This window comes from Gavia stellata, chromosome 2 (genome assembly GCF_030936135.1).
Source record: "Gavia stellata isolate bGavSte3 chromosome 2, bGavSte3.hap2, whole genome shotgun sequence".
Lineage (NCBI taxonomy): Eukaryota > Metazoa > Chordata > Aves > Gaviiformes > Gaviidae > Gavia > Gavia stellata.
Window position 1 is genome coordinate 383,526 of NC_082595.1, and position 71,070 is coordinate 454,595.

The 71,070-nt window shown below is 50.0% G+C and overlaps 1 protein-coding gene across 1 annotated transcript; it reads left to right on the forward strand.

Annotated features, from left to right (window-relative positions):
• Positions 1 to 14,330: 14,330 nt before the first annotated feature.
• HLX (H2.0 like homeobox) lies at positions 14,331 to 17,559 on the forward strand. Its single transcript, XM_059835626.1, has 4 exons — positions 14,331 to 14,913; positions 15,499 to 15,678; positions 16,181 to 16,365; positions 17,203 to 17,559. The coding sequence occupies exons 1-4, from the start codon at positions 14,331 to 14,333 to the stop codon at positions 17,557 to 17,559; spliced, it is 1,305 nt and encodes a 434-aa protein (XP_059691609.1).
• Positions 17,560 to 71,070: the final 53,511 nt, after the last annotated feature.

The following is a 71,070-nucleotide window of genomic DNA, read 5'->3' on the forward strand; positions in this document are numbered from 1 at the left end:
AAGAGAGCAGCATGCAACCCACAGCGGGGATCTACTGTAATCCAGTCGAACCGGTAACGTGGACAGATCCCTCCTCCCCTGCTGTGTCTCTCTGTGTTTTTCCCTATCTTCAAAGAAGCTCCTTCCTGGAAGAGAGTGAAATACCTGAATGCATTCCTCCCCTTTCATCTCCCTGGCTCCATCCTCCGAGCAAAATGTCTGTGTGGTGCTCTGGGCTCTCCGGTGCGGTGCTGCCTTTTGCCCATGCATGCGTGTACGTATATGTACTTAGCACCCTCTCCCTGCAGGTATGGAGGGTCTCTGCCTGATCTCACCTGTGGAAAGCGGGCTTTCTTGTGGGTACAGATTGGAGGACTCACTTAAATCTCCATAAAATAGTGGAAAAAGGAATAAATTTGTAACTGTCATCGCCTATTCAGAAAAATTCCTCCAGTGCAGACACCCATTTTCCAGCCTTTGATGACTAGGGGAAAAATTATCTTGCCAGGTGGAGTGTGATTTCTAGTTCTTCTCTTCGGCAAATGAAGGGCTGAATTTAGCAGCTTTGGAGTGAGATGGAAGTAAACCTTCCCTCCTTCTCCTCCCCCTCGTCTTCCCTCTCCCCCTGGGCAAGCAGCACCCTCCTTGTTAGAGAAGACATCTTCACAGACGTGTTAATTTTCGTAAGGCCATGATGAGGCTCTGGGCTGGGAGCTTACTTCCCTTCCCCCTCGCCAGCACTCCAGTAACCACACGTTACCCAAGCCGAGCACTTTCTGCATGACTCAGATACTTTTTTTTAAGAACTAGAATCCAATGGACGTTTTCCTCGCTGATACCACTGGGACTAGAAGGTCTTTTTTTTCCCACCAACCTTAAAAACATGCTGATATACTGCAATTTTTTTTCCTTTTCAATATTTTGTTGTTATTATTACTAAAACAGCACCAAGTCCCACAGCACCAAAGGATGGGATCTCTCCTGCTCTTTTCTCCCTTCCTCAACAGCTAAGAAAAAAATAAAAGGGTAATTATCCATAAAAGAAAACATTAAAGGACACTTGGACCATCCCTGATGACTGGGCTGAACTGGGAGTGCTGGCGGCGCAGGATGGGGACACGGCACAGGTCCCCATCGCCTGCAGCTGCACCACCCCCACCCTGGGGTGCACATGTGAGGAGGAGGAGCAGCCAAGGATTAGTGTCCCATCATCACCGCCATTCTGAGGATGGGTCATGCTGGACACAGCCTGCACTTTTCTTAGACCTAAAGGATCCGACCAGGGCTGGGCATGCGTCGGCTGATGCCAGGTGAAGAGTGGCAATTGCCTTAGTGAAGACGAAGGTAGCGACCTGGGTCCCTCCATAAGCCAGGACCTTGGTCTCAAATACAAACAAAAGTGCCGAGGGGACGATGAGGTTGAACAGCAAGGCAGTGAGCTCACACAGAGGTGTCTGAAGCCAAGGAGAGGGGTTTTGCAAGGACTGCAGCCAGCTTCGGTTGCAACATAAGGCAGCACGTAAAACCTGCATGACCTCCCGTGCTGGAAATGTAGCTCTACAGTGGATGTCCGGGTGGGTGCACGCTTGTGTCTGCTCGGCAGCGGGGATGGCCCAACCCTGAGCTTCCCCTGAAACCACAAGTGACATGTGGAGCCAATGTGTGTTTTCTCGTGTGAATCACGACGAGTTCAAACGAACAGGTTTGGGGGCCACAGTTCCCATCTGACGTTGCCTGCTCGACGTGATTATTCAACCCTGAATTCCTTCAATTGACAGCCACGCTATTTCCAGTCTCTTAGTCAGCATATACCACTCCGCTTCCCAGTCTGATGAGACCTGGATTTTCCCACACTCCCCCTTAAATGGAAACACATTGTTCATCTTCATTTTATTTATTTATTTGGTACAAAAAAACAAGATACTGCTATAACTTTGAAGTGCTGGCTGTACAATGGTTGGTTCCTTTTCGCAGCATTGGGTTTTCCTAAAAGCCACTCTCAGCAAGATCCTTATCAAACTTTCCTTAGCGGGAGACAATGAACATTTCACAGCATGAAGAGGAAAAAAATAAAGAGGTCGGTGAGAAGACAAATGCTCTATGTGAAGAGATAGCCAGGGTGCAGATGAGCTCCCCCAGCCTTGTAAACACAGATTATTTTCTGTCTAACCTACAGTTTCTTAATGTTTCACTTGTTGAGTCAGCTCCAGAGTTTATTGAGGGGTGAGAACGGAGACCTGAGCATCGTCTGGATGCTTCCATGTGGGACCCATAAACCTCATCCAATGTGTCCAGATACCATGGGCCTCACTGCCTGCAGCTGCCAGGGGTGGCAACTTGGATGGGGTCTGGGGGGACACATGCGCCTCCACAAGCTACTGGGGCTGACTTTCCATGACAGGTCGCACGGGAACCATTTTATTTCCTACTGGGCTGCGAAACCAGTGGGTGACCTGCATGGTGGCACAACACTTCCCTGCAGCTCAGAGGGAGAAAGGGATGGAGGAAACCTCCTGGGGCAGCCCGGCTGCCAAAACTCACAGCGAAGGGGCACCACCTTCTCCCACAGCCTGCCCAAAACCTCTCCCGTGTCAGGCAGCCGCTAAAGGATGCTCTGAGCAGGGACAGCCCGGGGTCAGCTTCAGACCTGACTTCTCCTAAAAATGCCAGTGCCACTGGATAGCTGATCTGGGAGATGAGCAAGCACGGTAAGGGGTCGTCCCCACCCAGAACCTTCCAAATTTCAACCAAACCCCCCAGCTCGGCTCCATGAGGGTGCAGGCACTGGGGATGGCCCGCACACTGGGTCTAGGCAGGGGCTCGGGTGTTGATTTTGCTGGGGGTGATCACTGCTTTGCTCTGGCTGAGTCAGAGCAGCTCCGTGCAGGCGGGTGGCAGCTTTGTGTGGAGGAAGCGTGTCGGCTGGCGTCTGCTGTGGTTTTTTTTTTTTCTTTTAGCCTAATTGTATTTTTAATCATTTGGCGGATGGTTTCAAGCCAAGGCTATGCAATCCATCAATGTTTGTTGGTTAAAATAGAAGTAAACACTAGGTTAATATAAACAAAGGAGCACTCTGGTTTATTGCCCAGGGATAACACCGGCATTGTTGCGTGGATCCTCATCTGAAGGCTTTGAAGATCACTTGCTCTATTTATTTTTCTAAAGACGGGTGACTTTGTTCTATTTGCTCAGCTTCTTATGGGCTTGAATAGACAAGGGGTAAAGTGCGGTAAAGGTGGGTCTGGCTCCGAAGGAGCCTGGAGGGAAAATGTGGTTTTGGATTCTGATCTCATCCAAAAAATGTCCCGCATTTCAGTACCCTTAGATAGCTTACACGTTGGAAATGCCAAGAAACTGGAAACTTTTGCTCCAAAGTCAACTCTGCTTTCATTAATAATTATTTTAAGACAGCATTCACAGAACAAAACAGTACTATATGGAGCAGAAAGAGACCCATGGGGAATTCGGAGCTGAGCAAAAGTTCAGCCCACCGTCCCCACTCTCACGCTGGCTGTCAAGGATTAGCGTCCTGAGATGCAGGTGAGGTGTTTGGGCGAAGTGATGGTGAGGGGCATGATGAAGGGGAGAAAGCAGAGCTGCCCTCCAAACGATTACAGTGACAGCAGAGTCTGGCCACCGCTGGGGGAAGGCCGGCGGTGGGATGGGCAGGGCTGCATGCCTGGGGCCGTTGGAGGGGCTGAGCCCAGCTCAGAAGACCCCCAGCACCCATGAAGGCAAAGTCTAGGGAGCATATGTCCTCCTGATTTCTTCGGGTGGTAGAGATGTGTTCTTGACCCCATTTTACAGCCGGGAAAACCGAGCCACAGAACATGAAGATGCACATTTTACTGACAAACGTGGGACTTGACTTTATCCTTTGGACCTGACCTAGTATCATCCTTTGCCTTGTTTTCCTGTCATAAAGTCGCCGCCTGTGCCTGTAATCTGTTTCTACAAGTCCTGTAGATCATTACAAATAGTATTAGATTTATCACTTCTGTATGTAACGCGCCAATCCTGGCAGCACGTTTTGAAAGCACAACAGCGACAAGAAGCATATGTTCTGAGAGTCAAGTTAGTGGGATTTTTTTTTTCCTGCCAAGGACAATAATTTTTTTCCTCTTTTTTTTTTTTTTTTTTTCAAAATAAACATCACGCTGGAATGTGCTGCAGCAAATGGCTTGGGCTCTATTATATTTCATGCAGCTTTCTAAACAATTTTCAACCCTGCTGGCCCGGTGTCAAACAGAAGGCAACCAACAATAGCAAAATCCCATTAAAGCTGAGAAGGTTCCTTCCTGAGGTGAACACGGCCAGAAATAGTAATCTTGGCTCTCTTTTCAATTTGGCATTGGGGACTAATAATGCCTGTTCTCCTAATGGAAATTATCTAATTTCATCCAAGTGCAGCTCCAGAGAGAGCTGGGCTGACGCACAAACAGTCAATATAACAACATTCTTCTTGAAGAGCTGAACAATGGGGCTTTGGTGGGACCGTGATTAACAACGTCAAACTAAGAACAAACAGAAGGTGTAAAAATAGGCATCTGAGGAGTTGACACAACGGACTATTTTTCATCTGTAAGGCCAGAGGAGAATAGCTTGTTAAATTGTATGCTTGGAGCACTTCATCAGATGTTGTGTGGAAGGACAAAAAAAAAAAAAATAATCCCATTTCCCATCTGGATCTGAATGTACTAAGGAACTGCACATGCCTTATTAATATAAATTACACTAGGAGTATAATTCCCATTAGCATTAAAGAACCATTTTTCAATGAAATACTCTTGCACCAGGAACACCTAATGGGAAATAATGATGTTTGCTTCATTTGAGGAGAATAGTAAGATACAGTGTGGAGATGGAGAAGGTAGAGAGCCGTTTCTTCCCTCCAACGCTACGGATTTTTGTGGCTGCCGTAAGATATCACCTTCCCAGCCCGGCAGGGCCATATCCAGCTGCGGTGCGTGGGCTTTCAGAGGTGGCAGGGGATGGGGGCGAAGGGGTGCTCCAGAAAATTGGAGCATCGCTGTGGCCCAGGGACAAAGCGCTGCTGCCCTGTTTCCCGCAGGCCTCCGCGGCTGCCCAGGCTGGGCGAGGGAAGGGGTCCAGCCTCCCTCCACCCGCCCCTGCTTGCTCCCCAGCGCAGCCTCACATTTGGAGAGCACTGGGATGGCTTCGGGCCACCTCCACCCCCTTACCCGCACGGTCCGGCCTCACCCTGGAACTCCTTGGCGTTGACCTAAAAATAGCACTCCCCAAAAACAAATCGCAGCCCTGGCCATTATTTATCACGTCTCGAGAAAAAGCATCCCTCCCTACATTTCCCTTTAACGCTGAAGCCACAGCTGGATTCACAATGTGCCTGGTACATTAAAAAGCAGAAACATTAGAGGTAGGTGAAACCGCCGCATAGCTCATTAGCTCTGGTGTCTCGCCTGCTTTCCCCAGGCCTCTGGCTTTGGTATTTGCCCTGTAAGGAGCCACGTGTGCCCGGGGCGAATGCTCACCCCCGTGTTTGTGTGGGCACACGCTGGCTCCCAAACCTCAGCATCACCTTGGTTTGACACTGAGGGATTTATTCTCCTTCCCTGGCTTAAGCACTGCGATTCCCTTCTAGCTCTTAATGAAAGGAAGGTCTAGCCTTGAAACATTAGACAAAATTTCCACCTCTGGTTAAGCAGGTATGTTTTTTTTTAATTTTTACAAAATCTTGAGTAGCCGTTTACTCGCTGTTATTTTTAGAGCGTGAGAGGGGAGCTCTGTGTTTTCATAAAATCCCTAGATGTGCGCTGGGGCAATGGGATTTTGCCTGGGACACGACACAGTTAACTTGCCTCCTCATTGTGGCCAACGGCATCCAGGAATGACCCCGCTCCCCCTCGCTCACCCCACCCTATTCAGGTTCTGCCAAAATTGTGTCATTTTCGTGTTCTCCTTCCTCCTAACAACAATAAAACTGATGAAACCTATGGAAATTGCTAGTAATGAGAGAAAAGCGCACCAGAAGTAACACAACACCGCATTGCCCTCAGCCTCAGCTTTCACACCCGCTTAGTCCCCAACTCTCCCAGAAACCAGCACTTTTCTCAGTGCGAGAGTCCCGGTTCCCCCTCCACACCCCAGCCCGGCTTCCCGCAGCCCAGCCCCAGGTTTGGTGCCCTCCCTGCCTCAGCTGACCCCTTTTTCACCCTCCCTTTTGCCCCCGGTCCGTTCAAACCAGGTGGGATCCCTCTCACAGGTCTCAAAACACCCGAGATGTGAGGCAGACTCCTGGCAATGAACATACCTTACCTCCGGGCTTTGTCGGGCAGCAGCATCCCATAGAAGTGAAAGCAGCATGGCACGAGGGCAAGTCTGTGCCGCCTGCCTGCGGGCGATGCTGCCGCCTGGGTCTGCCGGAGACCTAGGCAACATCCGGCATCCGACGGGTGCCCAAAGCATCCGTGGGGGTCCTGGGGAGGAAATCTGGGAAAGCTTCGGAGCGCTGAAGGGAAAAGCCTTGTGGCTGAGCTCATCCCCAGCGGTTCCAGTGGCGATGCACCAAGACTGAATTTGACCCAGGAGGGGTGTTGTTGTCGAGGTTTTTATTGTTAGCTTGCGCTAGAGGGTGCTACTCTGTTAGTGTTCGGGAAAGATCGCAGTAATGAGACCATCTTCGATGTTTTTATTCCTTGCGAAGTTAGGCTGAGACTTGAAACATGTTGAGATTCGTATTCCTGTTCAGCGTGGCTTCAAAATGAAATGGATTGTTTGGAAATGTCTTGGCTTGGAAAAGAGTGTGTGCATCTGGGGGGCAAGGGTAGACATTTGGGTTAGACACAGTGACAAATGAAAGGAAAAACTGGTCAGCCTTGCCTTTTTTCTCTCCATTTCACAATTCCGGGATGAATGGATGCCTCAAGGAGCTAACTGAGGACTTAGAAGGAAAAAAATAAGGACAGTGAACGCAGGCACGGGAGATAATGAACCTTTGGAATTCATTGCTGCAGGACAGATAATCAAAATCTCATGATAAAGTTTCCTAGAAGAAATAAAAGCAAAACACATTTTATGACCGCTACAGTCTTTTGGCTAAGATAAGGGTAACCAGATCCCAGGCATCGAGATATAAAATGATGTGTTAGAGGTATCAGTAGGAAATTACTTCCCCTGTGTGCTGCGTTGCTCCGTTGACTGCGCCTCCTCTGTTTTTGTTTCCATTTGCCGAAGGCGCGGAGGAATAGCTATTGCTGTAGGCAGCATCCCAGACCCGCAGCTGGCAAGGGGATACCTGATGCTGTGCTGCTCAGCTCCAAGACCATCTCCCCACCCTCCCGGGTGTTTCACAGGGAGGGGACCTGGGTCTTCCAAGAGACCTGGGGGAGCCTGGCTCGGGGAAGCCGTGAGCTGCCTGTGGAGCTGAGAAGCAATGGCTGGACTTTATTTAGGGCAGATTCGGTTCCAGTGAGGGAAGTGGGTCCGGAGGGTGCTATGTACATGCTATATAATCTGGCATGCTTGTTTATTGGACTGTAAAACTTCTCTGACTGGCACTTCCATTGGTATTCACCAGAAAGCATCTCCCTTGGGCAAAAAGGATTACAATGGGATTTTTTTTTTAATGGCCATGATGGCATTATTCTGCTGGGATTTTAGATACGCTAATAGCAAGGAAAGAGCTGGTTTTAAAGCTGGACTGATGTGTACCTACTGCATTTAAGTCCACTTAGAGCATGAAAGGAGTGGTGGAAGAAAAACAATAACTGTTCTCAAATCCAGATGAGTTTTACAGAGTAATTTTGTTCTAGAAACTTGACTTCCTTCAGGGGTTGATTTTGCCTTTTATACAGCTGCATTCTGATAGCTTTATTTCCAGCTTCCCCACATTTTTGACCACTGTTGGCAAGAAGGAGGAAACTGTTTCTTACTAAAACTTTTATTGGGCAGTTATTAGTATTTCCTTCTTCGGTATTGAACGGCTTTTCTGCGCAGTGACTTTAATGTACTGCTGCTGGAGGGGCAGTGGGCCTAAAGCATCAGCTTGGTTTTGTAGAAATAGATGGGGTTGCTCTGACCAAACCATAGGGTGATGGCCTGCTATGGGAATAAAAAAATCCCCCGTTCAGTTTCCATCTGTACTTGCACCTAAATACATTACTTACACTGAGGCATCCTGAGCCTGTCCTCAACAGCAGCAGTTTGCCTCAGTTAAGGAGCTGCCCCTTTGGGTCTCAGCTGAAAACAGGTATAATTATACTCTCCTGTCAGATTTAGGAAATACCCCTGAATGATCCTCCTGCGCTGAGAGTTGAATCACCTCCCTTTTATGCAATGATGCTTGTTTTCAGGCGCTGCGCACCGTGCAAACTAAACCCGGCGCGTGCATGTGAATGCTTCTCTCATCGGTGGTTGCACATTAGAGTGGGAGGTCAGCACTTCTGCGTGTCACGTCACCTTTAATCAGCTGCCGGAGGGTTAATTGCAGACCAGCTCTCCGCAGACCTCACTGTCGGTGTGGACTGGAAAATCGCAGCTAGCCTGTGATAACCCCCTCCGCAAGCAGATTACGGTCCCACTGCAATGTGAAGGTGGAGTAACCTACGAAATCAGTGATGCTGATGGAAATGAAAGGAAACTCAGGCTCTTTCCATGTGAGGAGGACCCATTTTAGACTGCAGGAAGTAGGTCCAAGAGGCAGCACTTAAATTAAGGGGTGACCTGGTGAGAGGTTAGAGCAGACTAGAAGAGGGTCGCAGCAGTCCTGCCACCTCCCCCTCCTCAAATGCGTGTTCCCCCAGCTCCCTCACCCTGGCTATCCACATGATAAAGAAGTTAGTCTGGGGAACTATGACAGCAAAAGAACTTTTCTTACTAGCAGAGTTAATTTTCTACAGTTTGACATCCCCGGGGATGGGAACAGGCAGGAAGGGATGGAGCGGGTGTGGGAGACTGGCACTTCACCTTTAGAGCAGCTTAAACCATTAGAGTGTTACAGGCTCACAGTGCCCAGCTCCTGGCACAGCATCGCATGCCTAAAAATGGGCTTCAGGAAAGCCAGCACAGTGGGCAGGACCTGCCTGCTCTAACCCGTAGGAAACCCCGAGGAAGGGACCGTCCTGACCCTGCTGCTCCTCAGAACGCAGCCTCCTTTCCCGGCACTGTGGAGAGGCACTTCTTTCCAACCGCTATTTATTACCCTGACCCTTCTTTAAGATTTATCTATCTGCAGCTTTTCTTGCAAAAAAAAAAAAGAAGAGGGAAAAAAAAAAAAGGAAGGAAAGGTCACCCCTTTTTCTGTAAACAGGGCTGTGGAAAGATGCAGTGCCCTCCCACATCCCAGATCTCTGAGCCAGGCACTCATGGGCAGAGGGGAATCAGTGTGTTCAGGTCCCCCCTCTGTCTGAAGGGACTTGAGGGACTACACAGCATTTGGGAGAATGCAAAAGTTCTCTCCCATTAGCTTCATGTGATCTTATGTATTTCGTCAGAGCAGGTCGGTTGAAAGAAAGACAGAGAGTGCAAACATGCAAGTGTGAGAGTAAGTCTCCAGCTCAGTGGCTGGTGCGTTGTCCCCGGAGCTGGGAGCCTCGGGTTTTGATCTGCTCTGACATAGGGAGCTACTGAGTGGGACCTAGTCTGCTAGAGCACATGGGCAATTCTCAGGACTGCTCACATGGAGAAAACCCCGTGAAGTATTCGAACAACTACAGTAGAGGCGTTTCAGAGGGATTTCGCATCAGAGTAATTTTAGCGTGCCCTGTGGACTCAATTCCCATCAAGGATTTCTGTTTGTGCGCCTCGAGACCTCTCCGCGATGCAAAGCGGCAAGTGATCAGCATCAGGCGATTCCCTCCAAAAGCACACCCTGACCCAAACTGAAACGCTAGTGCAGACGCACCCGCAGGAGCCTTGAAATCCTGCCCTGCCGCACGGAAGCCCGGATGCTGCCTGTTTTCAGGCACCTTCCACTTAGGCTCAGCAAATGACATAACCTCAGTCGTTACTTACTGACACAGGTATTCAACTAAATAACGCGTGAAACAATGGAAAGGAAACGTCAAGGAGTTGACCAGCTTAGTCCCTGAATCCACTTGTGGTTCTGGGCAGTTCCTGCCTGCAGCGCCTGCGCTTCTCTGGCGCATTTCAGATAACAAACTGTTGATCCGCTGAGGGAAGCCCAGCCAGCCTTGCGGCGCACGCCTGTGGCCTGCCTCCAGCTGCCCATCCGGGGGGCATCGGCCTGCGGTCAGCTTCGGCGGCCCCGCTGCAGCGCTCCCGGCTTCCCGGGGCGGTGCTGGGGGGGAGCAACGGGGCGACAGCCGCCAGACCCGCCCCCCCCCCCCGGCAATCTGCAGAACGCTCCTGCCCACCCCGCAGCCACGAGCTTTGGGGGGGCCGTGCTATTTTTTTTTGCGCTCGGCTCCCACCCTTTGCTCGCTCCCGGCTCGCAGGGACCCGGCAGCGGGGGCGTTTGGAGGGGAGACCGCCTCCCGGGGGTGCCTTGCGCGGGGGTCCGCGCCCGGCCCCGGCCCGCTCGGCAGGTGGCGACAGAGAACGGGCTTTGGGGCCGGGCCGGGCCGGGCGCGGGCCGCCGGGTGCTCGGCGCTGCGCAGCGCGGGCCGCGGGCAGGGCGGCTGGGCGGGACCCCGGGGCGCGGCGGGGGGGCGGCAGCCATCCCGGGAGAGCCGCCCCAGCAAAGCGTCTCCCTGGAGGGTCTGCGGTGACCTTCGATGATTATTTTTAGAAGTACTCCTAGAGAGAGACACGAGGAGTCTTAAAACGTTTTTCTCTATTTTTCTATACTACACATGCGTGTTTCGCTACACAGATATAGGTGTAAAGAGAACGACATAGAGAAGCCTAAAAGCCAAGGGGCAAGGCGCCCCGCGGCCGGGCGCGCTGGCCGTCGGCGGAGGAGCAGGGCCGGGAGGCGGCTCGGCAGCACCCCGGGCAGGCTCGGGGGCGCGCACCCGGCTCGGCCCCCCGGGGAGAGCGCTGCTTGCGGTGGAGGGGGAGCCCCGAGCCGCCGCCGGGGGCTGTGCGGCGGAGGAGCCGCCCGCCGCGGGGACGGGCACCGCTCCGGGCTCGCTGCCGGCCGGGCTGCGGGGGGCGGCGGGGGGGCGCTGGCGGCGAGCACCCCGGCGGGTCCGCGGGCTCGACCTGCCGCCCGCAGCTCGGCGTGGGGACGGGGAACTCGGAGGGGCAGGGGCAGCCGAAAGAGCGGCCCGTCCTCCCCGTGGGGCGCGGGCAGGCAGGGCCCGGCCCTTCCCGGGATGCTCCCGGCCCGGCCCTTCCCGGGATGCTCCCGGCCCGGTGCCCGCGAGTGGGGACGGGGAGCTGCAGCGCCGCGGGGTGAGCCCGTCTATTTTCCCCTCGTAAGAACTCGAATCACTTTTTTTTTCACACCTCTTTTGTCAGCCTCGGGAAAAAAAGAAAAAAAAAAAAAGAAAAAAAATTCCTTCGAGACTCCATTCCTGGAAAAAAAAAAAAAGCATCGCTCTTGCCTGCACAGTTCATTCGCCTCCTTCTCGAGTCCCTCGGAAAGCAAGATTAAAGGGGAAAGTCGCAGCTGTATATTTATGTTTTCATTGCTAGAAGGGAATTGATTTCCTTGCATTTATTTTTGTAGTTGCAATACACAAGGGCGGATTTGCGTCACCAAAGCAACTTGCTGGTCGAGATAAAGTTGCACAAATATTGAAAAGGGAAGTGCTCGCGCTCATTATGAAGTTTTTCTCCGGAAGAAATAAGGATTTCTGCTGTATCCTAAAATACTAAAGCCGCTTCTATTTTGGGACAAATCTCGCAGGCACATCCGCTCATTTAGTCCGAGTTGGAACCTCTCAAAAAACAGGAGATGACCTGGACTGCAGCGAGCCCCGGGTTTCCTGCAGCCTTCTCCCTCCTTGCGCGGGGAGGAGGGGCCGCCGCCTCCCCCGGCCAGCGCTCCCCCGGCCAGCGCGGCCGCGCAGCCCCGCTCCTCCCCGGCCGCCGGTGCCGGTGCCGGGGCAGGGAGGCCTGCGGAGGCCTTTGGGGAGAGGGGACAGCCCTGTCCCCCGGGAGAGGCAGCGGCCCTGGCCGGGGCGGGGAGGGGGGGGGGGGGCGGGAGGCAGGTGCTCCTCGTTTCGCCCGCGGAGGATGCGCGGGGGCGCAGCGGGCGCGCAGCGGGCGGGCCCCGGGAAGGCACCTGCCCCCGCGGCTCGGGCTCCCCAGCTCCCTCGCCCTCCCGCGGCCCAGCCCGGGGGTCAAGTGCCTTAGTTCGAGGCGCGTAGTGCTTCCTTTCGGGCTATTTTCGTCCCCGCGGGATGACAGCGCGGAAGGAGCGCATCTCTGCGCGCCGACCCGCGGGACCAGCGGGCTTCCGCAGCGCCGAGGGGAGCGGAGCCGCGGCCGCGCCCCGGCTCGGGGCTGCCCGGGGCCCCCGCAAACGGGCGCTTCCCTGCGGTGCCGCTCGGCTTTGAAATGGGCTCCTAAACAGAAAGAAACCCGCCGCGGTGGTTTGTTCCCCTCGGTTTCCCCCCCGCCTGCCTGCCCAGCAGCCCCGGGGGTACCACGACGGCGGCCGCGGCAGTACCGGCGGTGGCCGTGCGAGGCGGCTGGCAGCGGGCAGGGCGGACTCGCTGCCCTCCGCTCCGGCGGGCCGGTGCGCGGCTCTGCCCGGCGGGGGAAGCGCAAGTGAAACTGGAGTCGTTTGATCCGATTTGGGAGCAAGGGGCTGGCGCGGGGTGGGGGGGGGGGGGCGAGGACAAGGGGCTTGCCGCTGTGGAAGCAGGAAAAGTTCCAGCCTAAGCAACCCTTTCTTTCGCCGCCTTCGGTTTTCGGACACGTCTTGGCAAGCCAGCCCGGCTTTACTTTTCGGCTTCGTCTCCTTCACAAGAAGCGAAGCGGAGCGGTGCCCGGGCTTTTCCCGGGGAACCAGCCCCCCCTTTGCCCCTGCGCAGGGTTACGCCTAAGGAACGCATTCCCTCTCGCTCGCAGGTGGTGTCAAGATTCACACAGGAGCTACGTCCTCGTACCTGGCGAAAGAAAAATAGCTTGCCTTTCTGGCGGTTCCCCGAAAACCTTCGGAGTTTGGGAAGCTATTTGAAAAAAAAAAAATAGAATATATATATATTTTTGAAACCAAACCAAAGCAAACCTGCAATCGTCCGACCCGGGAGCCTGCTCAAAACGGCAGCGACTAGTTTACGTGTAGGAAAACTGAAATTAAAGAAAAGCGGTTTCTCAGAGTCAGGTCGGAGCGAATGTGGATGTTAGAGGGGAGAAAAAAAAAAGCGCAAAAGATGCTTTGATAAATTTGTCCCTAAATTATTGCAGCGAATGTAGCTTATGATTGCATTCTTTAAAAAAAAATAGAGGGTAATTCTGTTGTAAAAGGTTTGCAAGATTGCAAACTAGTCTTTAAGGTGAAATTGGTGTGGAAGCAGACGCAGCCACCCGGCTGGAGAACACGGGGAAAATCTATAAAATCACATTATCGACAAGACACGATTAATTAATTAATCGCTGCTAATGCAGGATCCAGCGTGCCCTGGGCCCAGAATAGCTCGGAGCTCACATAAATACATACGTTGCGTGCACGAGCACAGAGTCATTTTCCTCCAGACTCTCCCAGGCTCATTTATCCGGGAAGGAAACACATTTCCTTGGGAATCATTTCCAAGAGGACGGACCTGCCTCCGATGGCGAAGAATTTTCCTGCGCGTTTTTTTTTTTTTTTTTTTTTTGCAAACGTTTGGAAATCGCGGCGGCAAGCGCAGCGCCCTCGCGCCAATTTGGGGGGGGGGGGGGGGTGTGTTCAAAGTCGAGGGGGGAATTTAAGGGCGGGGTACCTTGCGGGACGAAGCGGGCCGGGGCCGGTCGCGGGTACGGGCCACCGCGCCGCCAGCGCGCAGTTGCGCGCTGGCGGCGCGGTGGCCCGTACCCGCGCCCCGGCCCTGCATGGGCGTGTCGGCGGGCGGTGCTGCCCGGCCCCGCGGATCGCGGATTGGGCGTGGGGAGGGAGCGAGGGCTGCTCCGGAGCCGGGAGTGCCGCTGCCAGAGAAAGTTTTGGGGAGGGGTGGATATTTTTTTTTCCCCCCAGTGCGAGGAAAGGGGGTTTGGTTTGGGTTTGTTTTGTTTGCGCCGCTCCGCTCCTCGCCCGCTCGCTCTCTCCGTCTCGCCGAGGGTTTTGGGGACCTTTTCCTTTTTCTTTTTTGGGTTTTTTTTCTTGGTGGTTGTTTTTTTTTCCCCCTTGCCCCGCCGGAAAGTGCTCCGCCAGCCGCCTCTCGCCCCGGCCATCCCTCCCCATGCGCCCAGGGCAGCGGGCAGCTCCGCGGCGCGCACCCGGGAGCTGAGCTGCGGAGCGGCGCGTCCCCTCCCCGGGCAGGATGTACACGGCCGGGCTGGCTCCTTTCTACGCCTCCAACTTCAGCTTGTGGTCAGCGGCGTACTGCTCGGCATCGGGGCCGGCAGCCGGCGGCTGCTTCCCGCTGGACGCCGCGGCGGCCAAGAAGCCGTCCTTCTGCATCGCCGACATCCTCCACGCCGGCGGCGAGGCGGCGGGAGGACCCGCCGACAGCCTGCCCGGAGGGCCCGGCACCGGGATGCCGGCGGCCTTGGGAGCCGTCCACCACGGCGGTCCCTTCCACGCCACCGCCTCGCCGCTCCGGCCCACGCCCGTCGTGGCCCCCGACGCCCCCGCCGCCGCCTTCCCGCCGCGCCTCTCGCCGCTCTCCGCCGCCTACCACTCCCACCACCACCGCCCCCCGCAGCACCGGTCCCCCGCCGCGGCGGCGGCGGCGGCGGCGGCGGCGGCGGGCGGCGGAGGCGGCCCGGCCCCCGCCCGGCTGCCGGGCGGCCACACGCACGGCTCGGCGCCGGCGCCCGCCAGCAAGGACCTGAAATTCGGCATCGACCGCATTTTGTCGGCGGAGTTTGACCCCAAAGTCAAGGAAGGCAACACGCTGAGAGGTAGAGAAATCGGCTCGCCCGCTTCCCGTGCTAGCGCGCTTGGTGCTCTTGTATTTGTGCTGTCGTTATTTTTAGCATCCGTAGGTACCCGCGGTTCGCAAACTTTTCCGTCTAGCCGAGAAAAGGGTTGTTAAAAACAGCGTTATAAATCCGAGTTTCCAACAGCGCTCACCCAAGTAGCCCCCCCGGCCCCGCGCAGGGCCGCAGCCCGCGGCCCAGGACGTTGCGCCGCGGGGAAAAGGAGCCGTCGCGTAAAAATAGCGAACGAAACGGCCTCCGCTTCCCAAAGCGGGCGCGGGGTTTTTGCCTCGGAGGGCGCAGCCCGACTGAAAGGCTTTCGCTGCAATCCACCCCCCCCCCGCGGCGCGTAAACACCCCGGCCAAGGCGGTAGATCCACCGGAGGATGCCTGAGGGCCGGGGCACGGCCGCCTCTCCCGAGGACAGCCCCCGGGGCGAGGAGGCGGCTGCCCGGTTCCCCCCCGCAGCTCCTCCGGCCGGGGACCCGCTGCGCCCGGCCCCGGCGCTCGGAGCGTGCCGGTCTCGAGCGCGGTGTAACAGAGCTCTCCTTGTTCCTGTGCTCACAGATCTGACCTCCTTATTAACTACCAGCCGCCAAACTGGGGTTCATCTCCCCAACTTGCAGCCTTCCGCCGGCCAGTTCTTCGCGTCTCTAGACCCCATTAACGAGGCCTCTGCTATTCTGGGTCCCTTAAACACAAACCCAAGGAGCTCAGTTCAGCACCAGTTTCAAGACACTTTTCCAGGTACATCTCGTCCCTCGTCGACCCTCCCGTGGCGCAGGGCCCTCCGCCCCCGAGCAGCCCCCCCGGCCCGGGCGCTCTCCTCCCGGAGGGACTCGCCAGGCGCTTTTGGAAGGCCAGGGCCTATGTTTTGTAGCGAGGCTCAGATTTGGGGCGAAAGCCGGGCTGCGTGGGGGGGAGGAAGGGCCGGCTAGGGCCTGACCCAGAGAATCATCCCATCTAGTACAAAGCCAATACCCGGGCCGAGAGGCAAGGGGTGGGGAGGGGGGAGAGGAAGACACTCGGGTTCCAAGCTGCGCCATCCTTGCCCGAGGAAGCACATGCTGACAGGACTCGTAGCCAGCCGGCGGGCAGGGCCACGCTGGCCCGGGCCTTCCCCGCGCACCGCCGTCCAGCTGCTATTTTGATGGATTTAAGGCTCCCTTTCAGGCATCGATATTAATAACGCCGTCTCCCTCTCTCTCCCCCCCCGTTCTTCTCCCCCCCCCCCCCCCCCCCCCGCCAGGTCCGTACGCAGTTTTAACCAAGGACACGCTGCCCCAGACGTACAAGAGGAAACGCTCCTGGTCCAGGGCTGTTTTTTCCAACCTGCAGAGGAAAGGTTTAGAAAAACGGTTCGAAATTCAGAAATACGTCACCAAACCGGACAGAAAGCAACTGGCGGCGATGCTGGGGCTGACAGATGCTCAAGTAAGAACGGCTCCGGGTTTATTTCAAACCTTACTTCCAGTTTAGAGGGATACCGGGCGGGGGGGGGGGGGGGGGAAGGCGGTTGCAAAGCGATTTCCCTTCCTTAATCTTTGGCGGGGCTGGCTGAGGAGCGGGACTGCGCCCCGAGCGTCTCCTGCACGCAGGTTCCGCGGCCCGGCGCGGAGCTTTCGCCTTTGTTTTGGCCCCCGCGGAGCCGGCCGAGCGGAGAGGCGAGCGGGGCCGGGGCAGATCAGCAGCGTGCGCTTTACTGAAGTGCAACTCGCTGTAGGAGGCAGTTTAGGTCAAAGGAAGTAGAAGCGAACACACTATTTTTAATGTCCCCTTTTTTTTTTTCTTTTCTTCTTTTTTTTTTTTTTCTAAATCTCTCCCCGGGTTGTGAAATCCTTAGTTCTGGGGAAGTGAAAACTCTTCTTCAAACGGAATCATTAAACGCCACTCCGTAATGATTCCACTATTGAGGGCCCGCAGCGCACAGAATTGTATAACGCTGTGGTTTCTTGAGCAAGATTTGGTTTCCTGGAAGAAGAAGTAGAAGGAGAGAGAGAAAAAAACCAAACCCGGTGGGGTGGGGGGTGTTTTCTATTTAAACACGCGAACCAGAAGGAGAAGGGAAAAAAAATAAAGCCACCTTAGTCGCGTAAGGGTGGGGGCAGAGGGAGGCGAGGACGGTGCCTCCTTTTCTCCCCTCGCTGCCCGGCCCCGGTGGCAGGCGTTGGGGCCGGGCGCCGCGCGGAGCGGAGCGCGGTGCGCGGAGCGGAGCGGAGCGCGGTGCGCGGCGGGGGCCGTGCCGCCCGTCTGAGGGCGGCGCGGCCGCAGGTGAAGGTGTGGTTCCAGAACCGGCGGATGAAGTGGCGGCACTCCAAGGAGGCGCAGGCCCAGAAGGACAAGGAGCCGCCGCCGGAGCCGGAACCGGAGCCGGCGGCCCAGCGAGCCGGGGGGCCGCCCGCCGCCGCCGGGGAGCCCGAGCGCAGCCCCAGCCGCTCCGAGGGCGACAGCGACAGCAGCGACGCCGACTCCCTCGACATGGCGCCCAGCGACACGGAACGGACTGAGGGCGCCGAGCGGAGCCTGCCCGCCGCCGGGCTCGGCAAGTCCTCCGGCAGCACCGGCCTGCCCTCCCCGCCGCCGCCGCCCGCCGCCGCCGCCAGCCCCGAGCCGCGGAGCGGCCTATAGACGGGGCGGCCCCGCGGCAGCCGCGCCCGGGACCTGCGCGCTAATTTATCTCCCTTCCTCCGCCCCGGGAGCGCGGCAAGGGCGGCACGGCACCGGCCCGCTCCCGCCCGCGGGCAGCGCCCGGCCCGGCCCGGCCCGGGGCGAGGGGCCGCGGACGCGGGCGGAGCGGGGAGCCCCAGCCCCAGGACGGCTGTGCGTGAGGCGGCCACCTCTCCCTCCGCGCTGCTCGCAGGAGAGCGGGATTTCTAGGTTTTTTCCTTTTTTTTTTTTTTATTTTTATTTTATTCTCCGTCTCCCGCCCCTTGTCCTCTCCAGGAGAATCCGAGCGAGGGACTCCGAGAACGTGCTCCGAAATCCCTCTCTTCACCCCCCCCCCCGCAAACAATTTACAATGTGAAGTATTTTGCCAACGTCCTCATTGGTTGCAACGTGTTGCTTCGAATAATCCGGCCAAGAAATACTGCACTGACAAAATATATAAATATATATATATATCTCCTGTAAATAAAATGTTTGCTATGGTTTGTAGCCACGCCAGTCTGTTGACCAGGGGAGAGGGCTGGCGAGGCTGCCCCAGCTTCCTTCGCCCCGCTCAAAGGGGCCACTGTCTCTCCTCCCTCGGAAGCCTCCCGAGGCAGCCTGCTCCTTTTTATTTTTTCTCTCCCCTTCCCTTTCTAATGGCGGCGATGACAAGGACCGGATTTGATTGCGCAAAATTGTGCCCCCGGTGAGAAAGTTGCCAATGACATTTGTAGATCCGCCCGGGCGACCCTGTGTGTCTGTGTTCGATGTATGGTGTGAGGTGGCTTTTGTCTCCTGATGCAAGGCGGGACCGGACTGCCCGACTGCCGGCGAGCCTCAGCCGCGCTGCCGAGAGCCGCCGGGGCCGTTTTGGGGTGCGGGGGGGGTGGGGGGGTGTGCTTTGCCTTTGTTTGGTGTCGCTCCGATTTGCCGTGTACCTCGCCGCAAGCCTCCGCGGCGGGGTGGGGAGGTAGTGCTCTGTGACGTCACAGCGTGGCTGTGCGGCCCGGGGGGGCGCGCTGTGACGTCACGCAGGCGCTATGCGCGGCGCGGGGGCGGTGCGGAGGTCGAGCGCAGGATCGGGCCACGGCGGCGGGCGGGAGCGCGGAGCCCCGCGGGGCAGCGCCGGGGGCGGGGGGGACACACGGCGGCCTATCCCCCTCCCTCGGCGGGTCTGCGGGGTGGGTGCCCTCCCCGGGAGGCAGCGCCCGGGCGGCTCCGCCGGGGCTCCCTTGGGGTGCAGGCCGGGATCCGCCGGCCCCGCGCGGGTTCGTCGTCGGCTTCGCTCCTCGGAAAAAAATAAAGCGCCGCGGTGCCCGCTGCTCCGCTCGTCCCGGGGCACGGGGGAGGACGGGGGCCCGCGTCTCGGCCAGCCTGCTTCCCCCTCCTCCCTTCCCAAGCGGCATCGATCGAAGCGAAAGCCGCAGCGGTGCGGAGCCCCTCTCCTTGCCCACCGGGAAGCGTCTTTTCTGCCCCAGGGCTTTCTGCGAGGCCCTACTCGGAGAAATGCTCTTCTCGAACACGCGCGGGGCCGGGGGAGGCCTGATCCTGCCCAGCGAGGTCAGGGCGAGGGCAGGCGGAGCGAAGCCGCCCCCCGTGCCGGGCCGGTGGGCGCTGAGCCGGTGACACCGTTAGAAAGAAAGGGGAGACGGAGGAATAAGGCGAAGGACCGAAAAATTCCCGGTGTCCTCCGGCGATGGGGAAGGGGGCGAGCGCCCGGCCCTCGCCTGCTGCTTCCCTGAGGGCTCAGGCCCTGAGAAATCCGCCGGGGCCGGGGGGGCTGCCGGGGGGGCTGCCGGGGGGGCCGCGCTGCTGGGGGCCGCCCCTGCTAGCGGGGAGGCTCCGGCGGGAGCGAACACCTGAGGCAGGAGAGGGAACTGCCGACGGCACCGCCCGAGCCAAGCCCTGGGGGAAAAGGAGCCGGGGCAAACGGCAAGCCGAGAGGCCGGCTCGCTGGGCGAAGAGGGGCCGGGTGAAGCGGTAAATAAGGTGTCACCGAGCGGGCGGAGGCTCCGCCGGAGTCACGGCGGGCAGGGGGATGTCCCGGGGGCCGGGCAGCGCGCCCGGGGCGCCGTCCCCGTCCGAGCCCTGCCGGGGCAGGGGAGCGGGCGGCAGCGGGGGGAAGGATCGGGAAGGGGCTTGTGAAATGGTTCTGCCTTTAAGACACTGTCAGGGAGGAAACGGGGGGTGTCACGGCTTTGCGGGGCGCGGAGCGGGCCCTGCACTTCGCTTCCAGCCCCAGAAAGCGGCTGTTCCTAGGGCGGGTGCTGCGCCCATCAGCGCGGGGGCTGCTGCCAGGGGTTGTAACTTCTTCTAAGGGCGAGGGAAGCCGGACAGATGTCCAGCGAAACATGCCTGTTTCTCCTCCGATAAACCACCGCGGTGCGGCTCACGGGCACGCAGGAATTTGTTTGCCTCTTGGTTTTGTTTCCTAAAGACTAAACCGTGCGGGAGAGGGGTTTGAGTTGGCTCTTGTCAGATGAGAAAGGAAAAGCGCGTCGGGAAAGGGCTTCGCTTCCCTCGGGTTAGAGGAATCGGCGCCTCCTCCAAGCCCAGGGCTGGCTGCGCAGGGGCAGGCTCCCCCCGGCCTCCCCAAATAACGGGGAGCAATGCCCGCCTGGACCCCGGGTCGGGGCGAGAGCAAGGGCAGTGCCTTTCTGGCACCTAATTTTTAAGATAACGCGGCAAAAGGGGAGAAATAACACTGCTGGGACTCGGGCGACGGAGAAAGATGCTCAGACTCAAATGAAAGAGCTGCGCTAAAATTCCTTCGCCCTGCGCCTGATTTTGCCCCCCCCCCCCGCCCCCAGGCTTTGGTGCTCCTCTGCGCACCGCTGCCGCGGGGAAGCTCCGCGCACCTCGGGCTGCTGCTCTGGCCAAGCGGCGGAGCCGGTGTTACAGAACAGCACGTTAGGATTTTCGGTAACACCGGGAGGGTATTTTTTTCCTCTCGGCCAGCGATAGGGGGAAAAAAAAAATCTCTCTCCCCCATTGCTCTCGTCGTGCACGTCCTCGGGCAGGTAGAGCAAACCCGCGCGAACGAGTTTGGAGAAAGATGGGCGGGTGGAGGGATTTGTGCCCGTCTCGACAGGGAAGGGAGTTTGCCCGGTCCTGCGAGGCTGCAGTTCCTGCTGAATTTCTGCGGAAAAAGTCGGGACAGGGTCGTGACTGCAGGCAGCTCGACCGCCGTTCGGCGGCGAAATCGACCTGTCCTCAGCGCAATGCAACACCCCCCTAGAACCGGCCCCAAAAAGCCTGGGGGTGCCCCTTGTTTGCTTTATCATCGCCTGGTGACACGAAAGGCTTTTTGATGGTGATTATTTCTGAAGGCGAAACGCCCGAGCCCACGCTTTCCCCGCCGCTCCGGTTCCTCGACGGTCTTTAAACCGGGGGTCGCAGCTTTTCAGGAGGTCTCTTTAACCCCTCTAAATCCGTCGTGACTCTTTTCAGACCTGTGCCAGCCGATCCCAGACCCCTTGGGCTGCACCCACCCGCCGCAACGGCTCTGGCTTGGCGCGGCTCCCCCTGCCCGGAGGTGGCCGGGGTCCCCTCGGGGGTCCGGGGGGGGGGGGGGGGGCTTCCCCGGCACCGCCCGGTGCACGGCGCTGCCCCCGGTCGCCGCGGCCCCGGCCAGGCCAGGCGCTCCGGCACACACCCGCCCCGCTTTCCCCTCCCGGGTGCCGGGCAGCGATTTTTCGGGTTTATTTCAGATGAGAGATTGTACGGAAGACCAAGAAACGGGAGCGATGCGTACAGCCGCACGGAGAGCAGAGGTTTCCCTGCCTCCCCCCTGCGTGGCATGTGTGGGAAATCGGATTAATAACGAAGTGGGAGGCCTCTCCGTGCCGCTCCGACATCCCAGCCCCGTCTGCGAGCATCCACGCCCGCAGAGATGCGCAGCCGGGCTGGTCAGCGGCAGCTCCTGCCGAGCTCCTTCCCGGGGGGGAGCTCACCGATAACCCCCCCCTTCCCCCGGGCGCCGCATTAAGAAGGCCAACGAGATCCTTTTCGTCTCGCCTCATTTCTTACCAAAAACCTCCCGTCTGCAAAGAGGCTCGAGTCAGCCTCGGAAATAACAGCCACGTTAGAAGAAAATAAAAGAACAATAATAGAACAAAACAGACGCAGTATTTTAAACGAGAGATTTACGGTGCAAAAAGGGCCGGACGAGGAGCTGGCGTTGGGGTCCGCTGCTGCCCCGCCCGGCGCGGGGGGGGGGGTGTCCTCCGGGTCGGCGCTGCCCCCCCCGGCAGACCCCCGCGGGCGCGGGGCCGGCGGCAGCGAAACCTGAGTTCGCCTGTCTCGTTAGCTGAGCGAGACCGGCCCCGCTCCTTAGGAAAATATTTTTATTTTATTTTAATGTCGGGCTTAAGCTGATGTCTTAAAAAATAATTGTTTTCAGACCCCGGTTCGCTCGGCATCGCCGTTTCACACTCACAGGCACACACAGCTTTCCCTGCAGTTCATGCCTCGGGACTGCCTGGCGTCGGCAAGACAAACTGCAATCTCCGAAATGTCAACTTTTGCCACAATCTCGACTAAAAAAACCACCCCCTTCTTATTGCTGTTGAGCGCTCATCAGAAATAATGGCTGTTTACACAAAACCTTTATTCACTTTCTTAAATAAACACCAGTGAATTCAAATAAAGCAAACCCTCAGCTATAATTCAAGCACAACGTTTGCTGTGTGTATTCTCGGCTGCGGACCTGGAGAGACTCCTCGGAGAGAAATATGAAGTCTCCTTTCATAGTCCACCTCCCTTAGCTAGATATTCTAGCTCGCCTCGGCCGAGCTTATCCCACCCCAGCTTTCCTTTTCCCCTCTTTTTTATGTTTTCCCCTAGCTGAAGCGGAAATATTTCCGCCCTTCTCCCCTGTCCCCTTTTACAGAGGTGAGGGCTGGATGCTTTACTTTTTACACCCATTTTGCAGAAGCCCCTTCCCTCCTCTTCCGCAGCCCGGGGCTCCTCTTCCCGGCCCGGGGGGGTGCTGCGGGGCCGGGCCGCGGCGGGGGCCGCCGGAAAGGCGCTGCCGCCGCACCGGGACCTTCCGCAGCCCGCGCGGCCGCGGATGCGGGCGGCTGGGCGGGCTGAGGGGGCTCAGCTGAAGCGGGGGGACGGGGGACGGGGGGCGAGGAGCGCGGCGAGGCGATGCCGAGGTCTCGTTTATTTGAAAGAGCCGGCTAGAAATGCAGTTTGCGCAAACCCGTGAGCTCAGCCAGGTAGCGGGGAGCGCTGGGGACCCGCGGGGGGGGGGGGGGGGGGCGCCCGGCCATCGCCCCCCGGGGGAAGGGAGCCCGTCCCTCCGCGGCGCGGCGTGGGGAGCGCTGCCCCCCTGCTCCGCTCCGCTCCCCTCCCCTGCTCCCCGGCCGGGACTCGCGGCCCCAGCCCTAATGAGATCCATTAAGCGTATTATTGATGTGGAGGTTTGCTGTGAGGTCCTGGCTGGAGGGAAGCGGAGCTCTGCTGCAGATACAGGCGCTCTGATCTGCACCACCTGGCTGAAACCAGAGAGCCGCCACTTCATTAATGGGTTTAGCCTTTGCTAATTGGTGTCTTTAGGAGCCCTGCCAAATTCTGCTCCGGGATCTTTGGAGGCAGCTTTTGTTTTTCCTTCTGCCGGTGACATTCGTTGACGGCAATTAGACCCGATACCACTTCTGCGCCGGCGGGCAGCCAGGCAGCCCGAAAGCCCCCGAAGGGGCGGGCTGCGCCGCCGCCCCGGGCACCTCCTGCCCGCTGCTGCCTCCACCACCATCATCATCAAAAAAGGAAAGGCCGTAGGTAAACCTCGAGGTGGGGGGAGCCAACCCCCCCCTTCTCTCGCCCCGGTGACGGCTGCAGCAGGTGACACGGGTGGAGGTGGGGCGAAGGGCACCCTGTGCCCCACGCCCCCCCGCAGAAAGCAACCGCAGGGGTCGTGGCTGCCCCTGCCGTCGGGGCAGCGGGGAAAGCGGCCGCCCCCCGCCCTCTCCTCCCGCCGGGCCGATCCCAGGGGCCTGCGGGCTGCGGAGGGAGCCGAGGCGAGGTTGCCGCAGGGCCAGTGCCCGCCGCCGTGCCAGCCCCGCGGGCGCAGCAGCCCGGAGCCGCCGCGGCTCTCCCCGGCCCGGAGCACCGGCGCCACGCCCGAGCCCCCTTCGCCGCCCGCCCTCGGGGTCAGCTTCATCCCCGGCCCCGCGGGCCTGACCGGGCTTTCCGGGACTCAAAGGGCCGTAGTTAATGAAATCCGCTCACCGCAAATCACAGACCTCTGCCGTACGCTATAATCAAACTTCTGCTTGCCTTAAAAAACCCAGGCCACCCTCCTTCCCCCTCCCCTCCGTTCTCCAGGCAAACCCCAAATCAAATGTTTCCAGCCATCACACCCCTCCAGCTGTGCCTGCTCCCAGGCCATCATCTCTCCCGGCCTTCGTTACCGTCGCCTGTTCTCCCCCGCTACGCACCACCATGACCAGTGCCTTCCCTCGGCGGCCGAAACAGGAGGCTGCCCGGGACCCCCCCCGTCCCCCTGGCCGGGCCCGGTGGGGTTACCCCGGCCGCCTGCATGCGGGGACGGGGATGCTGGAGGGGACGGGGATGCTGGAGGCTTCCTGCGCCCAGCAGCCGAAAAGAGGGGTCGGGCCGGGGGGGAGAGACACGCTCCGCAAGTCACGCTAGCCCCGTTTCCCCGGTAGTGTGTCACCAGCCATATAAGTCAGCCAGTTATTCAGGGGTCAGAGCGGGCTGATAAATCACGCCGCGCGGGGATTTTATCCTCCTCACGGCACCGTTGCCACCGGGCTCCCCTGACCCACTCGGCGGGCCGTGCCCCGGTACCGGCCCCGGGCGAGGCGGCAGCGCCGATGCCCAGTTAAGAGGCACTCTCTTCCCCCCGCTTTTGCGTTTGCCGGCCCGGGCGGCAGCAGCCCAAAGCCGCCTCCCCTGGGAAAACGCCGCCTGCCACGGCGCCCCGGTGCCCCGGGCCGGGGAGCGGCGGCGGGGTTTACCGGGCAGGCAGGAGGAGGGGGCTGGGGCCGGGGCTCTCCCTTTCTCCCTTTCTCCCCTTGGCTCAGGCTCTCTCTCCCTTAACGCTTCCGCGGGAGGGCTGCCTGCAGGCGGGGGAGCCCGCCCGGCCCGGCCCGGTTTAAGGCGGGCTACGGAGGACGCTGCCCCGTGCGGGACCGCGACAGGCTCCCCAGCTCCGCCGGGCCCCCCGAGCCTCCAGCCTGTGCCTGACCCCCGCCCCGGGAAGCGAGAAGGAGGAGGATGAGATGCGGCACGGAGCCGGCCCGTCTCCCCGAAAACATCCCGGTACGATTCGCTTCACCGTCCTGTATTTCCAAGGGCAGGTCCTGATGTGGAGGGCTCGGCCCGAGTGGCCCCTTCCCCAGCCCCGGGAGCCCCTTTCCGCCCCCGCCCACGGGTGTCCGTGACCGCAGCCGTGAGCGGTTAGCAGTCGGCGTGTGAGGAAGGGTCTCTACTTTCTCCTCAAGCAAGCCCCTGGGGACGTGTGCGGGAGGGACGGGAAGGGAGCGGTCCTGACGGCCGGCCCCGGCCGCGGGGTGCCCCGGCCCCGCCGGCCCTCGCTACCTCACCCCGCCCCGGGCGGGGAGGGTTGGGGGGGCGGCTCCGCGGCCCCGGCCGGATCGGGCCCCTCTCTCCGGCTACGGTAGACGTGTTTATTTGTGCGCGCAACCCCTCCCCATAAATCCCCCCCTCTATAATCATTATCTACATGGAAACTTTTGCCCCCTGCAGCCCCCAGGACCCCCCCCCCCCCCGCCTCTGGTTAGCGGTGATGATTTTAAAAGCATGCGATGATCTAAGCCCTAATACTAATATTATGCATCATTTGGACAGGATAACCATGCCACCTTGTCAAACGCTGCCTCTTTACACAACCCATTTGCTGCATCGCAGAGTCATAACGGCGGTGATGGATGGGCCGGGGACCCCCCCGGCGCCCCCCCGGCGCGGGGAGGAATGCGGGCGGGCGGAGCCCCCGCGCCCGCGCCCGGCCCGCACCCCGCCGGCGGCAATTTATAGTCTGTATATATTCGCTGGCTCCAGATATCGGCAGCGTAATGGATGGTTATATTTTATGAATCCGAGGCTCGGACCTAGGGGCTCGGGAGTCCCTGCCTTGTATGGTGCACTCCTGTCTCGCCCTTAATCCGCCCGGCAGGCAATAAACTTCCCCGCTAAATGCGCCGGCAGATAACAGCCAACTTTTATTGATTACAAGAAAATGCTCGAAACTAAATACAGGGCTTTTATGAGGATCCCTGCGAAGAGCCTTCTCTCCGCACCCATTAAGCGCAGTACCGACGTTTTACTGTGTGTAAACTGTGAAGGTGTTTAGCTATAAACGTCGGAGCGGGTGAAAGGCAGATGGAAAGCGAAACGCAGCGGAGAGGAGCCGGGCTGGGAGGTGCCGCCGGGCTGCAAAGCCGGAGGGTGCCCGGCCACCCTCCGGGCTTCCTCTCGGTCCCTCTCTCCTCTCCCTCGGTAAAAGCACCGGTGCGGGAACCGCTCCCGACCCTAAGAATGGGAATGGGGGAGCAGCAGGAGAGATGTGGGCAGGGGAAGGCATTTCGCACGGGCGGCTGGGGGGGGCCTGGGGAGAGTTATTGCCCGGGCGTACCCGGAGGGGAGGATGCGGGGACCCCACTCGCCTTTTAATCTGGGTGATGGTGGGGGTTGCTCCCCGGCCCCCCGTTTCCGCGGCCCTGGGTGGCGAAGGTGTGCGGAGAGGGGTGGATTTGTTTGGGGTATTTTTTTTTTTATTCCGACCGTCGTCTTTATAAGCCTCAGAGGTGTAAGGGGCGTTCAAGGTTCCGCTGGAAGAGGGATGATGTTGGGGGGGTGGTGGGGATGTCCGCCACCGAGCAGCCGGGCTCTGCCCCGGGGCAAGGCGGGGACCTGCCCGGGGGGGCCTCGGTCTCCCCGGGGCTGCACCTCCCCTCCCCGCCACAGCCGAGGGCACGGAGCGCTTCGGGGGAAACGGCTCCTTTCGGCCGTGAGGCGCAGCGGGAGGGGGGTCTGTCAAAGGCACCACGAACCCCGGTCCCCCCCGGCCCGTGGCAGGACCGAGCCCTGACTTTGAAACAGCAGCGATCGCGCTTTTTTTGTGTGTGTGGCGGAGCTTCAGATTTTGAGCACAATCCTCTCGTAAATTGCTCAAGACGTTCCGTGGCTTCAGCGCTGTTGCATTGCTGCCCGGAGGCGGCCGGCTCGAAGTCTCACACACGTTATCTTCTCTCGCTGCCAGCCTTTGCGGGCGGGGGGCAAACGTTGTTTCGTTTTTTGGGCTTGTTTTTCCCTTCTTCTTGTTGTTCTGCTTGCCACACTTTGGAAAGGTAACTGTAAAATCACTCAGTGTCTGCGAGTTGTATCGCGTTTTACTGGAAAGCTATAAAACTGTCTTATTCCCTGATGTTTCTTGATTAACTTATGAGCATAAAGGAAATGCTTGAATAGTGTTCCCTCTGCGGTTTTCTGTCGGCGAGAGGAAGCCAAGGGAAGATGCTAATATTGTCATCTTATTTTACAATTTATATCGGCTGCCCAAACAGTGTGTATATACAAACGAAGGCGCAGCGGGGTTCAGTTTCTTAAATGCAGCCCATATATTTCAGAGATCGTACTCGCCTTGATAGCCGGGCCGGCGAATTATTTAGCCTACCCTTTATTGCTGTTAAAACGTTGGCTTCCATTTAAATAAACAAAGCGATCCAGAGCCATTTATCAATTCCGCAGAGGTCCAGTTAACAGGATGTCCCGGCAGCGAGGGTGTGTGCTTCCCCCCCCAGCAGCCCCTCTGTGCTGCCTCTGCTCGCAGGGCACAGGATTCCCCCCCCCGCTAATAACCTGCACATGGGCCCTTGGCTTCCCCACGCAAAAGTTCTCCCTTCCAGCCCGCCATGTGCTTACACTTAACTTTATCTCTAATACATGTGGGTCTCTAGGCATACACATATAATATTATGCTGGAAACACATGGCTGGCCTTTTTTTTTTAATTAAGCATTTTTTTGTTGTTGTTTTGAAGCCGCAGCCCATGGAGCTTCGTGAGGAATTTTTAGCCCGTTAGCTGAATTAGCTGGTGAGAACCAAACACAAACAGAAAGGACACGAGCATCACTACTCGCAGAACTGGAAAACATTTGCAGGGTTGTTATATATACTTCAGGTCATAAATTAATAGTTGATTTATTCTTCAATCAGGAAAAAGCCATTAAGCTTTGCTCAGCTCTGGTCTGTGGGAAAATAATTTCTTTGATTGAGTTCCCCCTGAAGACCCCCAGAAGTTTTCTCTCCTCTGTCATGAACAGTCTGCTCTTTCCTGTCTTCCGGACGGAGGGAAGAGTAGGACCTCCGGAGAAAAGCAGCTTTCCAGCATCTTGAATTTCACTTTGCATGTTTCTTCCTACCTGCTGATTTAATTTCTCTTTGCATTCGGGACCTTTCTAAATCCATCAAGAGAAAACTATGGAATAATGAGAGTGGTGTATCATCTTTTATCAGCTTTTTTCTTCCTTGCTGGTGGCCAGTATTGCAGCTCTGAAGGAAACAGACATTGGGGGGGGGGGGGGTGAGGAGTGGGAAAGCATGGCATGGAAAGAAATTCAATCTGAGGAATGAGAGGAATGGATAAAAAAAGGCAGGGCTGATGACTTTTTCATTGCATAGATTTCCTACAGGAGCAGTGGTTACCGATCCCTGGTCCGCTTGTTTATTTAGTGTGTTTCTGAAATGCATGAGCTCCTAAGCTGGCCCATGTCACTGGAGCGCTCCACGCTTCCATGGACGAGCCCCAAACCTGGCCCACAGCCTCGCCATTAGAAAGAAGAACCTCTCCAGCCCGTCCACCCGCTGGCAGCGAGGCTAGGTCACTATGCACCATTTAGTGACTTGCTCCCTACCCCCTCTGCTGTCACATTGACCCCAAGAGACCATCAGGCTGCTGCTGCTGTGAGGTTGGGAATTTGATATCAAAAGGCCATTTGCCTTGAGGGTGATCAGACTTTCTCCTTCCCTCTTCCCACCGAAATTTGCAGGGTGCTATTTTAGGGTTCCCCCAGCTGATGTTGATGCCGATGAGGGTCGGAGGACCCTCTGCGGCACAGGAACCGGCAGTTCGTGGATGGGAACCCAGCATGGTGGCTGTCCGTCCCCATGAAGGGTGGGGTAGGTGTGAGCTGGGTGGTCCCTGTGCCAGGAGCAGATGTGCTGCTGAAGCCTTGAGCCCTGTCTGGGTCTCCCCATGGACTGCTCCAAACTCAACCGTCGCTGTCCCTCCTGGGCCAAATTTCAGTAGGGCCCCAAATCCTAGTCTGTCATTTTAGTCTAGGACTGGTGATGGACAACATGCCGTCGTTCAGTGGGAATTGGCCTGGGCAGCAGTCCAACCTCACGATATTCCCGTTGTTAAAACTGGGCACATCAAGACCCATCCTGAGAAACGCAGAACAGTCTGTCCTTCCATCCTTCACTTTTTGTAAAGGTTGAAGCAAATCCACCGTATAGATCTGTGCTTTTGTGTGGACCTCTGCCCTAGTGACAAGACTCATGAAGTGAACAGCCCAGGAACCTGCAGTGGTGAAAACCCCTGTCAAGATCCGTCCTGTTAAAGGTGGTAACTGAAGTTAGAGGTTTTCTGCTGGGGAAGTTTCAATGTTGGGCCTAGGTTTTACTGGGCTAATGCATCATAAGCAAGGCTTACTTAGGCCTAACTTTATTCCAGATTATTTGCCAGCCCTACTACCTGTATAACCATGAATGAGGCAGAAGAAGAAACAGGGCAAAAAGGAAAAGTGATAGCACTAAGCCTGCTGGGGGAAAACAGGTTGTATTTGTTTAATCGATTTTTAACCTTTTTTTTTTTGTTTTAGTTTGGCATGATGAAGTATTTTAAAGGCAATTTACACAAGGCACAGCAGGTAAGATTCCTTGAATGACATTGTTTAAAAAGGCTGGTGTGGAATAGTAATCAGAAAAATGAGTCAAATGAGAGCCTAGGCTCCTCCCTGTAGGAAAGAAATGCTAAGTGGGTATTTTTCATCCACAGTTGTCTTCTTTTTTAAAGCAGTTTCCTAAAATACTCCTTGTGATACCAATAGTGGATCTTGCACGCATTTTCTTGAGCAATTACTGAATGTGCTGTTGCACTGGAATGTTGAAGTGTTTTCAGCTTTAGCTCTCCTAAGCCTGTCTCTAGTTCAGTGAAAGCTTTTGCCTTGGTACTAACTAGTTGTGTGCAAGACGTGGTTCATGGTGGTTTGCTGCCATATGTGAATTGGAGTCCACTTCTGACAGAAGGCTGAACTGTTCCCCTCCAAAACAGGCTTGATAAAAGGCGGGAGGCATCTTCAGTAAACAAGTATTTCTGGGAACAAATATTTTTTTTTTCCTCTTTCAGATTTATTTTGTCCCTTGAAATGTGAGTTCAATCCGAAACACCTAAGAGGATATTGGAGAAGGTTCATCTGAGGTAATGCCTTCATCCGTGTGATCCTTGATAAGACAATGTTAGCTGAGAGAGGTAGTGATGATGAAGCGATACAGACTTACTTTTTATTACGAATCTTACGATTGATTTAATTTTCTTTTACTACCTGGGAACATGCATGGGTATCCCATGCTTGACCGAGATAAAACATTCCCATCCATGACAGAGTGCAGCGTTCCTGAGAGACAATTCCTTGTAACTCCCTTTTGCTGACTGACAGATTCAGTTTGTTTTCCCTCAGGCATGTGAAACGAATCCAGCTTTCAGCTGCTACATTTATTTTTTCTTTCCAGTGCGGATTCATTTGCTTGGTATCATTTTTTCAAGACTTTGATTTCTGGATTGCACTGTCAACCTTAATGTACGAGGGTTGAGCTTACTCTGCTCGTGGAGGTGCCCTGTTGTAAGACCACAACAAAGGCTTGCGCAGCACACAGAGCACATTACAGTGAAAAGCCACCTGTTGCAATGGTAGAGATGATGCCATTTTTCACATGTGCACAGTGAAAAAATGGAAGGATGGGCTGTCCAAGCTCTTCCAAAGCCAAGGGTTGTTGAAATCTTGATGGAAGAACACACTCCTTCACTTCTATGCCTCTGAAATACAAAATATCCGTTAAAAGTGATAGACTTGAAGCCAAGGCAAATAATTTCATATAAGCTAAACCTGAGCACTTTTACTTGCAAATACTGATCTTGCGATGACAGATTCATTTTTCCAGCTCTGGCAAATTTGTTTCTACTGCAGCCTTGCTGGAAATTACCCTGCAAGCGTTTATAAACCTGTCATACCATGAAGGACTCCATGTAGGATGCATTATTCAGATGAAGGGAGAACCTCATGGCTACCAGCAAGGTGGGTCAACATAAGTATCTTAGAATTACAGAATGGTTTGGGTTGGAAGAGGCCTTAAAGATCATCTAGTTCCAAACCCCCTGCCATGGGCAGGGACGCCTTCCACTAGATCAGGTTGCTCAAAACCTCATCCAGCCTGGCCTTGAACACTTCCAGGGAGAGGGCATCCACAACTTTTCAACAAGTAATTTTGGGTTTTGCCTTTTGCAACTGAAAGCCCCGGTAGTCTGGGTTTCCTTCAGATTTGCAGATGTATCTTTTTATCTTCTGCTTTCCACCTTGTCCACTCAGCTCATACTCAGTGTTTCCCCCTGTAGCCTACTTTCTTCTCCTGACAGAGGCTGACCTGTTTAGCTGCTGGGCTCACTGACTGTGCCAGATATGGGGGTGGATGGACCCGCAAACACTTTGTGTCCTGTGTTTGGAGGAATGTCTTTAGCTATCTGCCCTGTGTTTTGCAAGGGCGCAGTCACACAGACTCAGAGCCACAGGAGGGATGGTGCATGGAGGACAAGAGGAGAAGAGCGTGCCATGCTGTGAAATGTCTCAAGCAGACACAAGGCAACGTCAGGGTGGAGACTTGCTCTGTAGGAGCTCAGGGTAGCATTGAAGCTGAGTACAGACCAGCAAGGTCGCTCACCTCGTGGCTACCAGCAATGTGGATTTGCTTCTGCTTTCTGCATTTGAAAAACCTTTAGATGTCCTTGGCTGGGAGCGGATGTTTATTTATCGGTATGTTAACCAACTGCTAGAGGCCCAAGATGCTCTGTTCTTCCTTGAAAACAATTTCCCCAGTGTTGAGTCTGATTGACATTTGGTTGCGCACCGAAGTATGCAGTAACTATCCTTCTCACTACCCACTGGCCACAAAACCCCACTGCTGCTGATGTTGTGCTCTCTCTCTCTGAAAGTCTTCCAGGCCCTTGAACAACATGGTGCAATAAATACTAAGAAACGAATTACTGCAGGGTTATCAGTTGGTAATTTCCCCCTCATATCACTCACCCAGAACTGTCTAACTGCTCCTGCTCTCTGATTGTCTGTGTCACACTGAGCTTTCTATTAAAAATTGACACTGAAAATAAACCAGTGGCTTTTTACTTAGCACCCCCCCTTAGTCTAAAAAAGCCCAACAATCCAAACAACTAACTGAAACACCAAAAAAAACCCAGATGTGGAAACCAACAGAAAAAGGAGGAGTAGGAATAAACTTTCTTTCCCTAAATAAAATACCATGGTTTATTATCTCTACGTATGTATGAGTGCTTGAGGAGGACAGAAAAGTCATTTTCACTGGACATACAATGCCATTCTTAATTCCCTTATGGGGAGCTGGAAAACCCCTTCAAAAACCTTGGGGCCACCTTTAGGCAAGGGGTGATGGGCTGATGTGCAGAGGTTGTGATGCTCAAGCACCCCATGCCTCTGTGCTCTTCCCCTTCCCCAGGGCCACTCATTCCCACCTCCAAACCATGTTTTTTTCCACCCAGAGCATTTCCCCAAACCTGTTTGCCACCAGTTTGAAAGCTGCCCTGCGTACAGCCGTGATGGAGAGGAGGGAGGTGATACACTACCGCTGCTGGAGAAGAAGCATGGCTTGTACCACCTGCACTGCCAGCAGCCCCGTTGCTGCACGGCTCCTGCCTGTACTGCCATCCCCACTGCCCTCCACGTGAGGGCTGGTGCAAGGGTTGGACACCCATGGTGGATTCGAGAAAGACCTCGTATTCACGCCTTATTCCACCACAGCCACCCTGTCCTGTAACTCCGAACCTCAGTTTCCTATCATTAGGTGCGGTGGGAAAAAGGGCTATTTAAATACTGGTGAAGGCTGGATTCAGGATGCGGGTATGTTTTAAATTAAGGTGTGATTTTAAACTAATAAAACTAAACCTTACCAAAAGACTTGGACGTGTACTTACTTCAGTTTAAATTTGGGCCATTTAGGTTGCTCTTAAATCATACTATACATATAACTGTATTTTGACTCACTTTTAAACTAAAATAAAAATATCCAGACAGTGCTTTGCACAGCTGTTTAACAACTGTTAAATACATAAATAGACATCATGTACTAACATACTGTGTTGATATGAGCCATATAAACAGAAGAGAGCAGAAATACAGTAGTCTTTTTAACATGATCTAATTTTGTGTCTAGACAAGCTTTACTCAGCATCAGTCTGCCTCAGTGCTGTTTACTGGTGCTTGGAGAGAATACGGTTTTGTTGGTACAGCATCATTTTGCTTTCCAGTGTTATTAATTTTCTTCATGGGCTGATGTCTCTTTAGATGAATGGCAAAAGCATTTCCAAGACTGCCACTGCAGTCACGGGATTTTTATCCTGTGGATCCATGGGTGCTCGGTAACAGCAAGAGTTGCTGGACCGAGCGCGAAGTTTGCAGTCCTTTTAGCACTAGTAATATCACGGTCCTGCTCATGGCTGGTGGGATACTTTGAAGGCAAAGGGAAAAAGTAAAAGATAAGAAAGAGATGGAGGAAGGGTATAATGCTTTCCCTTTTATCTGCATTTTTCTGTGCAAAAGAATAGGACTTCTGCCAAGGCCTTTATTTATCCGTTGCTATGAAAATCACTTTGTGTCCTAGTTTCAGCAGCGTTAATATATTTTTTTTCAGTAAGTGATTATGTTTTATGACCAGTTTAGACTTATACGGAGGTGCAGTAATATGCTATAAAACTCTACACCATAAGCTGTATACAGGACATATCAACTAGTCTAAAGTGATTACATTAATAAGAGAAGAGCCAATCCTTCTTACGATTTCATGTTATAGCAGATGAGCTCACTGCTCCTGAGGAAGACATTAAATCACGTTTGTGTAGAAGGTAGAGGGACCCGCTACACGACTACTGTTTCAAGAAAATGTGATGCAGATACAGACCTAGATCCAAGTATGGAAATTGGCTGGTGGGCCCCTCAGGCTTTCTGGCAACCCACATGCTATGGAGGAAGACGAAACAGCTGCTCCAGCTATCGCTGGAAAAGATGACAGTAGAGGGAATTAAGCCCCACAAAGGGGTCCAGGTCTCTGTGAAGGAGCCGCGGAGCCTCGGGCTGGTGCCGTCATGGAAAGCCGTGACATCACCAAACATGGCAGCGGGCCGAGCTCCCGATCCAGCACGCACAGAAGCAAAGGAGGGGTTTTTTGGGGGCTTCGAGAGGGGATGCACGGGGTGTCTCAGACATGTCCTTGCACAAAGACAGACCTGTGCTCTCCCCGCGCCAGGCCGAGCATTCTTTGGTCAAGGCACGAGATACCAGCCTCTACGTTGAGGCTGGGTGCGACAAATCTGCATTGATACAATAAATAAATGTGACTGAGGTTTACAGTTCAAACAAGCTATGAGGAGCCACCACAAATCAGTTTGTCATGTTGCCACCAGCTTTATAATCAATCTTCCATAAAGGGCTTAGGCTCTGACTCCTTTCTTCAGTTTGCTTATTTTTGTGGGCTAACTGGCTGCAAGGGAGTCACTCAAAGATGACTGGACTCAGACCTTTCTGTTTTAAAAGGAGCGAAGCTCTCGTACACTTCAGCGGTAGAGCCCACTTGAAAAAGAAAAAAAAAAAAGGATCAGGAGAAAAGCAAACAAAAGCCATCCGCCCCTGCGCTAATGGTTTAGGTCTAGCCCGGCCAGTCAGAAAGGCTTATTAGAAAATGCTGCTGGAGCGGGGGAAGCTGTGGGCAGCTAGGGCTGGAGCACTTGTGTTGTACTATAACAAATGAAGCCCTGGCTTGTACCCTTTGAATGCTGTGTAGTTAATCCCCGTCACATGGTTAAAATCAGCTTTTGGATTCCCTCACTGTTGCCTCCTTCCTTTCTGGCCTCAGCCCAGTGTCCTGCTTTCCCCCAAGGATGCTTGCGTGGAGCTTCACGCCGATGCCGACCTTGCGCGCACTGGCGCGTTTCGGCTGGGGTGGTGCGGGACCGCGGGACGTGGTCTGACATCAGGTCCTGCCGGCTGCTTTGGCTGGTTTGCCTTTCCCCTGGAGCAGGCATCAGAGGGGCTCACCGCCTCCAGCTCTAGCTGGCCAGGAGGGGCCGTGCGGCTGAAGCTGGCTGCTTGCGCTCCCTCCGCACTCGGTGGGGACAAAAAGGGACCCCCCGCACATGCCCCCGCTAGCATTTCTGAGATTTCTACCCTAAATGCTTTGGAGCAGGGACTCTGCTTTTGGGTGCGGGGACACCTTGCCTAGCTGAACGGGACCCTCACTTCTGGTGGTCAACGTGAATGTAGCCACAACAGTAAAACCAACAAGAACTCAGAAATAAGGCACCCAACTAGAGCATCGTGCAGGAACGACACAACCCCTTTTGCTTTTACCTTTCCTGCTATTCTGAACTGGGCTAATGGTTTCCATGCTTTTTCCACAATGACTCCCAAATGTTTTTTCCTGATCAGTATGCTGAATGGCTGTTTCATTTAGCACATAATCATTAGCTTCGCTCCTTGCTACCAGACACGTTATTTTGCCTTTGCCTTTACTGAAAGGCATTTGCCATCTGCTGATTCACTCATAACAACATTGGTGTTGTAATATTACTATTATTATTATTAATAACAACAACAACAACAACAACAACAATAATAATACACTTGGCTTCCTTCTCGTGCTTTTCATCGGATCTCAAAGTGCTCAGAAATCCAAATTCTCTGAATCCTGTTACAAAACTCATTGTCACCAACTTTATCCGCAAACACTGCAGTCCGAGTTCAGCTCTCCAGTTTCAGACTGTTCACCAGAGGCCCCCGGCACTTTTTGTATGAAATGCTCCTATCCCAAATCAGTCTTTTGATTTTGTAAAGCAGTTTTCTACCTATCTACTTCCAGTCTACTCCTATACTGTTAATGCTCAGGAACTCTCCACCTCGATCTTAACTCTTTTGTCTTGCATTTTGTCAGTTTTTCTGTACGGCCAAAACCCCAGCTGTAATCCACGCTCCCAGCTATATGCCATGGCACTTAAGTTACAGAATATCCCGATCGCTTATATGTGTTTAGACTCATGTTTACTACAAATGACTCTAAGGGTATCTGACCACATCTTAGCAGGTAGCTTTCATGCTGATGAAGTCAGAAACTGGTGTAAACGATACTGATGCTCCCTTTCAAATTTGGCTAAGCCTAATTCCCACGCTTCTTTCCCATGCAATAATGTCCTTTAAGATCTCAGCAAGAGTCGAGCTGCACTGAGATAAGCTCTTGATGTCTCACAGCTGAAGCCCTCCAGTCACCTATTAAATATTTTTCACACCTTTCCTTCTCAGAAGGCTTTTCTAATTTTTTTTTTTTTAAAGTAAAGATATTAAAGCAACTGCTCTGGAGGGGTTTTTTGGTTGCCAGCTCTTCTACCTCATTTTAGGATTGTCATTGCAGTTCCTATGTAGCTTGCCTTAGCCTGGAGAGCCCAAATTAGCAGAGGTAATACTGTGTGTATGCAGAAGAAAGAAAAAAGTGAAGAGAATGAGAGAAGTGATACAAGGGGATTTTCCAGCTCTGTCAATAAATTTACCACAATAATTACTTCCTTCGACATGTTTGTTACTAATGGACCTGCATACAGAACTACTTACAGCATAATGCTTTCGGAGATTAGAGTTCCCTTTTCTGTTTGCAGGATATCTGTGCATGGGGCTGAACGTCTGCAGTTTTCTTATTTAAAAGTGATTTTTCAGCTAGCTGCCGAGCTCATTGCTTGTGGAGCATACACATAGGGCTCACTTGTCCCACATGGTGTAGCTGCCATTCCCTCCGTCATTAATACCTCTTAGAAGGCCTGAAGATCATCTGAATCTAACTTAAACTGCACTTCAGTGCTCCCGCCTCGATACAGAAATGTGGAAGGACTCACAGAGACACATATTACTGTGCACAACCAAGGAGCCATCAAATGAAACTAACGGGAGCCAAGATCAAGGCCAACGACAGTGGAAGATGAGCTGGACAACGCCTTTCCAAGGGTGTGGTGGATGCTAGAAGACAACAGAACTCAAGGGGAGACAACTAATTTGTGTCAGAAATCCACGCAGGGTCACCAAGTACATGAACACATCAGGTGTGGGAAGCCTTAGGAGTGGGTAGAGGCAGGAGAATGGGAGGGAGGGAGAGTCAAAGACACTCGTCCTGCTTCTGCACTCATGCCCAGGCAGCCTCCAGCAGTCCTTCTTGAAGACACAACTCCAGGTAAGGGTTTTGGTCATCTTAAGAAAGCTCTGAGAAAATTTTTGGGTGTGAACCTTCTGGGGTGTGTTTTACTTGAAATGCCCATTTGCAGGCATACTAATGAAAATTGCCCCTTTCACTCATGTTATTGTCAGCCAAGTGGTGCCTCCACTGAGAGTGGTGAAGAAGTGAATGGAGAAGCTGCTGTAGAAAGCACATGTGATGGAACACACAGAACTTCGCTAGGGCAAATGTTTACAGGTTGCTCTTGTAAGTGTTTGCCCAATGCTCACAGCTTAATTTCACTATTGCAGAAATAAAGAGAACAGATACTTCCCCCAGGAACAGGAAAAGCCTCTGCTGCTTGCCACGTTGCAAGCTCATTAAAACAGAGGACTCTTGAAAGCCTTCACCCTCCCCATTACAAAATGAAAATGCAGGTTATGCGGCAACTTACTGTGATTGTCAAGGAAAACAGGACAGAGGGACTGCCCCAAGCAGGAGGCAGGCTCATCCCGCTCATCCTTTTTTTTTTTTTTTTTTTTCCCCACTGGAGGATACTCCTGGGGAGACATTGCAGCCGTTGATCAGGGATCTGTTGCTTGTTATTGCAGATGGTACTGGGCTGAAGATGAATGCCAGACACATTAGGCTTAACAGGATGGGTTTTAGCAACTTGAACATGTTGATGAAAACAGGAAAGCTAATAAATCAGCCACCAAGGACCAGACTGGGAACGCCAGTCTTTGGGCTTTTTTTTTTTTTTTTTTTTTTAATGTGGGAAGCTTCTGGGGCACAAACAAATATTGCAGACACATACTTGTTGTTTAAACCCAGTCACATTTGCAATCTGTTTGGACATTTGACTGACTTTAAACACTTCTTGATATAAAATCAGACCGACAACAAAGCCAACAGAACAGATCAACCCAGGCTAGTCCTGAGAAACAGGCACATAGCCTTCTGTGGTTAGCCTAGCTTGTGCATGAGAAGGACACCTCTCTTGCACCTCTCTGGCCATCATTTTTTAAAGTCTGCAAGTATGGCAAGCTACTAAACAGTCACACTATTGTACTCATGCAATAGGATGTATCATTACATTTTGTGGTGTAGTGTGAATTAGCCCAGGTTTTAAACTGGGCTGCAATCTTGAGTAGGTTGCAGTGAGGACTAATAAATTCTAGGAAACAGATCTGAGTGTAGGGACCCTTTCTTAGCCCCCATAAGAACAAATTAATCCAGCAACCAGCATTAATATAGTTCTCTATGTGTCTTAAAGATATATATACACACCTTTGCCAAACACACTTTTTCCTAGGGCTTTTTTTTAATGTAAAAAGAAGAGAAGAGAAGACAGGAGAGGTTAAACCAAGTCCGGTCTAAAGCTATGTGGACCTGGCTGGATCTGTGAGAGTTACTTATGTAAAGATAGTTTTGCTTCCTAAGAAAATATGAAGGGGAACTTGAACCATGTCTTCCCGTCTTCGCTGCTCCTGCTTCCAAGTTGCTTCTTGCTCCATTACAGTGATTCTCCATTAAGGTGAATGATGTTTTCCTGAACTGTGATTTAAGGAGGTATTTTGGAGGAACGCAATAGCTATTTTAATTTCTGGAGCTATATTTAATAGCTGTTTAATTTTCTAAAACATGGTTTTGCAGAAAGCTGACTCAGATATACTTACATACCAGATAAAAAAAGTAGGATGACCAGAACAGGGGAAGGAGATGTGAAAAATAAAGCTTTTTCATTCTATTATTTGAAAAGCTCCCTCCCCACCCCCTGACATCTTGCATGTCTGTCTTACTTGATTCCATACAAATATCCAGTTTTCCAGTAGTTTCAGGTGTTTTTGAAAGGATTTATATATCTGATCATTCCTATGAAACTATGGGAACTAATGCTAGTAGCAATAGTGAGTAGAAAATAGCAGGCACTTCTATGATTAAGTCAAACCATCTCCTTTTAGTGGCTGAGGAAGATACTGCAGGGCATAAACAGGCCAGGTAAACCTTGGTTTATGCCCTAATGTCATCTAAGAGTGAGGTCTTCTTCTGACCGCAGAAGTCATCTTCTTTATTCATGGAAACAGGAGGGCTTGGCACGACCCGTACATGTATGAAACTCCTGTTGTGAGCTCATAACCTTGACAATACTCTGCACAGACACACAACAGCCAAGACTGCCTCAAGATATTTTGTATGAAGTGTTCACTTAGCATGGGTTGCTACCTGTGTCTTTGCTTACCAGCGAACCCTTCTTCCCTTCCCTCGGTGTATCACTCATTTCTGGATCAGAGTCTTTAGTCTTTAAAAGTACACTTCAATTGAATTGATTATTTAACTTAAAATGATCTATTTAAAGTACCTGCAGGCTGGTAATACCTCTGTGTACATTGAATGAGATTTGATGCTACAGATAAACGGATTTGGGGTCTCATGTAAGTAACTGTTGCTCATTTGTCACAGCTGAAATTGATACTGTGAAATCACAGAATTACAGCATCACTAAGGTTGGAAAAGACCTGTAAGATCATCAAGACCAACCATCAACCCAATACCACCATGCCCACTAAACCATGTCCCGAAGCGCCATGTCTACATGGCGCTTGAACACCTCCAGTGATGGTGACTCCAATGGGTCTATTAACTTTCTGTGTCTATTGGTATGCAATCCACCTCTGGGCCAGGCTGGGGGGAATTAACTGATTTTTCTTATTAATTTTTCCTATTTGTTCGCTTTTTGAGTATGTGAGTTCCTGTGCATGGTTGTGGTGAATGCTAAACCCATTGATTTTAAATTGGGCTACTTGGACATTCCTGGCAGAGGAACCAGATTTGTATGTTTGTGATTTGTACTGTACTGACTAATTGTATCCTTCGCTGACCAGAAGCAATGCAATGGGCTTGGTATAACTGCCATCGACACGACTTGCACAATGCAATGGCTTGCAAATGCAAGGGGCACTTAAACAAATTTGTAAATCGTTGTAAATAGCTAATGCAGAGAAGATTTCCGCATCATGCGCACAACCCATTCACAAACACAAAACAACAAATGGAGACTTAAGTGGACAAGTTACTGGGGGGAAATTACTTGCTCTGCTCTAAGACCCTGCTTTCTCTAAGGAAATTCTTACCAGTGTAATTACACTGAAATAGTTATAATTGCCTTCCTGGTGCAAAGACCCACATGGACTTCTTGCAGTGTCTTAAAGCCGTGTTTGCACTGAAGCAACTTATTACAATGTGTTATCTCACCAGAGTCACTCTTCCACCAGGGAGCCCCAGGGCTTAATACATGCAAAGGTCTACATGAACACACATGTATAAATTGCATAGATGGGCAGACATCGTATACTGGCTTTCAGCTGAATTAAGTGAACACTGTCCTCAAGTTATAATAATTAAAGGCATCTCAGATTTGGGGCTTAAACTACTTGACAGTCTTCCTTTAATCTGGACTCCATGGTGTTGTCAACAAGAAGTATTATCCTATTTTTCAAAGGTCAAATAAATCAACTTTAAGCTCATGAAAAGGTAAACACACTGATGCATGCGTAACTTTTCTGAGTTTATGAGATATTCTGGCAAGGGGAATAGAAAGAACCACCATAAATCCTGCTGCGCACAAGCACCTAATTCCTGGGGTGGAGTGTGAATGTGGGGGTTCCTCTACCATTTGATGCAATTTCCCCTGAAACTATTATTAGGAAATATTAAATCAAGTAGAAGTGTAAACCCCAGTAGAAGCATGCTTTTACGCAAGAGCTTTTTCCACTAGCTGGTTCTGAAAAAGTCACCGCATTTCAGGAGGGGGTAGAAGATAGATCAGGAGACATCTCCAGCCGCGCTGGATGGTGCCATTTTGACACTATGTAAACAAAATGTGTAGTTACGGATGAAAAATAACTCAAGAGGATTACAGTCTGTGTTTTACAAACAATAGTTCTGAGCTTTTCTATTATAATAATTTTAATGACAGTAAAAGCATGTCAGAAATCTCTTTCAGTGCATTCATATGTGTATATATATGTATATGTATTTGAGTATGTACAAACATATATATATACACACATATTTATATGTAAAAGCAGTCCATTGTAAATACATGTCATTCTATAAATGACTAGACTGTGCAAGGGTATAAATGTCTTTTAAAGACCTTTTCAGCAAAAGTGCTTAAATTGTAGGCTCTCATTTCTGAGTCCTGGCTGTAATGAGATCTGGCTGGATGTCAACAGAGATGCCTTTAAAACAGTGACTGTAAGATCACTTCATGAAGCAACATGAGCTTACTTTACAAACAAGGGCTGCTAATGAAAAGGAATGGGGTTAGACAGCAGCTGATACAACAGCCTCTTCTCACCGCTACAGTCCCTGAACATGGCTTGGGTGTGATTATTTTTACCGTTGGGGTACAAGGAGGACATTGAGCTTGGTTCTGGTGGGGACTTGGCTCTGTACAGCCCTGGGGTTGGCACTGCCTCTTTTAGTGTAGTTCTCCAATTCTTTCGTTGGCAGATCAAGGGGGGGTTAGTATCTTGTACATGATGGGTGGGTGTTTTGCGGAGAGCTTTGGTTGTTCAATGGAAAGGATTTCACCTCCTGGAGACCTGCCTTTTGGTGGGAGTCAATCCATTGACTTCAGAGAGGCACTAAGTGCCATAAGAATATAAATAAATACAGAATATAAACAGACACCTGAAGATGTATCAGGCCTTCTGGACTGCTATCAAGGGCTGATGCAAGGCTGGGAGCAGACAGCAGCTGTCCCCAGGGGTGCTGGCCTGGGGTTAGCTGCACCCACCACCTCCTGTTTGCACGACGGTGGCACCGCCTCGGTTGCAGCGCCCGTGCTGCTTCGGCAAGCTCCTGGGAGCAGAGCGAGGGGGGAGGCACTGCTCCCACCTGGGCCTTGGGAGGACGTGCTGCTGTGGGGTGGGAGCGCTGGGTCCTGGGCATCCCTCGCTCCCTGCTCGGGGCAGCAGGCAGGGGCGTGCACGCCCCTCCGGCGGGGCGCAGGAGGCTTCACGCCAGCGCCTCCCCAAATCCCTGACTCTTACTGTTGTTTCCAGCAACATCGAAAGGAAGGGCTGGTGAGCGCTAATGCCAGGTGTGACGAAAAGCCACAGTTAAACCTGAAGCCTTAAAAATGCGGGAAACCTGCAAGTAGCTAGTGTGTGTGTGTGCGCACGTAAATGGACATCTTTATTTTATGTCTGATTTGATTTTCCCATTTGTATGTCCTCTGAAGATAAATACAGGGGGATTTCAATTCAGTTAGCAGTGGTGTTTTGGTAAAACGCCCCCAGAAATCAGGAGAGGCTGATGTTATTTTAAATGGTCCTTGTCTCCATTTATACTAAGCAAGCTGAGCCTGGGGTTTGTCTAAAGCAGAGAGACCACCGAGTAGTCTCATCAGCAGAGCACTAATTGTGGCCATTTATTATAGTCACTTATCTGATAGTAGCTTCTTTATCTATGATAGTTTTACAGGGATAAAATCCACCAGGCATTCGCACCAGTATATAAACATGTTACCTTGTGGCAGAGTGTCTGTTACTTACTGTCAACACTTGCCAGCAAAAAAATGCCTATCTCGGGCTTATATGAAGTAATGATGAGTTTAATATGCTCCAGTGAAAGCCACAGAATAAACAAGGCATCACAAGTGTTTGCCTTGTCTGGCCTCTTAAACAAATAAAGGTGACCGAGAAGTACAAACAACACCAGGTCGGGGCTTATCGGGGCGATGGTGGCAGTGCCGCTAATGCAAACTCCCCTGGGGAGCGCGGGCTGCCTGCGTGCTAATCACTACAGCGAATATTGGGGGAGCCCAGTATAAGGGAATTCTCTTCCTCAAGCCTGGCCAAAACATTGTAGTACGAGGCTGTGACGCCGTGGCCATTCCAGAGCTAGTCCTGGCATACCGGGGTGCAGGGGGAGGAGAGGTGGACGGGGACCTGGCGCGCAGTCTCGGCTCCGCCTGTCCAGCCTGGCCCTGGCGACCCAGGCCAAGCAGCCTTTTCGTGTGCGATTGCCCCGCTCAGCCCACCTTCTCCCCACAAACGCAGTGGATAAGCGAGGAAGACCCATGCTGGTGGTGCAAATGCTACACAACGAGAGGGAGGAAGGACCACACAATCACACTCGGTGCTTTCAGCTCAAGGGAGGAAAATCACACTAACATGCGCTCACAAGTGAGAAAAAAATGAAAAATTGTTTTACTGCTTTATTTGGATCAACCAGAACAAACTAATTTTGCATGTGACCACAATCAGTGTGGTCAAAAAAAAAAAAAAACAAAACAAAGCTTGGTGGACCGGTGGACAGAAACTGAAGACAGACACTTCAATCTGCGAGTAGAGTCTTTGTTAAGGAATCATCCCTATTAAGGGAGGCACTTAAGACCATCCATCCCCTGGCTGACAATAAATAAGCTAGCACTTGCTTGGCTGCAGTGTTGATCTTATGATAAGTGATGGAAATACATCCCATTTGTCATAATGAAATATTGGGGACAAGTGGAGTTAGCTACCTAAGACAGCTGTTTTTAATGTCAAACGCTGCATGAAATCACCAGAAAGGGAAAATTCAGTTACAGATTGAATGTTGTGTAGAGGAACTTAATTTAGTAATCGATCACAGCCCATGAGAGCGGATGGACACAGACATACACCTTACACAGAAATTGCAAAATCCCTTATAGTCGGCAAAGGTGTTTGGCAAGCATTGATACCATTCCTCAGCCTCACAGGAGGTGTACTGCTGTTCAGCTTTGCAGAGTCAGCTCACCATGTTCTCCACGCAAAATACCATGTGTACAGTATATTCGCTTGTGACAAATGTGAATTTTTCATGCAGAGCTGCCCTTCCTGTAGCTCAGGCCATCGGGATGGGAGCTTCCTGCTTTGATTTAGCTGGAAAATGTGAGGCAACTGCAACTTCTTCATCGCTCGCAGTGAACAACTGACTTGAAAGCTTTCTTGTCTGCTTTCAGCATGCTTATTTCCAGTGCTGCAAACAAACAGCTGGATTGTTGGGTGACAGCATGGCTTTCATTTGCAGCTAGAAGATCATGTAATCTGGAAACTGTTTGAAGGGATAATTTCATTTTGAATTGCTTTGGCACTGTAAACAAAATGACCCAGGACCAGATGAAACGCGCTGGCAGTGCAGTCCACCTGTCAGCTAAACCCTTCTAAAAATAGTTGAGTGCACGGCAGATGTGGGAGAGCGCTCACGGCCGGGGAGGTGACGGCAAGGCTGTGTCAGCAGGAGGGATGGCATGGCTCGGGGGGGTTATCCAGCCCTGCTTAGTACTGACTACTTGTCCGTACTGTTGCACAGCTCATTATGAGTTAGGCCAATGGTCATTTTGTGCAGTTGCTGGTGGCTGGAGACTCGTTTCACCCCAGCGTTTGCCACCTAGATGATCGACCATCCAGCTGCCCCGGTGGTTCATGGGCACGTATTTTATTTTGCAGCTGGGGTGAGCCAGGAGCACGTACCCCGTCGGGTACCTGAGCTCCCAAGCACGGCATTTTCTCACCCAGCCAGTTCTGGGGCGTAATTCATCCTTCCGTGCAGGGACACGTGCCAGGTCCAAGTCTGCGTGCTGCGTGGCACGGTCACCATTGAGCAGAGATCCCTGCTCAAGGAGGGCAGGCGGCAAGAAGATGGAGGGTCAGGTTTCCAGCTGCAGTCGAGGGAGCTGTGTATCAGCAGAAAACGTGGCCCAGTTTTTCTAGCCAGTAGCTCAGTAGATCCAGCCCCGGATATGAAAGTCAACCTAATCTCTTTGCACAGGCAATCAAAACTCAGTGGTTAAAACTAATTACCAGTACTGTTGATGGTGCGTGAACCAGAGGAGAGCTGGCTACTTTTCCCAGGGCTGTATAGTTTTTACGCTGCTAGCAGAGTAGAAAATACAAAAAACAAGGTATTATTTTTGTCAGTAAATGAAACATATCTGACTCAAATTTCCTGCAGAAGACAGCAGATCCATTGAGTAAAAGTGTGTCATTTTTATAGTCCCTTCTCTGAGCACAACCACATTTAAGAAAGCCACAAACCTGAATGGCAATACGATTTTACATTTAAAAAAGAGATTTAGCATGTTACAGTACATTTTCCCTGGGCTGCAGGGGAACTGTTTCTTGCTTAGCTGTGAGTTCATAAATTATCAGGTCGAGTTCATGCACTATCATGTTTCAGGACAGAGCTGTTTTACAAATAATGCTGCGTGGTGGTTCTCTTTCATTGGGAAAGCCTTCAAATATGAGAGATTGATATTGCAGGGAAACAGTACAGAGGAGTGGGCAACTGATTCTGATAGAGTTAAAAATCTGTTACCACTTCAGCGGCTGTTGCTTAATCTCCTGTTTTCAGAGTTGATAACATGATCATAAAGTTCGCTCCTGGCTGAACGCTGGCACAGGAGTTTCTCAAGCCAGAAGTGAATTCCACATATGAACATTACTACTACCATTAATAAAACCTCCTCCTTTCCAATGACAGAAGTGCAAATAAATGCAAAATTTGATTTGTGATAATAGCTGCTGGGGTCCAGCCAACGTCTGGCTTTGTAAAAACAACTTTGCAAAGACAGAAATATAAAATATTAATTATGAGGGTACAGAATTACACCTCCTGCACTCAAACTTTTACAACTCTTTAATAAGAGGTTTTGAAGCAAAACCAGGGACGGCGTTTAGCTTTTTATTGCTCTGTGATCAGCAGTACCACTGCAAGCAGACAGCAAGGAGCTGTGACGATCTGACCTGCAGCCTATTGCCATCAATGGACTTTGCACGTAGCCTGGCTCCAGCACCTGCCTTGCAAAGCGCCGGCCCGTAACGACGCCCATCGTAGCAACGGCAGTGAGCTGGGATGAGATGTTTTGAAGGGAATATGGCTTTTTCCTTCAGAAGGGGCCATTCTCAGGACCAGAAGAACCGCAATTCCTTCTCTGTGCAACCCTGGAAGATGATGGGCTGAGATGTTTTGAAGGGAATATGGCTTTTTCCTTCAGAAGGGGACATTCTCAGGACCAGAAGAATGACAATTCCTTCTCTGTGCAACCCTGGAAGAACGGGGAAGAAGATTCATTTTTTTAGATGCAGGAAGCCGTTGTTTCTGCTGATGAGGTAGGAGATTGCATTTAGAAGTTCTGATTTCTAATCCCAGCTTTGTAACAAACTGTTTCTAGTGAATCTTTCCGTATTCTGCATTTCAGATCCTGATGTGAAAAAATAGGTGTCGTGACTTTTGTTAAGCAATTTGTGAATCTCAGAGGGAAGAAAAAAATTTGCCTAAGTATAATGTAAACAGCTCAATCTGAACAGCTTTGAGACCTGGGTTAGTGATTACAAAGTGTCTCTCTCCCAGTACTCCTTCACTTTTCAAATCTGACACTGCAGCTGTGACAGCGCTACAGGGATTTCACAGTTATATCAGACGCTGTTTGCAATGAACTGCTTGAAAATGCTTAATGGAGACTGAGTAAAGCTGTCACAAGGCCTTAGTGTGGGAAAAGGGGGGTTGCCATTAAGATTAATACCACGGTTTAATTACTTTTTTCCCCCCTCCAGAAACGTGGCTTAATTATAACAAAGGTTTTTAGCTTTTTAATACTTGTGTAATTTCATTTTGTAACAACAACTTTTCCTAGGTTACTTCTTGAATTCTTAATGTAAACCTCTCTTGGGGCAGGTAGCTGTCAGTACCTATTCTCACCCGATATTCTTGCTCCCCTTCTCTCCCCCCATCACCAGCCGGAACTTACAAAACCAGCTTCCTTAGGAGTATTTCGATGCTTTCACTGTCTGCCAAAATCAGGAAGTATAAAACACACAGAAAACCTTTTTTTTTAATTATTATTTTTTACTTTTTATACAGCAAACTATCTGAAGAAATTGGGAACAGGTTCTTACATTGTCTCCTCCTCTACAGTATAAGAGGCTTGGGCCACAGTCATGGTAACTTTTATGCCTGTGAATAGTCTGACTGAATTAGAGCATGATCGTATGTTATGGGATGCGGGTGATCACATATAAACCTTTGGGACCACAAGCAGGTGAAGCACACCATACGGGGAAATTGATTCTTGGCCGTACTATTCTTGCATCGCACCAGCGCAACGCTGGGAGGGACTTGAATTCAGGTAAAATAAGTAACGCTGGGAAGAGTCAGGCCCGTTGCTTGAAGATCGTTCTAATGTTTAGGCACAGAAGGATGGATTACAGATTTTTGAGCCTGAATTCCATCCCAAAAATCTGCTTAATCCCCTTTTTAATACTTGTATGAGTGCCAGAAATGTCTTTTATTTGCTTCAGCAACAGCAGCTGGTTAGTTAGATGCTATCAGCTACTTCTTCATTCAGTTGTCCTTTGCATGCTGATAAACACCACATAATACAGGGGAGAGAAACCTTAAGCCACAAGCTTATCCTGCGTATAATAGGATGCACCTTGAAACAATTTTGATGTCTCCATTGAAATCAGCTTAGGTTAAGCCTACATAAATAGTGTCAAAGGGGAACACACCCAGAACGCTCTGGGAGATCATGATAAACACTCCTGATGTTTTGCAGCTGTGCTCATCATCTGTGCATTTCACAATAAAATTTTACAAAGCATCCAGACACCCAGCTGGTTGTATTCACTGCGAGTGGCTTTCTCCACGATGGCATTTTGTTCTGTATCTGTTGCCCTGTGTTATTCCCTCCCCCTCCTTCAGTCCCCATCACTTACTTCTTACTAGATACAGCAAATCATGACATTTTTAAGGTGTATTAGGCTTCAGGACTGAATTTTACTTGTTCGAAAGTGAAAAAAAAAGCAACTTCCCTGAAGAGAAAGGAGGTCCAATTTACAGTTAATTGCATCAAAGAACATGCAATTTCCAAGTATTTTTGAGTTAGTATTTGCCTGTGACTGTGGCTGTAATTTCCCTCTGAAGTGACTAAGCCTTGATCCTGAAACATTTATATACATAGAAAAGTCTAAGCATGCGAGTGATCGTGCTGCTTCTCCCGTCTCTCCGCCCTGAGATCTCCGATACCCAAAAGCTGAGCACAGCCATCTGCAGGATCGGGGTCTCCTTTTGTAAAAGCGGATAAAGGAAGTCCAACTAAAAGGACTCACACCTGAGCCTCCTCTCACTGACAGTATACCACCAGCATAATTCCCTTGATGAAAGTGGAATTCCTCCTGATTTACACCAAGAGCATTAACAAGAGAGGGCTCAAGTCTTAAGTGCCGGGATTTAGCCGTATTTCTTCTGTCTTCATTCCTTCCCCGACGATTCCCAGGAAATCTCACTTTGGGGAGATAAGTGCCTACAAGAATGTTGAAATTAATTTCAGAGTAGCCTGAAATGGCCGTGCAGACAAGCAGCCAGAGGAAATGCCCCAACAGAGGGATTTATTGCACTACCGCTCCTCTCCGCCAAGCTGCAATGTTTTAATCTTTCATGATGACATTATTATGAACCAGCCAAAGCAGAGCCAGTCCCAAGAGACTGGTGGCCCAGCGCTTCGTGGCTTTCCTTGAGACCTACTAATCCTTGACCTGACTTAAGCGGGTCTAACTGAAACAACCCACAGGTCACCCCAGTCCAGCAAGACATGGAGTGAATTTTGGCGGGAGCAGCGGGTTTCTCCTGACCTACAAACCAAGCCAGTGTTCCATCACCGGAAGGTATTGTGGTCTCTGTTTTGGGGGTTACCAACGCATGGCCCCACCAGCGGCTTTCTCAGGTCTTGAATCAGGGGGGTGGCAGGTCCTGGAGCACAGAGAGCAGGTCCCTAGTATCCAGGCCATGAAATAACCACACAAAATGGAAGGGGTTTGAGTTTGCAATCCTACCGGAAACCGAGGAAAGGACAGAAAGGAGAGGAGAAATGGGTCTTTTGTCCCCCCTGTTGGGCACAATCCTACGTTCTACAGTATCTTCAGTTTCTTTGCATTTCAAGGGAAAGAAATAATCCTTGCTAAGTGACAGTATTAAAAGCCCTCAATGGCCTGTTTCTTGACAAACTGTGCATTGCACCTTTGCCTTTTAGAAGCAGAATTAAACATGTAATGACCCTCCCTCCCAGCTTCCAGGATGACAATAGTTTTCTCAGATTTCATCCCAATTACTTGGCTTGTAGGCTGGATCTGTGTTGGTCTGGAGAGTCCCATCTTCTCCTGAGGTTAGATGTCAGCGTTGAGTCCGAGACACATTTCAGACAGTTTGCGTCATTGTGTAAACAGTGATAACAATATTTAATGATGATAAATCTGAATTTCACCACAAAACTATAAAACAACTGAGAGAATGAATTATGCAATTTATAGCTAGCAAAAAGGCAGCCAAAGGGAAAGCAAAGGATACGTACAGCAGAGAGAGAAATTTAGTGGTCTGAGACTATAGTGTCATTTGTTTTTGTGTTTAGTAGCACTTAGCAGTCATGGTACATAAATAATCTTTATTGCAGGGGAACCCAGGAATGCTGCTGGCGACTACTTGTCACTATGTAGGACGGCTGCTTCGTGCGGCACAGCAAGGTGTATCTCGGGTCTGGAGGGTTCATCCCAGGCTCCTCGGTCCCCCGATGCTCAAGGGCTGATGCTGCGTGACACGGTGCTTCTACCCCATCCTGGGACGTGTGAAAACGCTGGTGCTCATTGAAGCCACTTTCTGTTCCAGCCTAATGAAATTCTGCTGTTCTCACTAACTTAATTACCCAAATGAATTTTAAGTATACAGTCTTACGTATTGAACAGTATCAAGAAAGAAAAGAAAAGGAACAATAAAAGAAAATCTCATAGAGGGGAGCTGCAAAAACTCAAAACATTTCTATCTTATTTTTGGTTCATTTGTTTATTTTTAATATAGGAAGACAAAAAAAGAGGAAGAAAAATAAGGAACAGCATCTGTAAACTACATTCCTTCCCTTTTTCTTCCTTCAATGCCATCCCATTATTTTCTTTTTACTTCTTTTTGTTATAACAGTATCAAAATCCTTTTAAAAATGTACTATTTTTCATACACTCCTTCACTTTTCCAGTGAAAACCTTGAGACACAAAAAGTCAATATTCTGCAAAAGTTCCCCAAAACATCCATCTTGAGAACAGCAAAAAAAAGTTTTGTTTTTGAAAACTGAATGTGATTGGGTTTTCTACCTTGAAAAAAAATCAAGAAAGCTCAGATACAGTGGTGGTTTTACAGAATCAAAAATTAACATCAGCATCAGTGCCCATTTTATGATTGTGATCCCATGTTGATATGATGTGTGTGTTATTGCATATTATAAAAAAGAAAAAAGATGTGTGCAAGAATTAAAATTCAGGACCTTGGTCTGCTATAATCATGGATAAAGTGAGGGAGAGAGGTCAGCTTTGTACCCCTTTTTCCTCACCCCATTCTTGGCGGGACTGGGACGCCCCGTGTCAGGGGCCAGCCTGGTTGTTCCCTTGCCGAGGGTAGCAGGACCATGGTGGCTGTGACTGCGGTTGGAGGATGAGGAGAGCTTGCTCATGCTCTGCGGTGGACGGGCGCTTTGGGGGGTGATTTTTTTTTAGGGCAGGTCCTTCTTTTCTCCCAAAATCCCCTGCTTGGGACAGAGGCATTTCTGTACACAACTTGGCACAGCTCTGGCCCCATCTCCGCAAGGGCTGCTTGCCTCCTGCCTGTAAAATGGCAATAGTGTTCAGGTAATACTTATCTCCGTCTGCGAGTGCTGTGAAAATCGGTAGCCTCTGTCCTTAAGTCCACTGTGAACCACTCTAAGTAGAAAGTGTCTGAGCTTCCTCCAGCCCACAGTGGAAAAAAAAAAATCAATATACAAGAGTGAGGAAATGCCAAATTGCTCAAGCTCTCAATTCTTCTGGCTTCTAAGAGGATACTGTAAATTACAGGGTAAACAACTTTTGAAAAGACATTAAAAAAGTGATGTGTCACTTGCCAGTGTCCCTTTAACTATGAAAAATAACAGCAACATAGGAAAAAATGTAAATTTACCATCAGGCAGATCTTCCCCCACAGCATAATGTAGAATTTGATGAATAGAATGAATGAAACAACAGAGGATCCAAGCATTACACAACGGCTATAATTGTGCTAACCAGCTGTAGTCATCTGCTGCTTCCAAAAAAAGTTCAGAGCATTTTGACAGTGTCGCCTGTGCGGATTGGAAGGCTGCAGCAAAAATGTATTTCCATTTATTATTTGAAAAAAAGAGGATCTATTCCTCAGTGTCAGATTTTGCTTGGAAGGTGCCAAGACAGCGGAGAGTGAAGAACAGGATTACTTACAAAGCCGGGGGAAAGAAAAAAAAAAAAAGAAAAAAGCAGTATCTCTTCCAAGGCAAGAAGATTTTAGACGAGAATACGCTGCTGGATCCAGTTGCACCGGTGACCAGCCTAATCCCGTGCCTTTTCCTGAGAGCCATGGAAGCACTGTGCCCATCCAGGTCCCAGGAATACCCAAACTGGAGGCTTTTTGTCCCAGGGAAAGGTGTTTTTTTCAGCATGAAGGCTGTCACCAGACTGCTATTTTGAAAGTGTTACGGTATGGCTGACTTGGCTGCTTGAGGCAAGACTTGGGAATTAGGCATCGCAAAGCCCAGCTTTTAGGCATCTGTAGACAACATGTGGTGAAAGCTGGGGCCGCAGAGCAGCTGGGCCACCTAACTCAGCTAACGGGAAAGGCTGAGGAGAGGGACGGCAGTCCCAGCCCTGCCCTCTCCGGGCCAACAACGCTCTACTGAGGGACCCCTGAGCCAACACGGAGACCAGGAGCTTGCTGCGGGGGGGTCTCTGCCACGCAAACTAGCCCTGAGGACACAGATCCATGGCCAGCACTTCTGGGGCTGTCGCTTTCCTCATAGCATTACCCAGAGCTATGCTTTGAGGTTTTTTTCATGCTGGAGTCCGGCTGTATAGGGGAAGGAGAGACGATACAGTATATTAGGAGGATGCTATAGCTCTGTAGGCATGGTATGACCTGGGGATGCAGATGAATCATCTTCAGAAAAACTCAGCATTAGTATGTTTTCAAATGGACTGTTTTTTAATAAATACCTTTTTTGATACGTTCATGAGCCATGGATCTCTAGGAATGCTTTGGTGTGCATGGTGTGCAGGTCAGATTCATTTAATTTGGAGGTGAGATAGGCAGTTTTATCCAGCTTTTAGTACTTGGTTTTGTTTTTGGTCACAGATCATTTACTGAACCTGTTTTAAGTGGAATGGAGGGTGGATTTTTTTAAGCCAAGAGGGTTGGTTCTGGCTTGTTACAAAACAGCGGCTTTCAACAGGATCCAACTCTATCTTCAGCTTTTCTGGGTAACTCTAAATGAGTACTTTAACTTGGGGATTTCTGTGCCGAGGAAGAAGGGAAGTTAACAACTCAGCACAGCGCAGAAGTAGAACTGGCATGTGAGTGCTTCTGATGTCCCGGGTCTCCCTTTCTGTACTTGCACAATAAGGAGTGAAGCTGGTGTAGGTTGCCCTGCACCTTATGCATTACAATTCTCTTGTCCTTTCTCGGATTTCAGCTCAGGTGCTGCATGACCCTATTGCCAGAGACAGCGGGGATGGCACCTCAGTTCAGCAGATGTCTTCCTTAAGGGAGAAAAGCCTTTTATTTAGGGTAGAGAAGCCTGAAAGGGTTTAGTGATTGCCCACTTCCTTTATACAAATATTTTCATGGAAACTGTTCGGCCTAATCATGTGAGTTAAGATGAGTTAAGGGGGTAGATATTACATGCAACTAAATTCAAAGGTTTTGAAAAAGGCTGTTGCAAACAAAAATTGGAGGGGAAAAAAAAAGAAAGAAAAAAGGATGGGGCAAACTCACAGATCATACCCTGAAATACAGCCTCAGTAAAACACTGCTGGTGATAGTCCCGCTTCAAATGGGGAAGTCGGACTGGATGACCTCTAGAGGTCCCTTCTAACCAAAATTTCTATGATTCTGTGAGTCATATACATTTCCTCATCATTTCTTCTTGTCATTTTACTTGTTAGCTTTCCTAGGGAAAGCCTAGACTTTAAAACTTCGGCCTCTTACAGCAGAATATTTGAGCAGTGACTTCTGTCGCTGGGTTAGGCTATAGGCAAGCATTCAGCTTCTGCTGCTAAATAGTGTCAGAAAGGAACAGGCTAAATCAAGAGAATTCTCTTTTTCCACCATCAGGCGAAACGCTAGGTCTCAGGACTCTCTCAAATTCACTTTGCATTCATCATGCTATTGCCATACAGAAGTAAGGTGTGGTGGGTACTCCAGTTAAGCTTATATGACGGTGTCTAGCCTCTCTGAGCCAGGGTTGGGAGCGGACGTGGGAAAGGGGAGGGTGCAGGCTGGGCAGCTGAATCACATTGCGTTGTTTCAGCTCTTGGGATGGATAGTGGAGGTCATTTGACAGCAAACAGTGAAGAAAAAGAACTCAGTCCGCTTTGAAATATTTATACCTACAGCACAGGAAACATAAAGGATTTGGCCATCCAGCTGTTTGCAAACAATGAGCAGCATTGGAGCAACAGCAAATCACTCTCCCAGTATTCATTTTCAAATCATGTTTGAACTGGGACAGCTCTGACCCAGTTAGGAAAGATCTGGGGAGAGCAGATCAGCTGGAGTTACCTCCATCTGGAGTCCCCACTAGCATTCCAAATGCTCCTCCTCCTCATCCATTCACTGAGATGAAGGCTCAAATATTGCCAGCTGTGGGCCACACGGAAAGTTTGCCCTAATAGTTCCTCCAAGTCACTGCCCAACCCAGCAGTAAATTATTCGATTTACTGTCTAACCTGGGATTTAGAAAGATCAGAAAACTTCAGCTTTGACCTCAATTGACTGTGATGAGATGCTGGGTACCCTTTTCTCTGCCAGCTCCTGCTGCCTTTACAGTGATTTGGGAGCACTCACCACCTATCAGCATCGTGGCTTTCAACTGCATCGTACTCTTCCCCTTGCACATACTCTTACTCAATTCAGATAGAAGAGAGAAGCCGGCGCAAAGCAAGGCTGCGCGGCGGTGGCTCGGGCTTCCCCTGGAGCACGCAGCAGGCTGGGAGCAGGGCTGCGGTGCCCGTCGGGGATCTGGGTTGCTCTGGATGGGGCATTTATTTTAGTTGCTTCGGTTACTTGTAGAGGCTCAGATCAACCTCGCGGCCCCAGCATTCGCTCTCTGGAATTTGAATGGTTTATCTCACGCCCCAGCGGGGTCCAAAGCGGCGTGCTGCACCAAGCCCCTGCTTATCGCGGCTCTGACATGGCTTCTCTAAGCAAATGTTTAGCCCTACTTGACTCGGGATGAGTGCTGTATTGATTATTAACTTTAAACAAACATCTGGTTTTCATTACGAATGGTAGCAGACCAGAGAGGGGTGCTGTACTGGGCGGTGCGGTCACTTAACAACCATCAGGGCTGGCTATAAAGAAAATTTAACATATCCTGTAATTACAGTCTGCACAGCACAGGGGGATTTGGGATCTGCAGATCTGATTTCAGAACAGAAGAAAATGTTTATTGTATCTGCTACGCACATTTATTTACTCAGTAGTAGCAAGGCTTTTGAAATATTGCCTGTGCAAGGGCTTATTCCTTGCTTATGAGAAGGACTTTCTTGTTTAAGCCAGGAAACCCAAGCGAGGCTCACAGTCAGGATGGCCTGCATAATGCTTTTACAGGCTTCGGGATTTCAGGGTTTGTTGAGTACGCGGATCTGTTCTGAAATATAAATAACATCTTGCCCCCGCCCCGCCAGCTCCAACAAGCCCCAGCTCCTCCGGCCGCAAGGAAAAGCTGCAGCCGGGGCGGCTCCACAGTGGCCCCGCGGGGTGCGAGGATGGGGATGGTGGGGACCCCCCAAAAGCCAGTGGCCCCAGTGGTCCCCAGCCTCCGAAGAGGGAGGGGGTTTTGAAGGCTGTCCAAGGGCCGCCCTAGGCCCGTCCCCCCGCCAGCGAACCCAAAAGAGTGAATTTGCACCCAGGGGCCGTATCCATAACCCTGCGCACAGCATCAGTGCCCTGCTCCCAGGGAATTATCAGCCAAAGGGACGTTTTTGGGATGATGTAATGCTGAAACTTGAGCTCCAGCTGAAAGGACATGGTAGGTGGAGTTTCTATGGAGCCAGACAGAGCTGGGATCCTCTCCCTCTCCCTTTTTCTCTTTTTCTGGCTCATTCAGGCTGTCTCAATTAAAGCTCGGTTGAATTAATCTTGCACTCTTAATGTCAGTTGCCATTTTTCTAATTCACCTCCGCACTCTTAAAGACTATTTCTCCAAACAAAACGAGTCTGTTCTTCAATTTCAGGCTGTCAATTTCATGGGCTGCTGATACATTTATTAGGTGTGTAATTTGCTATTTTTAGGAGGCTGCGGGGGAGCAGCACCATTTTTTTTTTCTTCTCTTTTGCATTTATAAACCTCTTACAGTTCCCTGTCCACTGAAAATATTTTTACTATTTAAAATGCAGTATCCAAGTCCGGGTATCTCGGTCCAGACTCCTCCCTGGCGTAACTCTACTGACCTCTATTTCACAAGGAGTGAATTTATTCTCTAATGTTCGTCTTTCGGTAGATATGAACACTTCTTGGCCACTGCTGGATGCAGGAAAGCATCCAACCGTATGGACCGATGACGTGATCAGAAACAGGCCTCAGCTACAAACCCTGCTGTAGGAAATACTTAGACCTTTTTACAGCTAAGCCTGTCCCTTAGTCCGGCTATCTCTGAAATCACAAATGCCCACACACCACACAGGGCACACAGTCAAAGTTTGCTGCCAGGTTTTGCTCATTTCAAAGTAGTCGTGAAGAATTTAGCAACCATTTGAGGCCAATTCCTGTGCTGTGCTGGGGCACTTATCAACACCCCTGCAAAAGGGCAGTCTGTTTTGCCTGTCTGGGGCTCTGAAACTAAGAGATCAGAGGGGTGGTCACCACCCCTTGAGGGGACGACCCCTCTCCTGTGCCAGCCATGCTCAGTCTGGGAGGTTCACCACCCACCAAGGCCAGGGCGGGTGGTAGAGGCACAAGGGGATTGCACTGTCGCCGTACAGATAGAGCAGTCGCAACGTATTTGTACAAGTCAAGAGGCCACCAGATCACCAGCCAGGTTAACCAGCAATGGTTAACCAGTGGAGGAGTGCTTACATTGCACAGGCTGTAACTGGGAAAGGATGGTGGTATTAAGGAGAGAGAGGAGATGTTTGCACTTCCCTTGGCACGTGATTTCGGGGGTGGTAGAGTTCTTCAGTGAAAGCAACCAGCAGTAGAAGATGCCTTCTGGCATCTCCTCATGTCTGCTTGCCTTTTCAGCTGCTTGGGGAGATTTTCTGCCTCCTGTCTCTCTCCAGAACATGGGGGCTCTGGAGCGACTGTCCCAACTGTGCACAGTTGTTGCTGCACACCTTCTGCCATCAACATTGCCAAAGCTGCCTTGCAAAGAAGGGGTGTGAGCATGACATGCCTCAAACTTCTCCTCTGGCATTTGCAGCTCCTGTCCGTGGGCACAGCCCATGCTGAAGCCCAACACTTTCTACTGTAGTGACACCTAGACCTTTGCTGACCTGTTGTCTCTTGTTCTGTTGTCCCCACTCTTCCCTCCCATACCCACACCTGTGTGTGCACCCAAAGTGTAATAAAGCAGTGCCAAGGGGCTCTATGAACAAGAAGCAAACATGGCCCTGCAGACAGGTTTGAGCTGAAGGTGGGTTGAGAAACCGGGATCAGGGTCTAACAGCACTAACTCATGCTTCTTAGATGGCCAAGGGGCAGAGAGAATGGTGTCTACTGCCTTCATGGGCAGCAATAAATGACGCAGAAATAAACAAAGCGGGAAAGCAGAGCTCTAGGGCCAGACCTCCAAGCATAACTAGACACCTAATTTCCTTGTGGGCCTCCCACTGAAATCAGTGGGAGGTTAAATGTCGAAGCACCTAAATGCCTTTAGAGATCTGGCCCATCACTTTCTCATTATAAAATGCAAGAGATAAGGTTGCCTGCACTGTCCACATGCCAGATGCGGTTGGACCTATTTGCTCTCTCCTGTGTATCTGTGCACTGGAATTTCTCTGGGGTCTAATTCTCGGCATATCCCCACAGCGTGCTGGTCTGGTCTGGACATGTTTGAGATGGTTTGCGGTTTACTGCTGCTACCGAGAGTTGCTTCAGAAAGTATCTCAGGACTGCCGTCTGGGCTGCTGTGCCGCAGGGTCAGGCTGGAAATCTCTGCTGAGCGTACGGCAGCCTCTGAGCGGGGAAACGAATCAGAGTCCAACTGCTCACCAAAAATGCGGGGTGCCAGGATTTAAATGCAAATGGCAGTTGCTCTAGAAATGTGTCTGAAAAGCCGCTTTGTGAGGATGAGGCGGGAAACTGAATGCGCGGGATGGCAGGGGCTAAAACCCTTCCTCTGCACGGCTCTCCTTCCAAATAAACACACAGAGTTAATTAACAGCCGCTATCTCCGCAGATTTGCTAGGTATGCTCCGCTGTGCTTCTGCTGCCTCCTCTGTGGCCTTCAAGCCCGACCGGCCCAACAAATTAAACAGCGCAACTCCTCCGTGCCAGCTCACCCAGAGCTTGTTACAGCTAATCGAGTGAGTGGTAAGTGATGGACACCCCAGATAGTCTGCTGATCTGCACAGCCCCATTTATCTTAATCAGGAGGAGCGGCTGGTCCCAGCCCATCCTTCCCAAGGCTGCAGGCGAGTGCCCACTGCTGCCGTTCGCTGCTCGGTGGGAGGCCTCGCCGGGAGGCCAGGAGCAGCCCGGGCTGGCGGCGGGGGGATGCAGAGGGTCAACCCCTGGGGACGGGGAGGCGATGAGCGTGCCAGACCTCAGGTTGAACAGCAGAGATGCTGTGCTTCTCGATCCTGCTGTATCCCGCTCTGCCGGTGCCAGGTTCGTGGACACTTGTCCCTGTGGTCAAGCTCTTTGAAGGCTTGCAGTTGCTGGAGGGTGGTTAGGCGTTCGGGCTGGCGGCCGGCATTGCTGGCTGCTTCCTCCAGCCCGGGGGAGATGTGCTGTCACTGGGGGCAGAAGGTGGTACCGTGACCCAGAGTGTGGTGACAAGGGGCATCAGCACTATAGAAAAAAAAGCAAATTGGAAACAAACTGTTTGATTAAAGACTCTTCCACAGTGCGTGCAGGTACTTGTTTTATATAAACAAACATACTCAAAGGCAGTTCTTAGAGTTACTAAGTCAAACACTCAGAAGGTGGCAAAACTCATTATCTGTGTTGCTCCACCCCATTTTTAATTGAGAAGGAAAATAAATGGTTAGTGGAAAATCCAGACAAAAATGTTGAAACCTCTTGACGAACAATTGCTATTTTTCAAACTGGCTGTGCTGACTACCCTGGTTTTGTGTTGTCAAGGGGGGGTCCTTATCTTACTCACAGACTTGGAGGCCAATGCAAATCTAAAACATCTTTTATCCTATTATAGGAGGAGGTTGCCATTCACTCTTGCCAACTGTTGAACTTAGGGATACCATGGTACTTTCTGACTCCTGTCCATCCTTATAAGCAGCATCCAATCAAATCATTATTTGCTGGATGACATTTATTTTTTGGTAAGATTTTTTTCATGTAAAAATTTGTACTGGTAAATAATGCAAGGTACCAATTTGCAGCCACATTTTTTTTTCCACTGGTGAACACCTATTTAGGATAAATACAGAATTGCTCTAAAGGGAAATGAATTGTTGTAGTTACAACAAGTCTGAAAACATTGAATCATTTAATGTTGACATTTTAAAGACAGCCTTTCAACAGCATTATTCAAAACCGATGCTTGTTTCAGATTTACTTCAGTTCTACTGAAACAGCTTGAGAATGACATTAAAAGCTCACGAAGAAACCAAAACACAGCCTTCAACTCATTTTTCCTCCAACGTTTCAGTTTTGGAAAAAAAACCCCAACCCAAAACCAACATGTATTTCAGGTCCACTTCAGGCAGTCCTTCCCCCTCGTGCTCCTCTCTTGTCGTTGGGTTTTGTCAGTGAGCTGAAAGATCAGTTTTTGCCTCTCTCTCTGGGCTAACAGCGCTTTCAGTTATTCTCCAGCTACAACCATCAGCCACAAATATCGCAGCCTGACTAATTTTTGTTTGGGCCTTTCAGGGCCAAGGCAGAGGGAGGGTGACGCAGGTACGTCTTTACATGCTGCGAAGTTTTAGAGCATGACTCTCTACTTTCTAAGAACAGTGTGGACATAATTACACGGAAGAGTGAACAAGTGTTTTTGCAACTTTCCCGCCTGCCTTCAGTGTGCACAGCTGAGGGGGAAGTGGCCGGTGGTGAGCTGTATATAGGATCTTTAGAGAAGTAGGGAGATATCAGCGGTGTAATGCCACACATGTTAATCATGCAGAAGTGCTCTGTCCCAGCTGATAGAGGCTAATCAAACCATAAATGAGAGTCCTTGCAGGACAAGGTGTTAGCAAGGTAGGTTAATTCCTCAGCTCCTGTGTCCTAAACCTAGAGCCCCTGGTCAGGGGACAGTGGTACCTCCTTAGAGGGATGCACCTGCTGGAGGGTACTTTAAATTGAAAAGGTCCTTTCCAGCCCATCTCTGCACCAGATGGGGTTTTTTTGCATGGTTGGACAGCTGTTTTTCTCGTGAGCTTGACACACAGGGCCTGCCCTTCTCACCCCCACTGGAAGGGGGGATCTTGGGTGGGTGAGCAGTCTCTGGGGACTTGGCTCATTGCTGGAAGTCGACTGGTGAGGTCTCATGGATGCAGGCGCTTTGGAGACCGTGCAAGGTGCTCACAGGGACCCTACTGAGATCCCTGCGGGCACAGCAAGGGGATCAGCAGAGAAACCCTGTATGTTGGGGTCCCTGCCTCCAAGCACGCCCGTGGTGCCTTAGTCTGGGGCTGCGGTGCCAGCTGCACACACGGACCACGGCTGCCACTGCGTGATCCACCTGCACCCAGGTCCTCGGCATCAGCCTGACCACGGGGCTGTGCGGCGGGATCTGTGTTTGGGGGTGGTGGTGCGTGCCCCCCAGCATTGCCTGCTGCTGGAGGGCAACTCCCAGCACGCCGCCACGCAGCCGTGCACACAGGGAAGCCAGAGGTATGGGCTGAATCACCCATGATTAGTAGTTTATAAACCACACAGACCACGGTAGTCTGATTTCTCTTTATTGTGTACGGCTCCTTGGGAACCGAATGTCCTGCTTTTTTATACAGTTTACTCCAGACAAAGGTCCCTTCCCTTTTTCTAATCTTGCCTTGCTTTTCCTTCCCAAGGCTGGCATATCAATAATTCATCTCCCTTGTATCCAGGAGGTTTCTAAACAACAGGAAACTTCAGGGATGGAACAGAAACATAAAACATTCCTGCAGCCGTTTGCCTTCTGCATGCTAAGAGAGACAGCATTGCACCGACCAGCTTGGGGTTTTTTGCTCAGCATCCTGGTTGAGCCCAGCTGTGATAAAACCTTATGACAACACATATTATTTTGCTTATTGGGTAATAGGGCTGGAGCTGGGGTTCAAGTGCCATGTCTCATATGGGAGAAATATTTATGGGACCTGGCAGCGACGGCTAATGCTGAATTGGGACAAAGTTAGCAAGAAATCTGCCGAGTGTAGTTGCAGAACCCAGGAGTTCATGGGCATCCTTGCCTTTGCTCCAGGACTGTCTTTAGACAAGCAGAAAAAGTCTCCTTTCTGCTTTGTTCTTTGTTAGTGACTTCTTATTTGCTAGTTGGTGGTACGTAGTATATCCCTTCAAACAAGTACTTTCTACCCTCTGGGCATTTACGTCCTCTCTTTCTGCTTCAGGACATAAATTTTCTTCCACTGCTGTTGTCCCCATCTGCCTGCAGGATGGATGCAGCAGACCTTCGAAGTACAACCAGAAGTGAGGAGGGCAGCGCGATGCTTCAGTCAGCAAAAAGGTGGGAGCTAAGATGCACCAGAAGAATTCAGAGTCACTGCCTCGCCTGCCCCGGTGGATCGTGTACTGAGCAAGAGCCTGAGATCGGGGCATAGCCCTAGCTCTGCCGTCAACTGATTTTGCAAGGCTTCTTACATTTCTGTGCCTCTCTTACCCCTCTTTCCCTGCTCTGCTTTGTCTCTGGATGCAAGGCAGTGGGCCGATTTCCCCAGGAGTTGCATGATGCCCAGCTGTGCGTGACGGTCTCCGAAGGTATGCTCGTAATGAGCCCAAGCTTTCCCAGCCTGGCTGCATCTCCTTGCTGGCAGGTCTGTCACTATCTTACAAACAATATGGCAATTTCTCTTTACCCAGACCTGATTTTACACCTCAGCAATTACAAATCCTCTTTTGATTTTAAAAAGACCAAAAAAATCCCTTCCCTCATAACTTCAGTGGATACAGACTTTCATGGCTGGATTATTTCTCATTCTAAGAAATAAGATCATATTGCCCCCATCCTCTATCACCTTCTTATCCATTGCTGAATTCAATTCAAAGCCACTTTCCTGCCTTGTAAAAGCCCTCAGGACTCTGCTTCACCTTCCCTCATTTCCTACCAGTGGGTTGCTCTCCTCCTGGACCCTATTTTTGTCCCTTCCTTGGGATAGTCCGTGCTGTTTCACTTGTGCCTGCTCCTTCTCTCTGCTTGGAGCCAAACATCTTGCCCCTCTAAATCAAATCCCTCCTCAGAGCCTTAATTTTCTCCTTAGCTTACATTTGGCGGTCTATAAAATATTTTTTAACCTGTGTATTTAAGATCTTTTATTAAACCCCCACCCGCATTTTATTAGCTTCCTGCACTTGCACAATATCAGAAACACCAGCTTGTCTTGGTAGGGCACAGGCCAGTGATATCAGAGAAAGCTCTGTGAAGGTATTCCCTTAGTAAACTGATGGGGCAGAGATTTAGCGTGGAGAAAATCCACAGTTAGATTAACAGTAAGTACACATAACTTTAAACTCGATATACATAAATGATAGAAATAATCGACCGAATTAGAAAACAGATATAAATTAAAATGGCAGCTGATTCATTAAAGTACAAAAACTTAGATGCAAGTAGAGATGCACTCTGCTTGAATGAGACGTGTTTGATCAACCTGCAAAGATCTGCAAGGATGGGCTGGGGTCCCTGCAGCCCTGTGTGCACATACAATACTCCTGAAGTGCATTACCAGAAAGATTAGTAAAAACAAGTTCTGATTCTTTTTTTCTTTCATTGAAAAAATGGCCATTTCAACCAAACATTAAAATCTTGCTTGTCAAAAACATCAAATAATCTGCCAATTTAGGAGGAAGGGTGTGAGGGATTCTTTTTTTCATTTTTAATATTCTTTAGTGAACAGCTTACACATATCCTTGCACACCCACCCGCACATATATAAATATAGATGGATGAAAATAATATGAAACGTAGTTCAATCTCATAGCACATAATAATTAAGGGCGCAATTTAAATAAGCATTTCAGCATATGCTTACAATCTACCTGGCTTCAATGGGACTTGAGCACACACTTCATTTCCAGCACATGCTTCTAAGCCCTTTCTGAACCGGGATTTTACCTGAATGAAAGCTAAAACATTGAGCAACCTTTTTTTTTTCCTTCCTTACAGAATAAATGTCCTTTTATAACTGAGATAGGAGACTTTCAAGCTTTTCTATGCCGAATGTAGCTGTACAAAATTCCCAACTACATAGCAAAAGAAGAGATGCTACACATTGTTCTGCTGGCAAGTACCGTGGCGAATATTTTTATTTGATTTCAGTCCATTCATAGTGTGAAGAGGCAGTTACTACGCTGAAGATAAGTAAGAGGTATTTGGATCAGAGCCATATTTTTGACTACAATAACTTTATTGGCTAGAGTCTAGTTTGTGTAATCACTAAAATTAACACATGACAGTATGAGTGCTGAGTTCAAAGCAGGAAACAGTCTCAGATACAGCTACAAAAATTGCTCCAGTCCAATTACTGTAAACCAGATGAAGATAAAGGTAGTGTCCCAGTGAGTCACCCAGCCAAGATTCACATTTCAAAAAAAGAGCCATTCCAGGGGTAGAAATGAGGACAAAACTGTTTCAGAATAGCCATGAAAAATATGTGCAGAACATGGTCTGATTATACAAATTTGCAGACTGTTCCCAGCAAAATGAAGCAAAACAAATGATCCTTAGTAATAAAGGAGCAAGTATCTCCCTGGTGAAGAAAACAGAGTGAATTTGGCCCAGTGTGTTTTTCATAAGCTCTTTCCATTAAAGGAACATATTGTGCAATGAAGTTTGGCTTAATATTTAAATTTTGATTAAATTAAATAAGCTTTTACAATATTTAAGACCAGTAGAAAACATTTTTATGATTTGTTACAAATCCCCAGGGAAATATTTAAAAACAAGACCAACAAGCAAACATGTTATTACCATATTTTCAACTTAGGTTCTCTAGCATTGTGTTGAGCATGAGAATCTGAAAGTCAAATTCAGCAGGAATTGTCTGGAAACCAAACTGAAAGTAGTTAGCTACAGTTCAGTCTTTATGCTGATAGAACTAGGGAAGGGAAGGGGAAAAGAAGGAAAGGGGAGAAGAGGGGAGAAAAAGAGAATAAGAAAAAAGAAAAGGCACCACAGGGTGCAAGGAGTAAAAAATACATCTGCTAATATTTGAATAACCTCAATTGTTATTTGAAAAATGCTAATTTTCTTTAAAAGTATGTATTCTGTTGGATTCAGGCATCAAGTCACCACGATCAGGGTCCTTCCTGTCGTCTGAGTTTCATTTATGCTAAGATAAATTTCTAACACTCTAGGCAGGCAAACTGGTCATACATATAATTCACTTTTATTTTCAGTTCCTTTACATTGCTAGAGAGATAGTCTGAGCATACAGGGAAATGAATCCCCAGATTATTTTTAATCATATTTTTAAACTGATAGTATCAATGGAATAAAGAAATATTATCTGTGCACTGCAAATTGTTCCTATCATTTATCTTGCTCATAACAAAATTTTTCCTAGTTGCTTGTCTTTCTTCTCAAGGTTACCTACTCCTGAACCTGCAGGATGGGCTGGCAATACCTTTCTCTCGCTCTTGTAATAGCGATAACATGACCCTCTCCAGAAGAGCACATAGTTCCTTGCAGCCGAGTTGCCTCCTGTGGTACTTATGCAGTTGATGGGCAGCAAAGGCTTCCCAAATTAAATATTTATTTTGTATTAGATTCTAGTGTGCTGCATAGAGCTAAGGTCACCAGCTAACATCCCGACGAAGGACTGAACTGTAATTTAGCCTTAGAAAAAATTGGCTTGTTCTGACTCAATCAAAAGAAGTCCAGACGTGCAACACTGCACAAACTTGGGTCACTCGTGTATTTCAGTCCTTGTTTTATCTCTCCTTTCGCTCTAGACCCAATCCCCTACAAGGCTAGTGTTTTCAATAGTGCTTTGTATAGGCTATTTTGCATAATAATAACATGAAACAAAAACTGAGAGAAATCTGAAGCCTAGAAAAAAAATTATTAGCCAACATAATACATTTTTTAACAAGCCAAACCAGAAAAAGCAGGGAAAATGGATACTGTCATATCCTGGAGGATGGATGGGAAAAAGTGCTTTGAGCTGTATTCCCAACCCATGTTTGCTTGGTTGTGCGCCTATAGTGACATGCTGTCTATTTCATATACGTTTGTAATGTGCTTTGAGATCTAAGTGTAATCTTAGAACCAAGCAACATGATTATTATTAGACCATTAGCCCCAGAGTGAAAACTGCAGACCACTTAATACTGTTTTCTCTCAATCCAAGGAGATAAGGAGCTAAGAATCTTGAAAGAGAACTTGCATTTACAATAGGTGAAATAAATAACTTTTTGTACGACTGCTCTATGAAAGGAGTTAAAAGCGGGTAGGTGACCATCCTGCGACGTGGTGTCAATGCAATTAGTGCTGCTTGTTGTTGACTGGGACAGCAGAGGTGGGGAAATTGCAACTTGTTAGTCCCAAATACATTATGGCCTCCTAATGACCTCCATTTTATAGCCAAACTCCTTTAAATTGTCTCTTCCCGTGATTAATTCACCTCTTTCTCCCCTTTCGGCAGGCTGTTGTTGATAGGGAGTGTCCAGTGTTGAATGAGTAAAAAGTACTAATGCATGTTCTTTCCAGGGAGAGATAACCCTTCACTAAACATGATGAATGCATCTTTTACGGAGGAAGATACCCTGTGCGGCAAGGGCTTATGTATAAGCACTGGAAAGCATGTATTGCGGGGGGGTTGGTGGGACGACTTCTTGCAGCTCCTGGCTGTTCGCAGGGGCTTTAGGGGCTTTTTGGGCTGCTATCGGAGCCAAACCGGCCTCGTCACAGAGGCCAGCCAGGCAGGAGGGGAGAGTCCCACTCACCCCAGCCGGGTCTGGAGCTCCCCGCCACCAAGCTGGGGACACCCAGCCAGTGCTTTTCTGTTCAGGGACCTTTTTTTTGGTTCAGAGATTTAGGGCCAGACTGGAGAAGTCATAGCTGGAGCCTGTCATTCCCAGTTCCCCTGCTCAGGGGGGCTCCTGCTTACCCCAAGTTGCGTTTCTGCTCCGAGTCCTGCAGGCTGGACCCCTTGTTTTTTATCAGCCCTTGCTGAGGCAAGGGTCCCGTCAGTGCCAGTGGGAGCTGGGCTGGAGGATGGACCACGCAGGAGCAGAAGCATGGCCCGAGGGCTGTCTCCTCAGGAGAAGCTCTGCTCTGCTTGCCGTCCTGTTTACCCAGATGCTTTTGGCTGAGGGTAAGTAAGAGTTAAACAGAACTGGAGAGGGAAGGTGACGGTACTTGGCATTCTGCAGCACAGAGGTAAAAGGCCAAAAGATGTGTAAATACAGCAGGCTGACTAAAATTATACACATATATTACCCATATATATATATATTTATGTGCATACCCATATATCCCCACATGAACACACAAGTAATATCACAGCACTCACAATTATTCACACGTCAGGTTTTTTTTTCCAACTCATCTCTGGCAAGAGAAGACAGCAGTTAAAGAAAGAGAAAAAAATTTTCCCCAAGCTGATTATCAAATAAAATACTGTTTTATTTTCTGTCTAATAAGTACAAGAAGTTCCATAACTCCCCTGATTAGGCATATTATCCTTCTTCAGAAAGTCAGCTTGATTTATGCAGAAAGTGATTTGGACATACTTTCCTCTGGCTATAGAGATTTCATAATTCCTGGTGTATGTCTGGAAAATCTCCCCTCGTCCCGAGTCCAAACCAAATTAATGTCTTCCAGAATGACCTGAGGAATTAATGAGGTTTTCGCTGTCAGTTCTGCCCATGCAGGGTCAAGTAAATCATTTGCTGGCCCTTACTCCAGTGTTTTTTGCTGTCTTTCTGACTCCATGTACAATGATAACAAAGTTGCAGATGCCTTTGAAATACGGCATCACTGACACTCTCCGTCCATCTGTTGGGACATATTTTAGGCTCTGTTTCTCTGTCTGCTGTAAACTCTGCCTTTAATGGAGTCAGTAATTGCTGATAAATGGGGTATCAATGAAGTCAGTGTACTGTAGGTTTCCCCATTCTTTTCTGCTGATGTGTGCTATTTAAATCTTCCTGCCATTACTTAAAGTTATTGTGTGTTCTTGTCTTTAATTCCAGCCCCGGCATTCTTGGCCTCAGCCGCAATTTCTAATACATAGCAAAACTAGGTACTATGGAGAGCTGTTTGGCAGTAAACAAGTTATCCTCAATTCCCCACTCTGCTGTCCCCAACCAAAGAAAATGTGAAGCACATTGAGAGTACATACATTAAGTTCTCAGTAATTCACAGATTTTCTTTCTCTCATGTCATAAATATTTTAAACCAACCCAATTTTGACATTGCAGCCAAGCAAAAAAAATCATGATCCATCTCCTCTCCCCCGCTCCTTTGGTCCCCACGTGGTGGAGAGCCTGAAGTAAAGCGAGCCCACACTTTATCCTGCATTTTATATTACCTTTCTTTATAATTTATCACAGCTTTTAAAGGTATTAAAATCTTACTTAAGATGGGTACTGCTTGTGCCTCTGACACTGCATAATCTATAATCTATTAGGCTCTCTGCCAGCTATGCCTCATTTTGTTGCATGGCATCTGAGCACAGAATTATCATTCTAATTGCAAAAATAACGGTGACACTTGCAGTAGCATCTGCACCCAGCAGGCCCTTTCAAAACACCCAGGCGGACACGGTCTCCGTCTAAACCTAAAACCAAAGAAGAAGCAAAGAGCAGAAGAGACAAATGGGAAAATCACACCACCTTGTCGTGTGTGTCCTCTTCCTGGCCATAGCCAAGATCAGAGGATCTAGGAAAAAGGTGCAAAGAGATTCATGTTGGGTAATTATGGAAAAGCCATTATACAGGAGTACTGTTCCCAATGCCCTTCAGTCACTGGATAATTTATGCCCAGAAACATAGGTAGCTCTTGGTATTGCCTGCAAGGTTAGGACTGGGTTTGCATCCTGGCTCAGCCATATGTTCCTTAGTCTTGAAGGATTTTTGGCTATACTTTGAGGACTCTTGGTTTGCTGTTTGAAGCCTGTTTCATAGTCCCCATAGCATTCTGGGAAGGGATGTCTGGATCAGCAGTTCTTCTCTATTAAGCTGATGGCATCTGACTTTGAAGGAAGAGTCCTCTGCAGCTGGCCCTTGGGCCCAGTGGGATGACTGAGGTAGTGATCAGTCTGAAGTCTGTGTTACGCTAAGTAAATGGTATGACCTAAAGCAAAAAAAATACATATTTTGCTGAGTCTAAAGCTTTGTGAGTGGATCTCTGAAATAGCTTTGTTACATGGAGGTAATTTGGCCTGTAGAAGGGACGCCAAGGCAAGCAGGGCCACTAGGACTTCTGTGTGATTGAGGAGGGCACAAATCCATTGAATGTGCACACCTCGTTCCACCAGCTGTTGCCACCTATAGGATTATAGATTTACATGACCAGGGCATGTGTATGCCAGCTGGAGACTTCACACATGTAGGACTTGGAGGAGAACCAGGGATTAGCTGATCTTTCCACTGAACCCTGGGAATCTGCCAGGCACAGACTGGCAATGGACTTTGCAGTGAAAGAACGTTTTCCTCGATAAGTTTTGAATTTGTTACGTCTCCTGTCCGTTGCAAGCCTTTGGGTTCTTGGATTACAAATGAGAAGAACTCGACTCTTAGACATGTCCTCTTTCTACCAAAAAGGCTGAATCTTTTAATTTCTTTTCCCTTGTTCCCAATTATTTCCATTACAGTCCTTGAATCTCTTTGTCTCTTTTCTACTTACTTCAGGAGGCTGGAACAAAACAGAGTACTTTGGTCGCTATTCCTGGTTGTTATGTTAAAATGTATTTGTGCTCCTGCACACTAAGTGCTCCTGAATTGCATCAATAGTTCATAGAAGACATTGCTTTGAGAGACTTGGACTTTCCCTCAACTGCCTGATTTGAAGACACTTACATGGGTTTATTAATGTTTCATAAAATGCTTCAAAATCTTCTTGTGAAAGAAGGATTATTATGACAACTTTTGCAAAAGGACAATGGCATAAACTTTGTTCCTCTGCAATTCTCTAGATTTTTAAGGCAGAAGAAATCGTTATGTTATGGTTATCTAATTTAAATTTCTGTCAAACAAAGGCCATGGGTTTTAATTTAATAAACCCTGCATAAAAATTTGTACCCTTAGATTAAGTTAAAACCTGCCTTTCAAAATATGTTGCCTTGATTCAGAGACCCCACATCATGGGAGAATCTACCACACATTTAGGGAGGTTGCTGAAAGCACTCCCTCTTATAACCGGTGTGCCTTAATTCTGCTGGTTTCATCTTGTAGTCACTAGACCTTGTTATACTCTTGTCTGATAGGGGAAACATGTCTCCTTGTGTGGATGGCTGAAGGGCAGTCAAGTCAACTCTCAGTGATCTCTTGGGGAACCCTAGCAGATGTAACCTCTTAAGTCTCTTCCTGTTAGACTCAGACAGCAACCCCATGAAAGAAATTCTCCCTCTTTGCTCAGGGGGAAGCCTGACCTCCCTTTCGCTGTCCTTATTTTGCTGAAAACTTCCTTCCTGGTTCGTTTCCCTGAAAGAAAGCAGCTTCTGGATTTTCGTTCTTCTGGGACAGATATGGCATGATGACTCTCATTTCCTCTCTTCCCTTTTCAGTTTCTTCCCCATACCTTCTTTTTTTTTAAAAAAAAAAACCCATAAATGATTATTTCAGTGCTTTTTGCTGTGGCCAATCTAATGCAAGCGAAGCAGTCGTAGTCTGACTCTTGGGATGATGTTACAAAATTTTCAGGAATATTACAGCACGTTATAAATCTTATATTATTAAAAACTATTTGTTGGCTATAGAGCTCAGCAAATGCACACTCTCTAGCTTATTTTTAACTCTTGTCCAAATAGTTTCTACTTGCTTTTGTTCTTCTCACATTCACTCAGCCTGTAGCCTGTGAGATCACTTAAATTCTAGTTACCCCCAACCTGGTCTGACCAGGGGAAGAGGTTGTGTAACAAATTCAGGCATCTCTCATTCCTGTCAGGTATGTTCAGGAAGTTTGGGGTGTCTCTGGTCCCCACCACAGTCAGCCAGCATTACTTGCTGATAGCTGGCAGTGTGCCCACATATCCTGGCCAACACTGGGTAGCAATGCCAAGTGCAAGTAGGATAGAGATGGAGCCATTGACTCTTAGGTTGAGACTGTACAGATGTCCTCTTCCTCTTCTCTTCTTTTTTCATGAACCATATTCTTAAAGCCCTGTAGGGTTGATCCCTCTTCAGATTGGGCCCTCTGTTGTCCTTGTGCAACTGTGCTTTCTTGTTTTATCATAATTAATTCTTATACTGCTTCTAGAGAAATGGTTCATGAACAAAAGAATCACAACTACCTTCTCACATTTGGAAGAGTTGGTTTTGAAAACCACATCTTGAGGCCTCCATTCAGGGCTTTATACCTTATTTTCTGAATTTCACTCTTTATTCTTCTGTATTATAAGGCAATGGCATTACCATTAGGTGAGTGAAACTTCAGCACTTTGCTCTGTTGAATCACTGTTTAAATGAAGGCATCTATTCAGATTGTTTGTTGCTGTGGAAAATGAGAAAGAGACCTAGCCTGAACTACTGCCCTGTTTACCCAGCTGCAGAGTATCTCTGTTACAGTGCTTAAATATATACAGTAGCTAGATCAGAGGTTTCCAATTGTTTTGGACAAAGTGAGCACTGGAGTCCTCAGAATTTCTCATGGGCTGCCACATACCCGAATATCGAACTTTTAGCTGCAGAACACAGAATTTTACAATTGCACGTGCGGCCATGGCCTCGCTGTGGCTCACTTGCCATGATCTCATCTGACATCAGGGTACGTGTCCCAGTTTTGGAACCCATGGGCTAGATGATTCTTGGGTATATCATACTAGAGACATCAACACCTTGAGGGACCTCAAAACATACAGAGATGGCTATTACCTGTGATTCATTTTTGGTTTTAGTCCACCTCCCTCCAGTCTCCTTTAATTTCCTTAGTTTTATGTGAGTTGTAGAAAATCTAAATTCAGGGAAAACCTTCCCCTTGCCCTTCACTTGCCCCTCTATGAAGTATGTTAGCAGAAACTTCTTAAACATATCGTTTAAACAACTTATGTTCATCCCGGGTTTCATGTATGTTAACCTCCACAGCTAGTTTGTCAGGATCAGTCATGACAGTTTTTTATTGGTTTCATATTCATACTACTTTTACTTTTTCTATCAAAGTTACTTAAAAAAATCTGTTGTGGGAAATTTTGAAAAAAGAAGTTAGCTTTTTTAAGTATTTTCAACAAAAGACTCCATTTTTTCATTAAAAAAATGGAAACTCAAGGCTTTAAAAATACAATTAAAGTTTTTGTGAAAATATTTAGATTTCCATTTAAATGTTTGTGGGATTTTTGAAAATCAAACTATTTTACAGGGAAAAAAATCATTTCCATTTTTTGTCC

What these genes read in the sequence shown, in the direction of transcription:
- HLX (XM_059835626.1), top strand. Translation starts at nt 14,331, where the DNA reads ATGTACACGGCCGGGCTGGCTCCTTTCTACGCCTCCAACTTCAGCTTG. An exon ending in GGAAGGCAACACGCTGAGAG is followed by an intron (nt 14,914 to 15,498) that starts GTAGAGAAATCG and finishes CTGTGCTCACAG; the next exon opens with ATCTGACCTCCTTATTAACT. An exon ending in GTTTCAAGACACTTTTCCAG is followed by an intron (nt 15,679 to 16,180) that starts GTACATCTCGTC and finishes CCCCCCCGCCAG; the next exon opens with GTCCGTACGCAGTTTTAACC.